This window comes from Tenrec ecaudatus, chromosome 8 (genome assembly GCF_050624435.1).
Source record: "Tenrec ecaudatus isolate mTenEca1 chromosome 8, mTenEca1.hap1, whole genome shotgun sequence".
NCBI classification, from domain to species: Eukaryota; Metazoa; Chordata; class Mammalia; order Afrosoricida; family Tenrecidae; genus Tenrec; species Tenrec ecaudatus.
In genome coordinates, this window is record NC_134537.1 from 28,846,152 (window position 1) to 28,912,514 (window position 66,363).

General features: G+C 43.9%; 2 protein-coding genes across 2 annotated transcripts; both read left to right on the forward strand.

The window, feature by feature from the left end:
- Positions 1-5,350: 5,350 nt before the first annotated feature.
- Positions 5,351-17,761, forward strand: HRG (histidine rich glycoprotein). The gene is made up of 7 exons (XM_075555879.1): positions 5,351-5,560; positions 7,595-7,711; positions 8,497-8,587; positions 9,983-10,149; positions 11,432-11,512; positions 15,705-15,806; positions 16,958-17,761. The coding sequence occupies exons 1-7, from the start codon at positions 5,378-5,380 to the stop codon at positions 17,759-17,761; spliced, it is 1,545 nt and encodes a 514-aa protein (XP_075411994.1). The 5' UTR covers positions 5,351-5,377.
- Positions 17,762-23,522: 5,761 nt separating this feature from the next.
- On the forward strand, positions 23,523-58,534 carry KNG1 (kininogen 1). Its single transcript, XM_075555880.1, has 10 exons — positions 23,523-23,714; positions 28,080-28,190; positions 29,171-29,252; positions 39,411-39,583; positions 43,654-43,761; positions 47,526-47,616; positions 48,470-48,636; positions 55,545-55,652; positions 55,754-55,840; positions 57,731-58,534. The coding sequence occupies exons 1-10, from the start codon at positions 23,523-23,525 to the stop codon at positions 58,532-58,534; spliced, it is 1,923 nt and encodes a 640-aa protein (XP_075411995.1).
- Positions 58,535-66,363: the final 7,829 nt, after the last annotated feature.

Genomic DNA, 66,363 nt, shown 5'->3' on the forward strand with positions numbered 1-66,363 from the left:
TCCGCAATGCCCACAGGCACACCTCTTGATGACCCTGGGCCGGTGCCTGCGCTTTAAAAGTGTGACAAAGCTCTTTGAATTTTGCCACCAAGTTCCTGACGCACCTCACTCCACCAGTAAGCCACCCCCAAAGACTCTCAGTTCTCCAGGTCCGCAAACCTAGCTCCCCAACCAAGTGCCTGCATGCACCCCGCTCTGCCAGCGATGCTCCCACCCAAAGGTGCTTGGCTTTCGCATTCTGTGGTCTGGGAAGGCCATGTGCCCTCTCCTGCCATCTCCTGATTCCATTTCTGCTGCTTGTCTCTCACTACGTCCGCGAGATATTACAGTTCTCTGACTCTGGGGCTGAGAAGACTCAGAAGGACACACTCCAGCTCTCCTTTCCTGGTGGTGGTGAAACCAATCCTCCTTAATCCTGGTGGGATGACAAGCACAGTCATTCCCTCTGTGAGGTTCCACACACCTTTCTTGCATGGATTTACCCAAGCATATGCGGGAGTTACTAGGACCTGAGATAGGATGGGCGTGTTTTCTAGAAATAATGATTACAGGACTGCCTGATGCCGTAAAGGTGCAAAACTTGTGTCTTCAAGTGCAAAGCGACTTGTCTCCTGTTAGAACGCTCCTACTAAGGTGGCAGCGAGTGATTCCACCTGCTAAGTTCTAGTCTGTAAGTCACAGTAAATGCTCTCCGTCTAGAAATGAATAGAGCAATTTCTCTTGGTGTCGTATAAAATCTTGGACCTACAGCCATATTTTGGTATGTTTGGTTGAGTTTTTAGCACACATACACCAAAGGATCCGAAATTCCAGCTGCTCCTGACCCACTGAGCCTTTTTTCTCCCCATGGCCCACATTTTCCAGTTCCTTAGACCACTTTAAGGCCAGATCCGCTTCATGACTGACAAAAGGCCCATCAGGCTTTAGGCAAGAGCACTAAGATAAAGCAAAAACATAGCCCTTTAGGACAGTGGTTCCCAACCTGCTTAATGCTGAGACCCTTTAACACAGTTCCTCAAGTTGGACCCCCAACCATAAAATTATTTTCGTTGCTATTTCATCACTGTCATTTTGCTGCTATATGACCCCCCAAAGGGGTCGCGACCCATGGGTTGAGAACCGCTGCTCTAGGACATTGATTGGTATTGCAAGAACATCTTATTCAGGTCAATATTATAGAACAGGTTTCCACAGAAACCATCTATCTCTTTCGAGAAGTCTGGGGTGAGCAGTAAGTATGAGGCAGCCTGGGATAGCGGACAGTTGAGACAGGGATCCTAGGTTCCAGTCCTCCTCTGCCACTTGCAGGCTGGGTGAGCAGAGTCATTGTTCATCTCCTTGAATCCCAATTGCCTCGTCGTCGATGGCATGGGATTGACATGCTTACCTCAGTCTGATGCCTGTGGGAAAACAGTGGGAGGACCTGGATGAAGGCGCAGTACGGAGTCTGGCAAAGAATGAGTAATGTTTACAATTGCCCACTGCAATTATTGGAAGCAGGGACATCAGCTCACAGGGGACTCTGAGCAAGTCACTAAATTTCTGCGGACCAATTGCTCTTGTCTGCAATGTGTGCGACTTGATGGACAGTTTGTCCACATCTAGACAACCTCCACCCACGTTTACACTGGTGCTGCTTCCTACGCCTTCAGCCAGGAGACCTGGCTCTGTAGAGGGTCTCGCTTTGAGCTGCCCCCTCGGAAAGGCACGGAACAGCTTAGCTCAATAGCAGCCAGGCCGGGCTGTCCCTGTGGGACTCTGTCTTTTGTGCTGGATTCAATTGATGTATGGATTGTTATAAAGGCTGTAAGAGCCCCCAACAAAATGATTTATTAAAAATAAAGGTTCTCATATGAGACTCCTGCCCCTGAAGAAGTACCATCTGTGACCTGATGGACAGGTTAGATTCCACCCTACACTTTTATATGTATCTTCACGTTGATAGGAAATTATGTAACTACCCCACAGGGAGCTTTGCTCTCTCTTATTCATAATAATTTCAATAGCAAGCATTGCCTGCACAGCCCTCAGACTGAAGGTGGAGTTTTTGTTTTAAATCTCTGTGGCCTAGGCACTCATTTTGTGATGGAGGCAGAAGGACGGGATCGTTGCCTGTATCCAGTAGGTTAACCCATGAGCTCTGGGGACACAGTGGTTATATATCGGGCTGCTAAGCAAAAGGTAAGCAGTTCAAAATCACGAGCTGGTTCTCAGGATAAAAATGAGGCCTTTTACTTCCGTAAAGAGTCACTGTCTCTGAAACTCACAAGGGCTGTTCTACCTGTACTACAGGGTTTCCATGAGTTAGAATTGAAGGCAGTGAGTTTGGTTTGGTATGGTAGTTGGACCCTGGCCAGACAACCAGACACTCAAAAGTTAGGAAATGTCTCCTTCCTTTTACAGTTTTGCTAAGAGTAAAACTTAGAATCCAGGTGATATTCAATCCATGTTTTTTGGTTTATTTTTTTTTTCATTACATGTATGTGTGTTTTGACATTTTCCCCATGAAAATTCTTTTTCAAAATACTTTATTGTGGATGGGGTGAAAGTTGACTGGGCAAATTCATTTATCCACGTTGTGTTTTGTGACAGGAGTTGCAATCCCCCACTTCCTCTTCCCACCTCCTCCTAGCTTTTAGTGAACTCCTATGGGTCAGGTGAAGGCACTGAGGAGGGAGGCTGATAGATCTGGAGAAGAGCAAATGCAGGAGGCCTTTAGCACTTTGGGCCTGAAAATCCAGGAGAAAGAATGTGGACCAAGCATAATGGGAGCTGTAGCTGTGATGGGGGCTACCCAGAAGAAGCAACCCCTCCATGGGCGCAGGGCGGGTAGGGAAGCAGCCAGTGTTGGAATTTAGGTTTAACTCAGGAAAGAACATATATTATTATTATTATTATTATATTTCCATTTTTTTATTGTTTCTGTTGGGTTTTCCAGTTTGAGGAGCACAGAAGGAGCAGATGCATAGAGATAAGATCTGATGCAACAGTTTACAAGGGAGGTAGGGATGGGGGGGGCGATAAGGAAGGCAAGGGGATTTGGGGAGCAAACAATGTATATGAGAGAGGGAGAAAGGTGCACTTGAATGGATTGTGATTATATAACTTATTTTAAAAGTGATTTAACTATAAACATAAAGAAGAAAATATTCTAAAACAGATTTTTTTTAGATTATGGTAATGCTTGTAGAATTCTTGATATTGAATTGTATGATATGTGGACCATGTTCCAATAAAACTGTAAAAAGAAAAAGACGAAGCAGGAAAGAGCAGACACAAAGCACGTCGACTCCCTCCCCGTCTCCAGTCCCCTTCTCTCGTGGACATTTTGATTCCTAGTAAACCCGCCCACAGAGAAACTGGGCCATTAACCGAGGAGGCAACCGAAAATGTACCTGGCAGCAGAGACAAACAATTAAAAACACATGCAGGGGATTTCCTAAGGGTTTTCTCTAAGATCCATTTATACTGGGGTGGGGTGGGGGAGGGTGTGTGTGTACGCACCCAAGACTATAGGTCTCCCTCAAGCCACCCCTGTTTCTCTCTTCACTGTTGAATTCTTGAAAGAGTGAGTTGTCCCTTGCTCACTGCTTCTACACCTCCTATTCATTCCTCAACTTGCTATAAAGTGTGTAATCTTTCCCCACAAATAACTGAATTGGTACCCCGGTTGGATAGCAATACAGGGTATCTGAGGTTGTGAGAACATTATCTGTCTCTGGCAGAGCACTGATGGCTTTGAACTGCCCACCTTGCAGTTAGCAGTCCATTGCATCCTGCCAGTACCACAGGGGCTCTGCTTTGGTTTCTAGCACTCACTAAATTAATTTGGGGTGCTCCTCACCCCCTCTCATTTTATTCTGTCAGCACCTTCCTCCTTTCAGTGTCTGTCTGGCTTTTGTGTGGCTGTCAGGGTTGACTGTACAGTAGAGTCCCCTAAAAAGAACTTAGAAACATGTTGATGCCCAGGGTTCTGATTTAATTGCTCTGAGGAGGCCCCGATAATTAGAATTTTAAAACACTCCTTTGTCATTCTGAAGCTCCTGTGTGGTATAAACAGCTTTCTCAGCTGCTAACCAAAAGGCCCCCAACATCACCTCTGCAGAAAGGCCTGGCGATCTACGCGCATGCTTACCCAGCCATTGACGACACCACAAAGCAGGGTTTCACTCTAACACACACGGGGTCACTGTGAGTCAGACTTGACTCCACTGCAACTGGTTTGATGTGAAGTTTGGATTTCTGGTGGTTCTCAATATAAAGCTGAGGCTGAGAACTGCAAACCTCACAAATGCTTCCTGCCCCCTCTGATAGAGGAGAGATCAGGAAGCTAGGTAGATTTTGCTCAAGTGACTGCGCCACTTAATGACAAAGGGGAGGAAACGGGGATGCTCCTCTCTGGTTCTATCTGATGCAGCTGGCTTCTGCTGGTAAGGAAGTTGGGTCCAAATGGCTCTATTGGCTTCTTGAATGTGAATCAGCTTTGCCTAGCGCCAGCCATGCTGAACCTCCCCTTCCACCCCTCACTGGATTAGGCTGTCAATTGCCTGATTCCTGCCCTCCGTTTGGTTTTGTCCTCGATGGACCCAAGGAGCTATTGAGATTCACTCTGACACATGTCAACAGTCACAGGGACCTGAGAGACAGGGAGGGGCCCCAATTCAGCAACGACTCTGTGTCAAGAATTGCGATGGCTGTTCCTCATATGTCTTCACAACCACCCAAGAGATTGATGCTTATTTCACACATGAGGGTCGGAGAGAGAGTTCTCGTGGAGAATCAGTTTCCTGTCTTGCCCTGCATCGGAGAGCATCACAGAGCTAGACAGTCAGGGTCAAGAATGAAATTCAGATCTGACTCCAAAGCAGACAGTAAGCATCATGTCATCACTGTATTCTATCTGAAGCCAGTTCTGTTTAACATCTTCATGGTTCAACTTGGGACTTCCCACAGAGAGTGGGTTCTACTGAGAGCCTTCATACTGTCATCTAACGAGGTAACTGATGAGGGGACATCAGACTGAGTGAGTCAGGCAGATGGAAGAACCCTCCCCCCACACCAACATAGGCAGTGCTTGTGGTCAAGAACCCACTTTGGATCTGCTTCCTACCAGAAAAGTCCAAGCTTGGGCAGATCACAATTCCACCCACTCACCAACAGCCATGTCTCAACTCTCTGTCCTTCGGCCTCGCTAATCATTTACAGCCTGTAAACAGGAATGGGAGCCAGGGGTCAAGGTCAGCATCCCGGTTACACAATAAAAAAAGTATAAAGACTTTGTTTTAATCAATTGTGCTTGTGCACGTGTGTGCTTTAGGGAGGCTCCATGAGCTTCCCTGCTGCGGTAGACTATACTAAGGGATGGCCTTGTAACAAAATGAAGGGATTCGTCGCAGCTCTGCTCTTAATCACGCTGCCGCACTCTGGTGCCCTGAGTCCCACTGACTGCAAGGCAGCTGAGCCAGTGGCTGAGAAAGTTCTAGACCTGATCAATAAAGGGCGCCGGGATGGTTACATTTTCCAGTTGCTGCGGGTCGCTGATGCCCATCTGGATAAAGTGGTGAGGAATGGCCAAAGGCCGAGCCGAGTGGGAGACCCCAGGGGGCATTATAACTGTAGGCTTGGCAAGACGCAACAGCTCCGGGCAGGTCTTTCTGTTTCCCTCCTGCTGCTGCCATCAGGTCATCTTCCTTCTTTCCAACTAAGCTTTCAGATCTCTGTGTCTTTAACTGAATCAGTCTGCAAGTTCTTATGAGCACTTATGTGGAGTCCAATCTAATGTGACTCACTGTGGGAGAGGAATTAGACTTAACCTGTGGGCCTTGCCTTGAAGGAATTAATAGGCTGACCATGCACGCAGGCAAATGGTGTAAGATAAGATCTATTGAAGTGGCCACATGTGTGCTGGAGAAATTTAACCAGAGGGGAAATACTAAGATTAGATGGGAGACGGCTTGCAGTGGGTAGAATTTTAAGACCAAGGGGACCTTGGCAAGGGCATTCCGGGTGAATTCCAGGCATGCCACCTCTATCTAAGTAGGAAATCAGGAAAGAAGTGTTTTCGGGATTACTTGAAAACAAGCAAGAGGGATCCAGAAGTTCTGTGGAAAATGAGTTTCAGAAAGACCAGACCCCAGGAGAATGAATTCTCACCTTCCAAGTGGAAGACCCAGATGTCCTTCCCAGTCAATGTAGCACAAGCTCAGGTGTCACCACCAATTAATGGAAGCTTGTGTCTGCTATGATGCTGGGGGAGGGGGGAGGAATTCTATATATCTCCCAGATTAAGACAAGACTAGGAAGAAAAATATACTACAGAAAAATTAGCCAACAAAATGCTATGGGTCCCATTATGTATGGAGTCATCATGAATCAGGATCCAACTTGACAACTGCCAGCAAGAGCCCTGGTCATTTAGAATGGTAACTGCAAGGTCAGCCATTCAAACCTTTCTGAAAGAGAAAAAGAAGGCTTTTCCATTCCCATAAAGATTTACATCCTCAATCCTATGCAGAGTCACTGGTGGTGTAGTGGTTACTCAGACAGCTGCTAACCAAAAGGTCGGTAGTTCAAAACCACCAGCCATTCTGAGCGAGATAAAGGAAGCTTTCTATTCCTGTAAAGACTTACAGACATTCACAGGGGCAGCTCTACCCTGTCCTATAAGGTCGCTGTGAGTCAGAATGGACTCTATCGCAGTGAGTTTGTTTGTTTGCTTTTCAAAATGTACTCAATGGCATTGGGGTTTGTTGTTGTACGAGAAAGAAGGCACTGCAAGCTCTGAGGAGTGGAGGAATGTAGGATTCAGCCAGCACTTTGGGGACTATTAGAACCATTTCCAAATTCTGCCATGTTTGCGGGACCTGAGGGTGAATAGGCATTGCGCCACCCTGGCGTGGTGGCACGGAGGCTGGAGAGGGACAATGTACGTGGGAAGGCAGAGGCAGTTAAAGGGGAGATGAGCTGGGAAGCTCTTTCACGCATCCAGGGCCGAGGCAATGACGGCCAGAGCAAGGCATCGGGAATCGGGCCAGGTGAGGCTGAGCAATAGACCGAGAGTCATTTTGAAGAAAGGCCATTTGAGACCTAGTGACTGGCTGGATCACAAAAGCAAGGAAATGAAAGTTGATTCCACATGTTTAAGTCAGATGTTACAGCAATAGTTGATGGTGGCACTGACAAAGGAAGCTTTAAGGAGTTGAACTGAAAGAGAATATAGAGGAGTCAGCCTGGGAATTAGCTTGAAAACCAATTGAAATCAAGAACATTCCAGAAGAGCTGGCTGAGGAGATGGACCTGCCAGCAGAGATAAAGTCCACACGATGATTGTCATCAGTCAGAATTTTAGCCGTCATGTCGAGCAGCCCTCCCAGCCCACGCTGCCATGCAGTGTTAGATCTTTAAAGCCCGTGGGTAAAAGCAGCATCGTGACTCTTGGAAGCTAGTTATTCAGTTTGATATAGCAAATAACATAAAAAGGTGAGGTGTCTGCAAAGCCTTGGAAGGAATCAGGGACTCTCCTTAAGAAATTGCTTTCATTGATGAAAGCTCTGGTCTCCCACGTGCTATTTACTGTTGCCTTCTTGTTTTTCAGGAACCTACAGTTGTCTATTATTTAGCCCTAGATATAAGTGAAACTGACTGTCCAGTGCTATCAAGGAAACACTGGAATGACTGTAATCCAGAAGCTTCAAGGCGCCCATCTGAAATAGTAAGTACCCAGGACAGCAAAGGCCCTCACCTGGTCGGTCAGGCTACTCAGCTTTCCCAGGGAAGCCAAAATGCTCAGGCTAACACAGCCAAACAGCACAGGAAGTTCCTGCCTCGTGAAGGCTATGTTGATGTTGAGTAAGAATATCTCAACAGCCATAATTGAGGGCTCATTGCATTGGATAGCTGTGAGATGTTGGGCAAGTCACTGAATGACTCTCAACTTCAGGTTCCTCTCCTATCAAATAAGAGGACCTTCTAATGTTGTTTCTAGCCTTCAAAGACTATGGTCTAAAAACCTGTAAACTTATACCTGCATCCTACCAAACCTGGCCCCACGAGTAGAAAGAACCAAAGGGGGTCGACGCAGCTTCAGTAAGGACTAAGTGTTTATTTTGCACACTGTATATGGGGACTGGGATGCCAGGCAGCTGCCAGAGAACACAAGGAGGACAAAGGCACACAATGAAGATCTCCTTTTAGAAAATCAGAGATTTATACACTTAGAAGTTTTATCAAAATTTTCCTTCAAAAATGTTTTGAATATGTCATACTCTATTTAAGTGGTTTCTCCCAGGTTCTCATGAGGGCCTTTCAGTACCTAGAGCATTCAGTACTCAGAAACAGACTTAGGAAATTCAGGATTTAAAAGCAGAGTTAATGGGAGACTGTGTAAAGTAATTAACTTTTAGAGATAGTAGGGCTATGTTGCATTATTTTTTCATTCCCTCTTATCCAACCTAAAGAGAGCAGTATATAATGACAGAAAATCTTTCTTTCTCACAGGTGATTGGGCACTGTAAGGTTATAGCTACAACACAGTCAAATGAATCTCTGGACCTTAGAGTGAATGACTTCAACTGCACCACAAGTTCTGGTATGGCCAACTGTTAACTTGCTAATTAATTCTGGACTGATATGGATTCAAACAGCAGCCTTCATCCGCTATTGTACTTGTGAGAAATGGTCCCTATTCTCACGGACTTGATTAGGACTCAGGCTCCTGAGGGTAAATGGGGAGAAGGCTTCCACCTAGTTGGTGGTATACCAGTTCAGAAATTCAGTATATAAAAACAGAAATGCAGAAGAGGCAATATACATCGCTGCCCTCTGGGATCTGACTTGATTGGATTTACATACAAATTCAAATTTTCCTAGCTGTGTGGTCTTAAGAAGGTTCATTTAACTCTCTAAGCCTCCTTTTTCTGCTTTACAAAATGAGGACAATAACAGTCTTATCCATCAAGACCATTTTGATGATTGAGTAGGATGGTATATGTAATAAACTTCATGAAGCACCTGGCTCTTAATAAATTCTGAGTTCAATATCTAATAATTGCATAGGGCACACAGCTTACAAAAAAGTTATTTATCTGTTATTTCATTTTGTCTTCCAGCAAAGGTATAAAGTAAAGCTAATTTCTATTTTAGAGATGCAATAACTGAGATTCAAAGATGTCCAACTTGGTCTAGGGAATACACCCAAGAGGTAGCCAGCACATAAATCTAACCTAGCAATTTAGACCTTAACCCCCACCCCCGCTCTTCTTAATTGTCAAGAATTATGATTTTTAAAATATATATATTTTATAAAACTAAGTGAGAATTTAGGTTAAAATAGTAATGTTCAGTGTGATGTAGGAGCTCTGGTGGCTTAGTGGGCTACACACGGAGCTGCTACCCGCTAGGTCGGCAGTTTGAATCTACCAACTGCTTTACAGGACAAGATGAGGTTGTCTACTTCCATAAAGATCAAGAGTCTCAGAAACCCAAAGGGACAGTTCTACTCTGTCCTATGGGGTCGTTATGAGTTGGTATTGACTCAATGACAGTGAGTTTGGTTTTTGTTTTGCTTTGCTTTGCTTTTCAACATGATTTAATACAAAATTTCAACAGTGAAGCAACCTCTTGGGAGGTTGCCTTAAAGAAAGAATGAATTGAGTTTTCTCTTCTCTGTAAGTAAAATGATGCTTCCCTCTCCTTGGCAGAGTTGGGAAGAGTTCATTAACATGTCAATAGCTATGGGTTGAGAGGTATCAAAATTAGAGATCACAACAGGAGCTTAGGCATCAAAAAGATCGAGGTTTGAGTTGAACTCTGCTTAATTAGCGGACTAACCTAGAATAAATTACATAACCTAGCTTTGCCCATCTGTAAATTGGATGTGATTGTAATCATTATCCTTGCCACCATGTCTCTATGTATTAAGTCCAAGCATGGATGTTGCCATTTTCAAGCCTGCAATAGAATGACTACCAAATTCTTTCTCCAGTCTCTTCAGCACTGGCCAATACCAAAGACAGTCCTGTACTCTTGGATTTCTTTGAGGATACTGAGCCCTACAGAAAATTAGCCAACAAAGCCCTTGAGAAATACAAAACGGAACATGATGATTTCACCTTTTTCAGGGTGGATCGAGTGGAAAGAGTTTCCCGAGTGGTGAGTACAATCAGCCCCCGAAGGCCTGGGCTGCAGCCTGGCCATTGTGAACTGAGAGTCACGGACCCTCTTGCTTTAGTGCGCTCAGCAAGCTCCCTTTACGTCAAGTATCAAAGGATCATCCTCCTGCAAATTGTTTTTGGAGTGGGGGGGTGGGGGTGGCCGAGGGTAGGGGGTGATGATCTGAGAGACAGCATGGAGTTCTAAAGGAAAGAAAGAACAGTATCGGAGTGTTATGAGTTATCAAAACTCAACTGATCCTACCAGCCTTGGATTATGGTGGAAATCTGAGGCTCGGAGAGACATCACCACACCAAGCCATATGGTTGAGACGTGACGGTTCACTTATCCTCCAAACCCAGTGACCCTCCGAACTCCTGCTTAGTAGCATTGCGTAGAATAGCTGGTTGATGTTTGTCGTGCCTTTTCAAAATCCACAGTTAAATTGTGGGGCACACAAACAAGAAAATGAACACAAAGGATTCAAAAGACAGTTTGGACCTAGACTGGAAAGCATTTTAAAATACTGTAAAAGCAAAAGCAGTTTCTGAAACACTATGCACACCTCCGAGACCATGGCCCTCAGGTATCCTTCAGGCCTGGAGCTGAACTCACCCATCGCTTAAATTCCAGCCAAACAAAAATAAACAAGTAGGGAATAAGGTTAACAATAACACCAGGCGGGTACCCTTTTCTTTGATGAGCCACTTGAGACCAAAGAGGTCTCAGAAGGAAGGAGGGCCTAATAAAGAAGGATGGAGGAAAACAGTAAAACACGGGGACAAAGTGGGGAGAGTGCTGTTACCTTGTAGACAACGTGCTAGATGGGAAACCAATTTCTACAACTTGGGCTATAGTGGGGTAAACTTCTACCCACATCACAATTTTTTTTTAAAGTACACAAGAAAATAAAAAATACTTCAACTATGAACCCATTTATATGAACTAATTAGGTGTGTGAGTGTGTGTACACGTGCGCAGCGTGTCTAGGAAGAGGCTAGAATGAGTGCATGACTCTGGTGGAGCATCTGGGAAGGGGAAATTAGGGTGGGGGAGGGTCACCGTCGGCATGCTTATCTCTGTATCACTTGGCTGTTTCCAATACAATTGGATTAGTTTGATCACGTAGGCAGTGTTTTAAGAGCTAGATGGAAACCACAGAAAGTGGCACGCGGTGGCCAGTGCAAATCCTCATAGTGTACTTACAGGGTATTGGCTAGAGGTAGCTATTTTTGTTTAACTGTATATTGTTCTGACTTTGTTCTGATCCACTGTATTCTAGAGGGGAGGGGAAAGAACCGGTTACTATGTGGACTTCTCTGTGAGGAACTGCTCCAGACACCATTCTCCAAGACATCCTACTGTGAGTAGAAGGACCACCTGGGAAATAAAAAGTGACATTTAGAGAGCACCTTCTAAGTGATTTATACATACGTTAGCTATTTAACCCTCACACAACTCGACGAAATAGAGTCTATTTTTATCCCCACTTTACAGGTGGGGCAAGTAAGGGAGAAACATTCAGTGGATGAGAATAAAATTGTGCCTATAATAATATATACTTAAATGTAAAGCCGAGTAGTCTGATTAGAGACTTAGCTGGAACTAAGATCCGGCTTTATTAAGACTCTCCTCCACTTATCTGTCCGTTTGTCACACCATGGTGGCTTTATTTGTCTGTCCATTCTTTATTAAGAATCTCCTCCGCTTGTCTGTCCGTTTGTCACACCATGGTGGCTTCATTTGTCTGTCCATTCTTTATTAAGAATCTCCTCCGCTTGTCTGTCCGTTTGTCACACCATGGTGGTTTTCTTCGCTGTCCTGCTTGAAGCTATGCTACACCAGTGTTTCAAACACGAGCAGGGACATGCAGGGCGAACACATCTCAGTCAAGCTTCTGGGCTGAGAAGAGATTACAAAGAAGGAATGAGCCATCCACTTCTCAGGGGTGAGTCACTGAAAACCTTACGGAGATCAGGGGAACGTTGTGAGACATTGTGCCAGAAGATATCGTGCCCCTCATGTTGGAAGGCACTCTGAGTATGATGGGGAAGAACTGCCTCCTCGAAGCTGAGTCCCTGTGAATCATGCAGATGAAGGGAAGCTTCCAGCACTTCCATTGGCTGAGGTGGCATGACTCAAAATGAGAAGAAACAGCTGCAAGTGTCCATTAATTATGGGAACGAGGGCTGGTTGAAGTCCGCATCCAGGAAAATTGGACATCATCACAAAATGAACTAGAATGCATTAGAGAGCTGAAATGGACAGGTATTGCACTGTACCCGGAATGGCACATTCGAGAGGAATGACAGACAGCATGCTCATGATCAAAAAGAGCATTTCAAGATATATCTTGGAGAACAGTCTGTCGGTGATCAGATATGCATACAAAGAAATATAGCTATTAAACCATTATTTAAATTTATGAACCAAAGTAAAGCCAGCGGTGAAGAAATTGAAGAATTCTAACAACGTCTTCAGCCTGAAATTGATCAAACATGAATAATTACTGATAATTGGAATGCAAACACTAGAAATGAAAATGGGTCCGTAGTTGAAAACTATGGCTTTGGTGATAGAAATGAAGCAGAAGATCATACGTACAGGTTTGCAAAACCAATGACTTCCTCCTTCCAAATACCTTTTTTCCAACATAAATGGTGATTCTACAGGTGGACCTCACCAGATGGAATACACAGAAATCAAATAGGAAACAGATATCAAGACATTCAATATCTTCAGCCAAACAGGACCAGGCGCTGACTGTGGAATAGACCATCAATTGCTGAAATGTAAGTTCAGGTTGAAGTTAAAGGAAATTTTAAAAGTTCATCAGAACCAAAATACGACCTCAACTACATCCCACCTGAACTTTGAGAAGAGACTTAAATCATGGAACACCAGTGACACTAATGGCCTGGTGATCTGTGGGATGACATCAAGAAATCACACGTGAAGAGAGTAAAAGTCCACTAAAAATACCGGAAAGAGAGAAAAGAGCAAAGTGGTTGTCAGAAGAGACTCTTAAGCTTACTTTTAAGGTAGAGTGAGTGGCAGTAAACTGAATGGAAGAAATGTAATTGTAAATGGAAGAAAAGTAATCTGTAGCTAACGCAAATGGAAGAAACGATGACATAAAATTGCTGAACAGAAAATTTCAAAAGTAGCCTGAGAGGGCAAAGCAAAGCATCATCACAACATGGGCAAAGACCTGGAGTTAGAAAGCCGAAGGGCAAGAGCCTACTCAGTCTTCCTCAAGCGGAAAGATTTTACATATACACATATATACATTCAAAACTCGAGTTGAAATATTGACAGATTCTGTGGATGAATGTTGAATGATAATAGAAAAAAATCAAAAGAACATAGAAGAGTCGCTGTACCAAAAGAAATCGGTCAACATTAAATCATTTCAAAGGTAGCATCTAATTAAGAACCAATGGTATTGAAGGACTAAGTTCTAACTGCACTGAAGATGAAAAACAGGACTCCAGGAATTGATGGGATGTGGATCGAAATACTTCCGATAATCGATGCAGAGCTGCAAGCACTGGATCACCTATACCAAGAAAACTTTAAGACAACTACCTGGCCAATTTATTGGAAGAGATTCAGATGTGTGCCTATTTCAAAGAAAGGTGACCCAACAGAACACAGATGTTATCAAGCAATATCATTAATATCACATTCAAGTAAAATGTTACTATAAATAGTTCAAAAATGAGCTCAGCAGTACGTCGAGAAGAAGCCGTGAGCAGTTCACATTGGATTCTGAAGAGGATGTGGAATAAAGGATATCATTGATCTTGGTTGATCATCAGATCAATCTTGGTTAAAACAGAGAATACTAGAAGTTGTTTACTATACAAAGGCATTCAGCTGTGCATATCATAACAAACTATGGACTTGAAGCACTTACTGATAACTGATACCCATGTACCTGCGGGAACATCTTATTACTAATACTTGGCATGTACAGGCTGACTTACAGTTTACAAAGTACTTCCGCAAATGCTATTGCGTTATTGGCACTCATGACAAACTGGCTAGGAAGAAATGACAAGTATCGTCACCATTTTCTTGGAACCTGGTGGTCTAGAAATTTAGCCAATTTTCCTATGCACTTGGCTAACAAGTATTAGGACACGGGGTTCTAATGACAACCTTCTGATGTCAAGTCCAAAGCATTTCAGAAGTTTAAAGCATTCTCCCGGCAAGAAGAGAAGAAACAGTCGCTAGTTACTTGATGGCTATTCAAAATTCCAATCTAAAGCTCTGGAATCCTGCTTTATGGAAGGGGTGGGCAATGCAAATCCAATGAAGGAAGCTGGGGGAAAGGCGGTGGAGCCAAACATTAGGTGCTTTATATTATATCTCATTTCATTAAGCCCTTGCAACATCCCCATTTTATAGAAAAAGAGACCGCATTTCAGAAACTATGAAAGTTGTCTACACTCGCATTACTAGTAAATTGTGGAGAATGGATTCAACACAGCCCTATCTGACCCCCATAAGCATTGTACTCGGGACCACAATGCACATTGGTCTCATCTAGCAAAGCATCTGACTTTGGCAGCTGGATTTAGGGGCTGCTGTTGCATAGAAAATGAGAGCTGGTGACACAATGGGTTAAGCATTGGGTGGCTAACCACAAGATTGAAGGTTCAAAGCCACCAGTGGGAGACATAGAAGGTAAGCTGCTCCCATAAAGACTCCTAGTCTCAGAAACCCTAGGGAGCAGTTTTGCCCTATCCTGCGGAGTAGGAGTTGGAATCCACTTGTTGAAAGTGGTGGGTTGGGTACATAAGAAAGAAGTCCTAGTGGTAATGTGGTTAAAGTGCTCAACTGCTAACCAAAAAGTCAGCCATTCAAAACCACGGGGCACTCCACAGGAGAATAATGTTTGTTGATTTGTTGGCTAGTTGATGTTTGGTTGGTTGGTTTTTGCAGTGTGGAGGAAACATTGGAGTAACACCCAATTTTAACCTCTCTGCTTCAGGTAGAGTCAGCAGACACACACCCTGACAAGGTCCATGCAGATTCATCTTTACATTGACTCCATCGTTCCAACACTTCTTCCAGGGACCAGTTAAAGTTGTATAACCCCCTCCCTCTTCTATATCATGCCTCGTTCGCTGTAGGCAGAGCTGAGTTGATTTGGCTCAAAGACAAGGTCTCAATGAAGTATTGCTTCCTATCATCACCCATGGGAGGTCCCCTTCTGGTGCTTGCTTATGGAAGAAAACCTAGCAACCTGTACTGACATGTTCTGAACACTCTGGGACCTGTCCTTTTCTCAAACACTGACTTGGGGGGAAGTGTTAACCTTTTTAATATTTTATAATATTACCCCGATTTTCCTAAAGCTCTTCTCTCATTCACAAATGTCTAAGTTCATGGCTATATTTGACACCAGACAATTGTCTTTTTCTCGTCTCTCCAATCTCTCTCTCTCTCTCTCTCTCTCTCTCTCTCTCTCACACACACACACACACACACACACACACACACACACACACACCAAATTCACCAACAGGCATTTCTTTCCCTTGTAGGTCTTTGGATTCTGCAAAGCAAATTTGGTATATGATATAGAAGCCTCTGACTTGGAAACTCCAAGCTACCTGGATGTAAACTGTGACAGCTTCAACTTTGAGGTAGGCTGCTGCTAAATTAGCCATCGTCATAAGCAGACTAAGTGGGGTTTCTCATACATTGCATTCTTGACTCTTAGAGATCGTTGTAGGTGGGGGGAGGGGGGAGGCAATGCAGGAGCAGGCCAGGCAGGCAGGTGTGGAGATGTGTGTGTGGCTCTATTCTCTACAGCTGAGGAGCCACTTGATGCGAAGTCAGCTGGAAAGGGGGGTGTGGAGGGAGAGAGAGAGAAAGGGGTGAAAAGGGTGAGGCAAGACCAGGTCCCTGGCTAAAGAGATGCAACAGCTGCGACAGCACGAAAGCTGTTCACATGATTTACAAGAGTTGAGAGGGGTCATATCTTGACCAAAAATGATGAGACCATGAACTTTGAGTGAATTTGAAAAGTCGCCACAGCTGAGGTTGAATGATTATTGGCACAGAACCTAGCCTAATAACAATCAGCTTCAAATATAATATATAAATGTATATACACTAAGATTCAAAACAGTATTTTACATTTGCCCCAGAAAATGTTGTCCTGTTTTGTGGGTGAGCACAAAAATGTTCTTCGCGGTGTTTTTTATATTAGCAAAGCAACGAAAAATAATCCAAACATCCAGGTGCCAAGTCCGACCTCCCCCAAAGGGCAGCTTTGTTCTCACAAGCTTGACTCAATTTTTTTAATTGAAATTTGACCAAAACAGAGAGTGAAGAAGCAAGTGCTCATCCTTTAGGAGGAAGAGATCAAGGAGAGACTTACTTCTCAGACCTCTGCTGTGCTTAGAAGACAATCGTTCCCAGATATTGGTTAGCAAACAGGTGCTGTGCTAGAGCACCGTTTCACCACTTACATTGAAACGAGAACAGGATAGTATGGAGCTTGTCATAAGACAAGACGTGTTCTATCTCAAGAACCAGTTTTTCACTCTGAGCGTCCCGGCCCTGTTTCTTGTAAAAATGCCCTTCTTTCTGTGAAGTAACGACGGCGGTGGATGGGCATTTGTGTTTCAAGTACGTGCCAACTTGGCGAGATAAAAAGTTGAGCAGCCTCGATGGTCTCCGTCTTTATCTGATTTTTAGAACTCAAACATTTGGATACTATGGAACTAAAACAATTAATTCCACCTGTTGTAGTACATGATGCTATTCACATTCCCATATCCTTTACCAGGAACAAAGAAACGTCAGTGGCGGACAGCAGCACCCCGGCCACTCACTCGACTCTGGAAGCCACGAGCATCCTCCTGCAGGCCGACATCCATTTAAACCTAAAAAATTCAGAGATCACTCTCATCACCACCAGCCACTTGAACTTGGATGCCCACCTCCCCTAGGGGGGAAAGGTGATCCAGAAAGTGGAGCTGCCCCACCCCGTTTAGGGTCAAGATGTCAACAATGCCATCAGCTTGTGTTTGAGCACAGTCAGACTCACGGACCCTCACACAATCATAGTGAGCACCATGGACATCATCCCCATGGACACCATCCCCATGGACACCGATCCCATGGGCACCAGCCCCATGGACATCATCCCCATGGACACCATCCCCATGGACACCGACCCCACGGGCACTGGCCCCATGGACATCATCCCCATAGAAAACATCCTCATGGGCAGCATTCCCAGGGGGATGATTTCCATGACCATAGTCCTTGTGACCCACCACCCCATAGCCAAGGTCCCCATGATCATCAGCCGCGTGGCTCACCACAAAAGCAGTCCAAAGAAAAACATCCAGGTAAAAGACACTTTGCATTCCACTGGGGGAAAATTGGGTATGTTTACCGACTTCCCCCACTAAACAAAGGTGAAGTTCTACCTCTTCCTGAGGCTAATTTTCCAAGATGTTCAAACCATCCTCTGAAGCCAGAGATTCAGCCCTTCCCTCAATCAGCTTCTGAATCATGTCCAGGGAAGCTCAGTGATGAATTTCTACACATCCAGACATTTTTTGAAAATATAGCTCCCAAATAAAATATGATTTCCTTGATGGAAAAAAAAACAAATAATGTTTTGAATTAGAATGCTAAATAAAATATGACTGGTAATAAATGCAAAAATAACAAGTTACTTTAACCTTACTTTCATATTTAGAATTGGGCAAAACGTGGGTAGGAAGGGAATAGCATGAGCAGAGAGAGAGAAACGGAAAGCAGAAAAAGAGAACATAAGACAATAGTGCATCTTGTCTGTGTACTACATCATTTGAGGAAAATCTCCTATATTCAGAATTTCTTTCTTGGATTTAGTTCCTTAATTCTAGACCTTCTTCTCCTTCTCCTCTCCTTCTCCTTCCTGCTCCACTTCCTCTTCCTTCATCTGTTTTATTGCTTATGCTATCGTTGGGATACCAAGAAGGTATTATAAGATATTATAAGTGGGACCCAAATTATCTCCCGCTAGCTATTTCTTGTCACTCAAATTTCCTTTAAAAATGTTATCTGTCCAATTATGAAGCATACTTTTTTGGTCTTCCTGGACCTGGATGTTACCTTTCTCTACCCCCCACTCAACCAGCCAACTCTACATTTAAACACAAGAAATGTCCCTTTATTTTCAGAGCAAAGCAATTTGTATCTCAGATTGCCACCCTACTGTGCTCACGAGAAACCTAATCCCAGTCCTCTTTGGAGTCCTGTAACTCTCCGCACAAGGTGGATCACGGATCCAGACTCCCACGGAGTGGCGAGGTGTCTGGAGGTGGGCACAGGTGTGATTCCCCCAGGGCTGCACGCGGGAGGCACACCCACCATCTCTCCCCATCACTCCTTGGACCTAGTTTATCTATTTGTGTCCGTATAAAACAGGGGAGACGGGAGTCTCTCTGACACTACTACTGGGTAGACTAATCTCTTCCACATGATGATGACGTCCTTTGCCTCATATAACCCTGGCTCTACTGGTCCTGGTGCCTTCGGCTAGGGGCTCTCTCTTTGGAGTGTCAGAGAAGCCCCTCTTTATTTCCTTTGGGATCAGAGGACACTTTATCCACACTCTAAACCTCTTTCGTTGTCCTTCTTACCAAATCCAGGTTTAAGCATTTACAGAGGCCACTAAAACTCCAGGTTCTCTCAAACCTCCAGCCAGTATGATGACAATCAATATACATTAAAATTAACATGGCATAGCACCGAATGACCAATTACAACAGCTCATCTGCACCACTGACAGCCATACACAAAGAGTGCGTTCATACTGAGTGGTACCACTTCGAATGTGAACGCTGCGGAATCATATACTTCCGTGGCAAGAAGGCAGGGCTGGCTGCGTTAATGAGGTGCCCAAATAGTCAAACCACAGCCACGGAGTTGATGCCAACTCACAGATATCCTATAGAACAAGACAGAACTACCGTGGTGGGTTTCTGAGACTGTAACTCTTTACAGGAAGCCTTCTTCTTCTCTCCTGAAAAGCCTGGTGATTTTGAACTGCTGGTCTTGTGATTAGCTGTCTAATGCATCACCACTATGCCACCAAGGCTGTTTATTAGTCTGTGTACTTTACAGAAACAAATTCACAGCAGCTCATGTATAAGAGGGAGTTCTAGATAAAGGTTAAGTGTGCATCGAGAAAACATCCCAACCCAGTGCTGCCCAAACCCACAAGTCCAACATTAACCCATATGTCCAACACCAGTCCACAAAGTCCTCCTCCATCTCACAAAACAGACAAAACGATGCGGACTGCAAGAGGAAAGCTGAGTCAGTAAACATGTAAATATCTCAGTGCTGGCAGGGGTCTCCAAACGGCTGCTCCAGCACCCAGGGCTGCATCGGGGTAGGTCCATGTGGCTTCTCCTTGGAGATGTCTTGCAGGAAGTCAGCCTTGCCAGCTGAAGCAGGGAACTGCTAAGGCAGCTGCACCCTGGTGTGGCCATCACAAAGCAAGAGACCCGAGAACTAGAAGGTGAGGCTCACTGAGCCATTTATCCCTCCACCCTCAATTAATCCCACATGTGTTTATTGGCCAGGTTGGCACAATAAACTACCTCAGCTTGTTAATGAGGAGTAGAGAAAAGCAAAGCCCATGTCCACACAGGTCAAAAAACACTCACAGGCTAATATCTCAAGACACTATCCTCCCATAGAAGCATTTGAGAAATGTTTTATCCTTCTATAAAATACTTGTAAAAATATTGCTTAAGTTGATGAAAGTATTACCTAAAACATTAAAGGTGAAGGCTCTCGATTTATATCAAATAAACACATTCATAATATACAAGCACAGTGGTTTCAGGAGAAAGTCATGGTAAGAAACAGTCCATAACTTCAAGGAGCCCACAAACAGACAAAGGGAAGGGAAGAGGATCAATAAAGGCATATTGTCTGGCAGATGTAATCATGGAAACCTACTGAGACAAAGGGTTATGATGAGAAATAAAGGAAGACTTAGTCTAGAGTAGTTTCAGGAGAGTGAGGAGTTTGGACTGGAGACAGTCAGTTATATGGTCCCTGTGAGCATCACCTTTGGAAGTTAATGAGCTGTTTATTTATAAACAAACATTCATATACTTGGTAGCCATTGTGGTACAGGAAGTCTGGAAAAATAGTCATTCCTGGTGTGTTTTTGAATCCTCTTGTAGCATGTGCCTAGTTGCTATCGGTAGGCAACTGGACATCTCCTTACGGAAGGGTCGCAGGGAGAAGATGAGCCCGTCAGGGTGCAGGGTAGCAATGATGAAACATACAACTTTGCTCTAGATCCTAAATGCTTGCTCCCCCACCACCCACTATCATGATTCCATTTCTACCTTACAAACCTGGCTAGATCAGAGGATGTACACTGGTACAGATAGGTGTCCCGTCCCGTGGGACGTTCACCGTGGGTCCTGGAGGAGAGAGTGGGAATTGGGGGGGCACAAGAGGCATGGAGAATGAGGACAAGACAATATCCTGATCAAGTCCTGTTTTAATGAACAAAGAGTCACAGCTTATAAGGGCCAGCCAAGGGGGAGAGCCTCAGCCACACATGCAGATTAGGCTACCTTGGCAACAGGCCAATCAGGGAGTTCAGGGGAGCGTGCCCTGCCCATGAGTCAGTTAGGGCTTACAGTCTTCAATTAGGTACGCAGAGAAGTGGTGTGTACATGCAAATCAAGCATAGGGGAAGACGATCTTTTGCCCAATCAAGGGGATGCAGGACACAGGTGCTTATCTAAAGAGCATCACCCCTTGTTTGCTCAAGCTTTACAGCTGCAGTGCTCTGTCAAGTAGGCTGGGGTAGAAGAATGCCCAGAGCTCAGGCTAATAAATTCCAAGTAATGGCCGGGCCTCACGGCTCCAGGCAAGTCCTAATAAATTCCAAGCAATGGCCGGGCCTCATGGCTCCGGACAGATAGGAACTGGAAACACAGGGAATTCAGGACAGATGATCCCTTCAGGACCAGTGGTGAGAGTGGCAATACTGGGAGGGGGAGAGAGAGGGGGCTTGAAAGGAGGAACCGATTACAAGGATCTACATATAACCTCCTCCTTGGAGGATGGACAACAGAAAAGTGGGTGAAGGGGGACGTCAGACAGTGCAAGACATGACAAAATAATAATTTATAAATTATCAAAGGTTCATTAGGGAGGGGGGAAGTAGAAGAAGGGGAAAAAATGATGACTTGATGCCAGGGGCTTAAATGGATAGCAAATGTTTTGAAACTCATGAAAGCAATGAATGTACAAATGTGCTTTACACAATTGATGTATGTATGGATTGTGATAAGAGTCGTATGAACCCCTAATAAGATGATTTTTAAAATAAATAAATAAATGACGAGCATGTGCTGAGTGCTCAAGAAATATCTGCTCAATGGACATATATATGTAACATATTCTGAGTCAGGAGATTTTCGTGTGTCATGCAATTTAATTCTTACAACTCTCTTATACAGGCAATATCTTTGTGTTAACAAGTCAGCTGCTGTAACAAGCTCAGTGGCTTAACACAGTATCGGATTTCTCTCTCGTGATACCGGCCGGTGTGTATTCCTTACAGAAGGCCATCCAGGTGGTGTTTCCCTCCTCTTGGACTTCGGTCATTTCTCCTGAATCCTTTGTATCTAACCCGCGGGGAGAGAAAGTAGAGGGTGACAAGGGGTGAGCCAGGGGGGAATTATGGACCAGACCTCGAAGGGAAGTGGGATCCATAAGCTGTCTTCGCATTTCACTGGTTAGAACTCAGTCACATACTGACTGTAAGGAAGGGTAGGATATGAAGTCCAGCTGCATGCTCCGGACAAGAACATGGGTTGAAAAAATAACTAGCCAGCCGCTTCCACGATTGACATTTTTAATAGAATGACGATTAAACCCCCCAAAAAGGATGTTATGGTTAGTAAACTGTGGGACTGAGATTAAAACCCCAAGGAGCCTTCATCCAAAGCCACCTTCTCCCTCCCTGATCAGGGTCTCTATGTTCCGCTTTGCACAGCTGACGAATGGGGACACGGAGTTGTAGAACGGTGCTGAGGAAGCAGCGTCAGTGGAATCCAGTGGGATTCACTGTGGACTCATGTTGCTGCCGCTTTGCGGGGAGGCCACCATTCGGCCCACACTGCCCTCATGCTTCCAGAGGCTTTAAGGGAGACTAGAGATCCTTCCAGCAACAGCACACACCTTGTGTGTGTGTGTGGTAAGAATTGAGGACAAACAGCCACTAATCCCAAAATCGAATCCAATCTTTCACATGTCCACATGCCTCCTCTCCTTGCATAGTCCAACTTTAGCAAAAAGGCTGTTTAGGGGGGGAGCGGGGAAGAAAGGGACAAAAAAAGAGGACCTGATGCAAAGGGCTTAAGTGGAGAGCAAATGCTTTGAAAATGATTAGGGCAAAGAAAGTGCGGATGTTCTTTATACAATTGATGTATGTATATGTATGGATTGTGATAAGAGTTGTATGAACCCCTAATAAAATGTTTTTTTAAAAAAAGCTGTTTAGGCCTAGTAACAGAGGCACCCACAGACATGTAAAGCAAGAAGCCAGGGCAGGGGGTGCAGGGCTTCACGCAACCTGACTGCACTTACACTTCCTTCCTGCCTTCTCCACCCTGGCAAGCATTTTCCTTTACAGAGCTAGCAAGGCCTGGGAGGATTAGAGAGCCAGATAGAATACCCCACCCTTTTCCCCTCAGTTGTCCCAATGCCTTGCGATGGGCCTCCCAGTTCTCACTTGTGTCTCTGGACACGGGCTTCCCTAGGCATGGAGTAGGATGGACAGCAGCTGGTTTCTATGCAAATGCCTTTCAAGGAAATCCTATGTGGAAGCTGTTTCTACACACTGTGCACCTGGCTGCCTTGTTGATGCATGCAGGAATCTTTTTTATTTTTATTTTTTATTTATTTATTTTTTTTTGCAGGAATCTTTTTTAATGGCTTTGGGAAAGTCATCAGGTCATGAGCCAGTGGTAGTTATTTCCCTCTTCCTCATTAGACCCTGCTCTGATCTGCTCCATCAAGCACGTTGTGCAGCCATGTGGAAAGGCACGTTGTGCTCTCCCCTGAACTTTTAGAATGCAAACAAGCGGGTCATCAACCCATGTGTTGTAATGTTCCAGCAGGGATCTATTTGGATAACCCAGCAGTCATGTGCCCTCTTGGAATAGGGCAAACAGTCAAACAGTGTGTGCAGCCAGATTGCCAGCAAGCCCCCAGAGTGCTGGGACACAGAGAGAAGAGGGCCTAGACATAAGAGGCTGGGGACAGCCCTGGAGACATCATCCCTCGGCAGTTAGAGGGAAGACTGTCACATCATGAAAGTGATCACCGTCCTCTTCCTCTGTTCCAGGCTGCTCTCAAGTTTGAGTCAGGAATTCTTCTCGAAGGAAATCGACTGCAACAGCGAAGGTGTTTTTGATGCTGTGGATGCTGCTCTGGGACTATACAATGAAAACACAAGTGGCAACCAGTTTGTACTACACCGGATTACCCAGGTCACCAAGATGGTGAGTGAGCTGTGTTTGACCCTGAGGTCATTTGGGATACTAACTGTCCCATGAAGTCCAGTCCTTTGCTGTTCCCCACTCCACCAGTCCTGGATGCAATAAGCAAAGGTAGAAGGTTACACCATGGAAAAGGCAGTCTGTGGTGTGAGAGAGCAGTGTAGAACCTGTCCTGGGGTCACTAAGGCTGGCTACCCAGGTAATCAGAGAGGACAGATGAAATGAGACAAAGCTAAGTTTAAAAGGGGAGGGGGAGCAGGGAGCCAAAAAAACTCAGAGCAAAGGGAACAACAAGAGATCTAAAATTGATGGCGAGAAGAGCATAGAATGCCTGCTGGGGTTTGATCAAGGACAATGTGTCTGAGAGGAATTACTGGGAGCTGGATCAAGGGTGAGCATGATAGTGGGATAGGAGGAAGGTGAAAGGAAATATAGGAAAAGTATAGGAGGCAAAAGCTATTTATAGAGGTATAGCTTTAGGCATGTAAATATGTAAATATATTAATTTATAATTAAAGGAATAGAGTTCAATGTACATATATTTAAATGTTAAGTATTAAGATAGCAGACGGACTTGGGGCTTCTATTCCAGGCCTCCCTAAACACAAGATTATTTTGTTCTAATAACCTGGCAGTCTTTGATATTCACTTTCCCAACACAATGGCTGAAGACCAAATGGGTGCATAAACAAATGTGAAGAAAGCTGATGGTGCCAGGCTATCAAAAGATATAGTGTCTGGAGTCTTAAATGCTTGAAGTTAAACAAGGGGCCACCTAGCAGGGAAGCAATAAAGTTCGCATGGAAGAAGCGCACCAGCCTGTGCGATCATGAGGTGTCGACAAGGCCAGTTATCAAGTACCAAAAGATCTAAAACAAAAAATCATATCGATGTGAAAGAGGGGGGTTGGAAAGGAGCCCGAAAGCCCATCTGTAGACAATTAGACATCTCCCCACAGAAGGGTTACAAGGGAGGGATGATTCAACTGGGGTGCAGTATAGCACCGACGAAACACACACCATTCCTCTAGTTCCTGACTGTTTCCTCTCCACCCCACTACCATCACCCAGGTCTACCTTACAAATCTGGCTAGACCAGAGGGAATACACACATTGGTACAGATAAGTGCTCTAGACTCACGGAATCCCTGACAGATAAACCCCTGAGAAACAGTAGTGGGAGTATCGATATCATGAGGGTAGGGGATGGTGGGGGTGGGTGGGGGGGAAGGGGGAGAAAAACAGAACCCATTAGAAGGTTGGATACATAGCACCCCCCCAGGGGACAAATAACAGAAATGTGGGTGAAGGGAGACAACGGACCATGTAAGATATGAAATAATAATAAGACATAGTTGATCAAGGATTCACAATAGTGGGGGAGGGACAGGAAAAAGAGGAGCTGAAACCAAGGACTCAAGTAGAAATAAAATGTTTTGGAAGTGTTGATGGCAATTTATGCACAAGTGTGCTTCACAGAGTTGAATGATGGATTGTTGGAGGATTTGTAAGAGCCCTCCCCAAAAAAATGATTAAAAAAAAAAAAAGCTAAGTGGAATCAGGACAGACCAGAATGGGAGACGCTGGGACTCAGGCCGGCTGCAGCAAGGGGGTCATTACAGGCCCTGCCCGCTGGAAGAGGAAGATGTCAGTGAGGCCTGAGCGCTGGGAGGGGTCAGAGTGAAGCTGACCATGGGTGAATGCATCACATTTAAAGGTGATGTTTTGGTTGCTTCTAAGTCCTTTTCAGCCCGGGCAATGATGCACCTGAAAGGCTCCGGGCGGGGTGCATGGCACAAAAAAGTGCAGGTGTGCTAATGGTTTGTTTAAATGAAGTTCACCACCAAGGGTTATGTAGTGGGGGTGCGGGCCGAGTGTGAAAAAGCCAAACGGGACACTTGCTTTCTTTTTTCTCTGAAAGGAAAACCCTGACATGTTGTTTCCCAGGTTGGTGTGCTCCTGCGAGGGGTGCTAGGTTCCCAAGTTCTAGGTGAGACCCAAATGGCCCTCCACCCTTCCTGGGGCTCTCCAGCGACACTTTGTTGGTTTTGCTTTCATTTGCTGATGTTTGTGACACAGGAGGTTGTTTGCTCGAAAATGTCCGTTTACCCTCTTCTTTCCCTCGTCCTTCCCTTTGCGGGAACACAGACCATTGCCACCGGTTGCTTTCTAGACCTGAAGGATTAAGGAGTTAGAGAAGGAAGCTCAGAGAAGACATGGAGTCCCAGGTGCAGTTACTTGAGACGGTTAGGCTGTGTGGCGTCTGGCCCTGGGACATCAGAGGTCTGGGACTGGCGCTGCCTTTCTTAGGGTGCCAGATGGCCTGAGCCTTCCTGCCCTGTCCTCTGGGCCCCGCCTTCTCTCATCTTCAAAAAGAGGGTGTGGGCCACATCCTCTGTCCGTCCTCTGCTGCTGTTGACATGCTAGAATCGTGCCTCTGACAGGTCCCTTATGCCAATACTTTAAAACTTTACCTTTAACTTTGAAATTCATATCTCATGGCCTCCGGGCCTCCAAGTGGGGAGGGAGTGGGAGGGGGGAAGGGGGTGGGGCGCGTGGGGGTGCTTGGGAAGCAAATGCATTCCTAAAATCCTTTCGTTACCCCACCGGCCAGAGATAGCTGTTCATGTCATTTTTACAACAAAAGAACTCTTGTTCCGTATCTTTTTCTAATTATAAAAATAACATATGCTTGAATAGCAAATGCATTTCAGACGGGAGGGAGGAAAAGTAATTCCTGCTTGGATAAAGGAAGTGGGACAACACCGGAAGGTTTGTTTCAAGAAGCAGGGGGAAGTCTACCACTGACAGGCAAGCTACTGACAGTTTGCTGCACACGCGTCCAGAGGTTTGGAGGAAAATATATATATATATATATATATATATATATATAAAGTTCGTTCTGACCCACAGCGACCCTGTGCAAACAGAATGAAACGCTGCCCTATCCTGCCCCATCCTCACAATTGTTCTTCCTCTGAGCCCATCGTGGCAGCCACTGTGTCAGTCCATCTCCTTGAGAGCCTCTCTCTTCTTCGCTGCCCTTCTACTTTACCGACATGACGCCCTTCTCCAGGGACTGATCTCTCCTGGCGTTATGTCCAAAGTAGGTAAGGTGAAGGCTCACCATCCTTGCCTCTCAGGAGCGCTCTGGCCGTCTTTGTTCCAAGACAGACTTTCCGCAGGCCGTGATACTTCCAATATTGTTGGCCAGCACCGTGATCAAATGCATCGACCCTTCCTCAGTCTTCCTTATTCCGTGTCCAACTTTCACATGCATACGAGATGATTGAAAATACCATGGTTTGGGTTAGGCGCACCTTAGTCCTGAATGTATATATATGCTTTTTAAAAAATAATAGACTCTATTAAGGGTTTGTGAGGGTGACAGGGCAGGGGAGGGAGGGGAAAAAAGAGGAACAGACATCAAGGGGCTCGAGAAGAAAGACAATGCTTTGAAATTGTTGATGGTAATATCTGTACATATCCGCCCGATAGAATGGATGAATCGACTGTTATATGTAAGAGGCCCCAGTAAAATAATTGATCACTAAAATAAATAAATAATAATAGACTAATCCTGTGATTACTACTTTAAGAATATGTATTTGACAATAGACTGTGTGAATGGTTTTTACAGGAAAATCTAGCTTTCAGTGCTTATTATTTAAAGCTCATTTTATTGGGTGCTTTTACAGCTCTTATAACAATCCATTCATCATTGTATCAAGCATATTTATACATATGTTGCCATCATTATTTTTTAAATATTTACTTTCTATTTGAGACCTTGGTATCAGCTCCTCTTTTTATTGCCCTTCCCTCTCCCCCTCCAACCCTTGTGACCCTGGATAAATTATAAATTATTATTATCATATCTTACACCAAACACTGTCTCCCTTCTCCAATGGTTTCTGCTGATCATTGCCCTGGGATTGGGGGTGGTTGTGGTTATGTGTCCATCATTGTGATCAGTGCCCCCTTCTTCCCCTGATTTCCCCACTTTCCCTCTACCCTCTTGATATCGATACTCCATTTCTGTTCCTGAGGGGTTTATATAACCTGGATTCCATGTGTCGTTAGCTCTTATCTGTACCAGTGTACACGCTCCAGTCTATCCCTCAGTGAAAGGCAGGACTGGGCTTCTGATAGTGGGGGGGGGGGGGTGAGGAAGCCTCAAGGAACCAGAGGAATATTGTGTGTTTCATCCGGCAATTTACTGCACCCTGGTTGACTCATCCCTTCCTTAAGAACCCTTTACCTGGCGTCATTGAGTCAACTCAAGATCCAGTATTTATAACAACACCAACTCCCACTCCAATCACATGCTGGATGGACGAACAAAGATATGTTTGTTGCTTTTCCGCAGGATGGCTCTGACACGTTTTATTCCATCAAGTACCAAGTCAAGGAGGGTGACTGTCCTGTTCACAGCGGCAAAACCTGGCAGGACTGTGACTACAAGGAATCCCCGGATGCGGTAAATTGCTCAAGGATGGCTCTGTACCTCCAGCAGGTTTCTAGAGTCTGCCCAACTTCTGTCCTCCTGCAGGGAATGATGCGTGTCTTGAAGTCTGCTTGTGAGAGCTACACAAACACTCAGACTGCACCCAAGACAATTGCTGCGAGTTATACTCTGTCGTAGACAGAGAGGGGTGGGAGGCCTCCAGATAGAAATGCAGGAAGAAGCCCGCCCTGAGAAAACCAAAAACCAAGCAAGTCACGTGGGGTCGACTCCACATAGGGCTGCTCTAGTGTGCTCCTGTCTGCGACCTTTCAGGAGCAGGTCTTCAGGCGTCTGTCAGCAGGTTTGGACCTCCAAGCGTTGTTGTTGTTGTTTCTTCAATTGTTCAGTAACCATCATTAAACCTGATGAAGCTTATTGGTATGAATAGTGTTCATCCACTGCGATTGAAAGGTTCATCGGAATAGCTTAGCAGTTAGGTTCTGAGACACTGTGTCTATCTTGGTGACAAAGAAATATCTCCTGAGCTTAAAGACTCAAGGGATAACAGCTCACCATTTATATGGCCTCTCTTTCAACATTTAGCCAATATCAGTGGTGTATAAAATAATCACCGTTAGGCTAGCAATATGTTAATTCATGTGTCTCAGACTCTACTGGAAAATTTTCCTCACATTTAAAGAGAAAACCCAAAGCAAACACACTGCCACATGGAGAGAATTCCAGCACATACTGACTCCCTAGGTCAGGATAGCCCTGCCCTGATGGGTTTCTGAGACTGTAACCCTTTATGGGAGTAGAAAACCTCACTGTCTCCCGTAGAGCATCTAGTAGTTTTGAACTGCTGCCCTTGACGTTAGCAGTCCAACAGGTAACCACTACACCACCATGGTGCCTATATTTAAAAGGGAAATTAAGTTTAATAACAATCTAGGTCAACTTCCTCACTTGAAAGATTAAGGCAAATGTTCTCTCTCTGTGTTCTCCCTTTGTAGGCTACAGGAGAATGCCAAGCTATGGTGAAGAAGGAGAGTAAAAATTTCATCGTCGTGACCCAGAGCTGCCAGATTACACCAGGTACCTGCTATCTGCAGTCAGCACACCAACCTTGACCATTCCTGATTTTGTTTTGTTGATATGACAAGAGCAACCCAGGCCAGACCCTGCCCCCTGCTGGAGGGCAGCACTAAGAAAGACAGTTGCAGCCATGGGAAGAGAGGGTCATAGAGGGGGTGTTGGAGCGGTAGGGCCTGGAGGTTGGGGCCAAGCATCCCCTCAGCATCATTCTCCAACTCAGCAGTTCTCAACCTGTGGGTCGAGACCCTTTTGGGGCTCAAATGACCCTTTCACAGGGGTCACCTGATTCATAACAGTAACAAAATGACAGTGATTAAGTAGCAACAAAAATAGTTTTATAGTGGGGGGGGGGTCACCACCACATGAGGAACTGTATGAGAGGGTCGTAGCATGAGGAAGTTGAGAACCACTGTACCTATGCCTTTCTCCCTGGGACACGGTGGGTTAGGTGTGTGCAAGGGTCTTGCAAAGAGACAAGAACGCACAAGACCTGCCCTCGGTTGTGGGCAGCATCCTCCAGTGAGAACGTCATAGATTTGGAGGTCAGACCTAGCCTGGAGTCTTTCCAATCATGTTCGCTTTTGTCTCCCTGTCTGTCAGCGGAGCCCAAGGGTCCCCATGGGATAAACAGGGGCTGCTAACCACAAGCCACCTGCTGTCCCTTGGGAAAAAGATGAAACTACCTGCTCCTATAAAGATTCAGGGTTTCCAAGACCAAACGTTTATAGGAGCAAACAGCTTCCTCTTTCTCCTACTGAGCAGATGATGGGTTTGACCTTGGAGCTAGCAGCCCAGTGCCTAACCAACAGCGCCATTCCTTCTCCTCCTGTGGGTGTGATAGACGGAGGAGTGCAGTAACCCCCACTTCAAAGGATGTTTGTGAGCCTGAAGCAGGATGATACAGCAGAAAGTATAATGTATAAACCCATTGCCACCAAGTCAATTCCAATCACAAAGGCAACCATGGCTCACCTGGATTAGCATGGCTGAAAGCACCTTACATTTCTTAATGTATTGAATCTTTACAACTCTTTGAAGTAGATATTAATATCCATCCATTTTACAAATGCAGAACATGATTACATAATTTTTTCAATATCCCATAACTGGTAAGTAACTCAGAGCCCTGGTGGCATAGCGGCTGCGTGTTGGGTTGCTAAGCTCAAGGTCAGTAGTTCAAAACCACATGCCCCTATAGAGTTAGTCTTTGAAACTCACAGGGGCAGTTCACTCAGTTCTGTGAGTCAGCACCTACTCAACAGCACTGAGGTTTTTTGAGCAAGTCACTCCACCACTCCTGTCAGTATGTCTACTGTGATGCCTTGCGTGCCACTGTGTGCTGGAAGCAATGCCACTGGTATTTTGCAAACCAAAAGGGTTACCCATAGTAACAGCATCCAGACAAAGAAAAGACGAGGAAGAAGAAATTAGCAATTCCCTTCTGAGGGACTAGACACTGAAAACCTTAAAAATATGAGTGGAACCTCGTGAGACATCATGTCAGAAGATGAGCCTCTGAGGTTGGAAGGACCTCAATATTTGAGCTGCCTCTTCAAAGTCAAGTTTACTTTAAAGACACGGATGAAGTAAGGCTTTAGGGACTCTAGTTTTACTCATGGGCATGGCTCAAAATGAGAAGACAAAGCTGCAAAAAAAAAAAAATCCATTGGAGCATAAACCAAAATAAAAAACCCAAACTCACTGCCATTGAGTCAATGCTGACTCATAGTGACCCCCTGTGGGTTTCCGAGACTGTAACTCTTCACGGCAGCAGAAAGCCCAGGCTTTCTCCCGCAGGGCTGCTGGTGGTTTCAAACTGCTGACCATGCAGATCGCAGCCCAATGTGTCACCCACTACGCCACCAGGGCTCCAATGGGAATATCGAAGGTACAAAGTATAATTTTAGGGAAAGTAGAAGTCATTAAAAATGAAATGGAGCAAATAAAAATCACTATTCTAGGCATTAGTAATCTAAAAGGGACTAGTATTGGCCATTATGAGTCCAACAATCATATATTTCAATATTTCTGGAATGATAAATTCAAGAGGAATGTCATTCCATCAGTCATTTCAAGAGCTACCTCAAGTTCAATGCTGCCTGTGATAGGATAATATCAATATTCCTACAAAGATGCCCAATTAATACAACTATTACTCAGTTTTACCCAACAACTACTACAGCCAGTGATAACAAAATTGCAATGTTCTACAACATCTTCAGTATGAAATAAACCAAACATAAAATCAAGATGCATTGGTAAGTTACTGGTGGTTGGAATTCAAAAACTGAAAACAAAAGTAAAGGATTGTTATTTGGAAAATATGGCCTTGGTGATAAAAGCAAAGCTGGAGAGCGCATGATGGAATATTGCAAGTTTTTCATTGCAAATATCTTTTTTCAAAAATACATAGGGTGACTATACATGGAAACTCACCAGATAAGACGCACAGGAATCCATTGGACAGCATCTGTGGGGAGAGACATAGTGAAGCTCAATATCAGCAGCCCAAACAAGGCCATCATCTGATTTTGGAAACAGACCATCAATTGCTGATATGTACATTCAGGTTGAAGCTGAAGAAAATTAAAGCAATACTACGATCTTGAGTCTTAGCTCATCTGAATTTAGAGATAATCTCAAGAACAGATTTGACACACTGAGCATATTGACAGAAGACCTGCCTGGCTGTGGAATGACATCAAAAACATCACATGTGAAGAAAGCAAGTGGTCATTAAAAATATAGGAAAGAAAGCACAGAACAAAACGATTGTCAGAAGAGACTCGGAAACTTGCTCTTAAAGAAAGCAAATGGGTGAAATGATGAAGTAAAAGACCTATCATGTATATTTGTGTATAAGCCTGCCTTTCCAGCACATTTTAAATGCAGTTTGTGTGGTAAAATTCGGTGCCTCAGCTGATACTCGGGTCAGTTTATACTCAAGTATATACGGTAAGTAGACCATTATAAAGGGCAACTGTGGTAGTGACATAATCTGGTGTCAATTTGAGGATTAAGAGTGAAGGGGTGGAGTCTAGGCTGTCAATCAGGCTATAGCCAATGAGGCCTTTGTGTGGGCATTGCCTTCTCCTGAGGATTCTAGGAAATTGTATATTTCCTCCTTGGAGGCTGGAGACACACACTCTCTCAGCTCACTCCCTGAAAGACATCCCTGAGAAGAAGCCACATGGACCTACCCTGATGCATCCCTGGGTGCTGGAGAAGCCATATGGAGATCCCTGCCAGAGCTGAGATGCTTACATCACCATTGGAGCCACAAGACTTCCCACCCTCTGGCCTGTAATCATCCTGCATTCAGTGTCATTGCATGTGCTTCGTGAGTCTGAAGAGGACTTTATAGATTGGTTTCGGACATATGGGCTTATATCAGACTCATGGACTTGATCTGCACTGGGCTGGGATGTTTTCTCAACATTCAATTGCTCTTGTATATAAATATCTTTCCTACACACGTATGAGTGTCTTCCTGGATTTGTTTTTCTAGTCAATTCAGACTAACACAGCAACTCTGGAACACAAAGTATTATAATGAAATATTCAAAGTCAAGGAGTTGGAAAGCCAAAAAGGAAGGATACAGTCAGCATGTCTCAAGCTGAAAGAATTGAAGGGGAAAAAATTCAAACCTTGAGTTGTAATACTGAAGAATTCCGTGGACAAAATATTGAATGATGCAGGAAGTATCTAAAGAAGATGGCAATAATACATAGAATCACTATATCAAAAAGAATTGGTTGATAGTCACTCATTTCACTATGTAGCACATAATCAAGAACCAGTGTGTTGAACAAAGAAGTCCAAGGTCCAGTGAAGGCATTCGCCAAAAACAAGTGTCCAGTAATTAATGGAATACCCATTGAAATGTTTCAACAAACTGATGACGCGCTGGAAGAATTCACTAATGTACCTGGCCAACCAACGAAAACAGATCCATATCTGTGCCCATTCTAAGGAAATGTGACTCAACAGAATGCAAAAATTATCAAACAGTATCATTAATATTATTTGAAAATAATATACTGTGGAAGATCCTTCAGAAACTGATGCGGCAGGGAGCTGCCAGAAATGCAAGCCAGATCCAGGGGAGGGGCACCCCTGGGATCCCGTTGATGTCAGATGGCTCTTGGTTGAGAGCATAGAGCAACAGAGAGATGGTTACTAGCATTTTAGTGCATATGCGAAGACATTTGACTGTATGGTTAGCAACAAACTGCGGAAACCACTGTGAAGAATGGAAATTCCAGGACACTTCATTAAGCTCATGCAGAACCTGTACATGGACAAGGAGACATTGTTTGAACAGAATAAGAGAATATTGCATGGTCTAACATCAGGAAAGGTGTGCATCAGGGTGGCATCCTTTTACCATACTTATCCAGTCTGTATGCTGAACACATCTTCTGAGGAGCTGGACTATGAAGAAGAGCTTGGCATCAGGATTGGAGGAAAACGTGTTAACAACTTTCCATATGCAGGTGACACAAGCTTGCTTGCTGAAAGCAAAGGAGACTTAGACACTTGTTGATGAAGGTCCAAGATTGCAGGTTTTATTGTGGGTTGCAGCAACATCTTCACAATGGACCCGTATGCACTGAGAAAAGATTGAAGTGGAGAAAAGGTGGAAGTTATCATGGATTTCACTTTACTCGGAGCAACACTCCTGTTCAGTCCAAAAATCAAACAGCAACTAACTGCAGTGGACTTTACCTTGAACTCACCTGTAGCAGATTTAAGGAACTGAAATACCCCCTTGGACTTAATTCTGGAACACCTTCTTAGGAGACTCAGTAGGTGAGTGTTATTCCAAGGACATGGAGTTTGTTGGATTTTGATTCGGATATCTTGTTTTGAGACTGCCCAGTGAACAGCACAAGGTCACCATGTAGCTGCTATGTGCATACTCTCTCTGCTTTTTAATAGCATGTCTTAGTCTAGCAGGTATGGTTCTGCCTTTGTGAAGGAATGGCATTGCAAGTTCCACCCTATTTCTAACCCTCACTGAAGATATGGGTGCTATAGCAAAGTGTGGTGAAGAAGATGGTAACCCGACTATCAGAGAGAGGAGCACTTAGGATCTTAATGGCTTGTCTTCAAATAAGCAGCCATCTAAGTGAGATGACTTAGCCAAGTCCAAATAGAGGAAGCATTCCAGCATTTGTGATCTAAGGATTGGAATCAGTAAAATCCAAGACGGGAGGAGGAAACAGTCATAGAGCATGAATTCTGACCACCAAATTTGCAGAAGACGATGGTTGACGATGAAAGCTCAAAATCCATTTGCAAAGTCTTCCCTTGGAATAAGCCTCTGGTGAATCCCCTCTGACATTGGCCAGGTACGTGGCTAGTCATGTTACCAGAGTGCATTGGAAAGGGGTCTCTACATGTCATTAGGCAAAAATTTAACAGCTTCTCATTTGTTCTCTCTCTTGACCCATTTTATTTTTTCCTAACAGTTTTATTGACATATAATTCACCTATCATTCAATTCAATAGTTCAATCACATCAAGAAGAGTTGTACAATCATCACCACAATCAGTTTTAACATTTTCTTCATTCTTATCCTCATTGTTCTTAGCTCCTCATTTCCCCTCAACTTCCCCTGCCACACCTTCAAGGACCCATAAATCCAGTTACTGTTTCTATAGATTTACCTCTCCTGGATTTCATATACAGAAAAACATTAAACAAACAAAAACTAAGCACAATGAAAAGTAAAACAGATAAAAGCCTCAATCGACAAGAAAGCAGAAAATATTAAAAACTGAAATAAATTACATGGATCAGAAAGAAGGTCACATGATAGGGTGCTAACTGCATCTACAACAATCCACTTTCACATGCATTCTACAAGTTAGCAACTGCAACTTTTGGCCCATTTTAAATTTGTTCTAGTTTTTTATTATCTGTTATTATTTATTTTCTGTATCTTTCCAACTAAGGTTTTTAAATTTTATATTTTGTTATTGTTGAGTATTTGTCTTATTCAATTTTTTCTTTTTTGTATTATTTTTCTTTATATTAAATGCAGGAAAGGCAAATCTATAGAGAAACTATGCATAAACTAGATTAATAGTTTCTTGGAGTTATGGTAGGGGAAGTTGAGGGGAACTGGGGAGCTAATAAAAATGAGTATAAAAGGAGAAAATAGCCTAAAAATTGATTGTGGTGATGATTGTACAACTTTTTAATATGTTTAAACTATTGAATTGTATGACATGGGAATCATATGCCAATAAGATTGCTTTAAAATCTAACAATGTATTGCATTGGGCAAATCTGCTGCTGAAGATATCTTTAAAGAGGAAACACATGATTTCAGGGTTCAGGCGAGCCTGACCCAAGCCAGGATATTTTCTTTCTTTTAAAAATTATTTTATTGGGGGCTCATACAACTCTTACCACAATCCACACATACATCAATTATATAACGCACATTTGTACATTCACTACCCTCATCATTCTCAAAACATTTGCTCTCCACCTAAGCCCCTGGCATCAGCTCCTCATTTTCCCCCTCCCTCCCCGCTCCCCGCTCCCTCATGACCCCTTGATAAATTTATAAAGTATTATTTTGTCGTATCTTACACTGTCCGATGTCTCCCTTCACCCACTTTTCTCTTGTCCATCACCCAGGCAGGAGGTTATATGTAGATCCTTATAATTGATTCCCCTTCTCTACCCCACCCTCCCTTGACCCTCCAGGTATCCCCACTCTCAGCACTGGCCCTAAAGGGATCATCATCCCTGCATTCCCTGTGTTTCCAGTTCCTATCTGTACCAGTGTACATCCTCTGGTTTAGCCAGATTTGTAAGGTAGAATTGGGATCATGATAGTGGGTGTTGAGATAGCATTTAGGAACTAGAGGAAAGTTATATGTTTCATCATTGCTACACTGCACACTGACTGGCTCGTCTCCTCCCTGTGACCCTTTTGTAAGAGGGTGTCCAGTTGCCTACAGACGGGCTTTTAGTCCCCACCCCGCACTCACAAGAATATGATTTTTTGTTCCTTGATGCCTGACACCTCATCCCTTTGACACCTCGTGATCACACAGGCTGGTGTGCTTCTTCCATGTGAGCTTTGTTGCTTCTGAGCTAGTTGGCCACTTGTTTACTTTCAAGCTATCTTTTGATAGTCAGGCACAATCAGCTTTCTTCACCACATTTGCTTATGCACCCATTTGTCTTCAGTAATCATATCGGGGAGGTGAGTACACAATGATATGTTTTTTTGTTCTTTGATATCTGATAACTGATCCCTTCAGCACCTCGTGATCACACAGACTGGTGTGCTTTTTCCATATGGGCTTTGTTGATTCTGAGCTAGAAGGCTGCTTGTTTACCTTCAAGATTTTAAGACCCCAGATGCTGTATCTTTTGTTAGCCAAACACCATCAGCTTTCTTCACCACATTTGTTTATGCACCTGCTTTGTCTTCAGTGATCATGTCAGAAAGGTGAGCATCATGGAATGCCAGTTTGATAGAGCAAAGTGTTCTTGCATTGAGGGAGTGCTTGAGTGGAGGCCCAATGTCCATTTGCTACCTTAATACTGAATCTATAAATATACACACTTAGATCTATTTCCCCATCCTGTTATATATTTACATATGTGCATTCCTTTATTTAAATCTCTATGTATGCCCTTTGCCTCTTAGCTCTTTCCTCTATTTCCTTTGACTTTCCTCTTGTCCCACTATCATGTTCAGCCTTCATTATGGTTTCAATAATTCCTCTCGGTGATATTACCCTTGGTCACACCCTACCACACCTCCTACACACTCCTCAGGACTGATTTGGATCACATTGTTCCCTTATCCCTGGGTTTGTTAGCACCACTTCCTCCACCCCCCCCCAACCTTCCCCTCTCCCATGCACCCCCCCAAACTGTCGGTCCCATTGTTTTCTGCTCCAGATGGTTCGTCCAGCCTATCTTATTTAGACAGACCTGCGGAGATAATAACCTGCACATAAACAAGACAGAGCAAAACCAAGCAACAAAATAAAGCAAACAGCACCACCACAACCAACAAGCCAATGACAAAAAAACCCCCAAAACAACAACTCAACAAGAAAGAAAAGCTTGTAGTTAATTCAAGGACTGTTTGTTGGCCTTTAGGAATGGTTTCCGGTCAAGTCTGTGGGGTACCACGCCCTGCCCCCAAAGTCTATTTTTTGTTATTCCCTGGGGACTTTGTTGCTCCGTTCCCCTTGCTGTTCGGTTGCATGCCCTTAGTGTTCTGCCTCTGTGTTTGGGCAGAATTCCCACACTGTGTCTCCAGTGTTGTCCCCTGTAGGGCTATGGGTCAGTGAGGGATGTCACGTCTCATAGTGGGGCTGGCCATATGGTCTTCTCTGTGGATTGGCTTCTCTGAGCAGGAATATTGTCCTCAAGGGTTGGTGGGCCAGGATGTGCTCCACTCTCTCTTCCTCCCCCTTCATTCGCTCCATGTGCTCTGATCAGACAAGTCCCTCTCCCTGAGCTGCAGCTTCAGTGCTGTCCTCTGAAATAAATTCTTCGGAAGGGGGGAAGGGGCAGCCGTCCATGTATTGCGATTGGCAAGCCAGGATATTTTCAATCACCTCCTCATCTATCTGTGAAAGTTGGACCATGACTAAGGAAGATCACAGGCGAAGTTCTGCATTTGAACTATGGTGCTGGAACAGAATATTAAAAGTACCACGGGTTCCCAGAAGAACGGACAAATAAATCTGTCTTGGAAGAAGTACAACTGGAGTACTTCTTAGAACTATTCCAGGATGACAAAACTTGATCGCAAGTACATTGGCCATATTATCGGGATAGACCCATCCCTGGAAAAGGACATAATTCTTGGTAAAGTGAGGCTAGGTGAGAAAGAGCAAGACCCTCAATGAGATTAACTGATACAGTGGCTGCAATGGTGAGCTCAAAGCTAGCAACAGGTATGAGGCTGGGGCAGGACAAAGCAGTGTTTTGCTCTACCGTGCACACGGTCTTTCTGAGTTGGAAGTGAGTGCGCAGCACCTGACAGCAACAGTAAGAAGCTGGAAGTGGAGGTCCTCAATACATGGAATTCCTTAAGTACATCCTTATGAAATGATGGATCAGCAAATGCAAACAATACTAGCTTCTTCCCTAAGGTGGCAGGAGTGGGGTGCTAGGTACAGAAGCCTTCCTGAAATGTACTCCCTCTATAAGGTAGGTGTTTAGTACATAAGCTCCCTCACTGCCCTCGAGTCGGTGCTGACTCACTGCAAGGCCCCTGTGGGTTTCCGAGACTGTAACAGTTTGTGGGAGTAGAAAGCCCAGTCTTTCTCTCGGGGAGCTGCTCGTGGTTTCAGACTGTCAACCAGGAGGGTCGATCGCAGTCCACGAGTAGCCACGACCCCCCAGGGCACATCTTGAGGCCTTACAACAGAACGTGGGTATCATGGCAGTTGCTCTAGACCAGCGTCTGTCATCCATTTGGGGCTCACAACAGTGCACATCCCTGGAGGGTCCGTTCCTGCAGAAAATTGTAGTCAGAGCAAAACCGTCCACATGGAAAAGAAATCACAAGTCAGTAATATTTTTATTTAAATTTTTAAAGATCTCTAGAATTGTTGCTACTGGGAAATTATTCGGTCATACAACACCCCCACCCCGCAAAAAAATCCAAAACTGAATTTTATCTTTCTCTTCTACTCTCACCCTCAAAACCTCCTACTGAAAAAAGGCTTCTTCATCTCTCATCCAGATTCATCTTCTAATTAAAGCATCCCTCTAACTAGAAACCCTCAGATAAAGTCTGTGGGGAGTGCAGATGGCTCAGAGATCAACTACTAAAGGTTCAAACTCTCCACAGGCACATCGGAAGACACGGTTGGTGATCTGCTTCCAAAAGAGGATTTTCCTACTTAAAACCCCTCTGCAGCACCAGCCTGCTTGCACACACGGGGTCTCTGGGGGTACTCATCAACTCCACGGCAGCGGGTTTGTTTCTTAAACTGCCTGGTTGAAAAGCAGTCACACGATCCTTTTCTGCCTAATGGTGCGCTAGGATTTCCCGTGGGGCAACCACAGAGCCTTCTAATCTGTCTTACTTGTTCGGGGCAAGATCGCTGACAACATGAAGGCTGGTTTGACTCTTTAACTCGTTCTGTGTTTTCTTTAGCGGAGGGTGCTACGGAGACCACCGAGTACAGCTGCCTGGGCTGTGCACACCCCTTGTCAGCCGATAGCCCCGACCTGGAGCCTGTTCTGAAACACGCCATTCAGCACTTTAACAACAATACTCAGCATCCCTACCTCTTTGCTCTGCACAAAGTGAAGGGAGCCGAAAGACAGGTTTGTCCTTTGATCGCTTTTTTTCCCACCGGGTTGTTCACGTTTGTTACATCTTGGTGTTTAGGGCCTCATTGACTACACTAAAGAATTCTCCAAAGGAACATGTGTCATTAGACTACGGGTGATGACAAGTTCTGCGGTGTATTTATTTTGTGTGATTGGCATAATAGATGGTGAAGGTGTTCTTCCCATCAGGTGGCTGGGATCCTGAAAGATGCAAAGTCCAAAATGGTCAACCAACCACTTGCTCGGAGGTCTGTTCTGAATGAATGAGGAGTACGCATTGCAGGTGTTTCCTAGAGTCAATGAAATGGAAAAGTTCCTCTGGCTTTAAGATTTTAAGAAAACTGTAGCATGCCCTACCTGTGCTAAATCAATCATAACCCCCCAAATGTTATCATATCTCCATAAAAGTGTGCCCGCCTGGCTGGGTAGCCTCTCGGTTTTCATGTCTCTGTCACGAAAGCACCACACGTCTGTAGTCTGTGGTGGATGTGGTGGCTATGTGAGGCTGAAAGGTACCCCACTGGCATTTCAAGTACCAGCAGGGTCACTCCAGGGATTGAATTGCGCCCCCTAAAAATATGGGTCAGGTTGACTGGGCCTGGATTCTCAGTGGTTTGGCAGTTATATGTTGATGTAATTACACCACCACCACACCACCCCCGTGATGTGACCTAATGTGCTCAGCCAATCTGTTGTTAGGTGATTAGGGTGCGATGCAACGCCCTTACACAGCCGGATGGGAGGTCATGGGTGTTCCCCTGGCGTGTGGGCTGCAGCCATATATATGTTACAAAAGATGAAAGCAGGGAAAAATGGGAGCCGAGGAAGGAGCCAACTACCAAGGAAGAAGAGCCAGGATCAAAATGCCTTCTTTAGGCCCAGGGTCCCCACGTCGAAATCCTTCTAGACCCAAGGGCAGATGAAAACCAAGACATCGGTCTCCAAGGGATGCGGGGACCACAGATGTTGAAAGGAAGCAAGAATTGATACCATAGGCTAAGTTCAAGCCTCCGGAACTCTGAGAGGATACATTTAATTTGTTAAAGCATCTACTTGTATTTCTGTCATAGCAGCACTAGACAAATAAGACAGTCTCATCTCAGCAGCACTTCCAAACTAACACAGACTGGGAAGAATTTGGCATTCTACTTCTGAAAGCATTGGCCAGTGGATATTTCGTGAAGTGTGCCAGAGGCGGAGCCCCTCAAGTTGGAAGGCCTTAAAAACACACCTGGGGAAATGTTCCTCTGTAAAGCAGACACCCTTAATGATGTGAATAGTGTGATTTGCTTCATTTGCTGATGTGGCCGGACCCAAAATGAAAAAGGAACCGTGCTAACTATCCACGAATAATCAGAATGTGAAATATGCAAAGTAAGAATCCAAGAAAATTGAAAGTGATTAAAACGGAAATGGAATGCATCAAGATCTGTGTCCTAGATCTCATCGGACTGAAGTGCACTGGGATTGGCCAGTTTTCACCAGACAAGCATGTGGTCAGCTAAGAAGGAAGAGAAAAGGCACTGACTGCCCCCTTTCAAAGAGCGTTTCAAGATCGACTCTGAAGTCTCATGGTGCCAGTGATTGTGTGCTACCCGTGTACCTGTAAGGAAGAACACAGCTAGCTCTTCTTTCTCGGTGATACTAAGCCCCCTCTTATTTCTGTTCACTTTTCAAATCTCTTTTCTATTTCAACAGAAATTGACTGAAGAGCCACCCGAATCCTGCCACATTAACACAGCTGCCTCTACTGCTCTCCCATTAGCATCATAGAAGTTAGAATTTAAACCCCACGGGATAATCACAGCGGATCGCCAAGTAGAGGATAATGATATAATGCCGATCCCCTAGCCAAGTTGACATGCATTGGGGGGACACCCAATTCAGTTCATAGCACTGGGATTCACAATCAACACCCATGGAAGTGCCCATCAAAAATCAAGGGACATAGTGCACAGGGCAAATCTGCCGCAAAAGGCCTCTGGAAGTGTTAGAGAGCAAAGATGTCATTTTAAGAGCTAAGGTGCTCGCAACCAAAGGCTCTACACCAGTGGTTCTCAGCCTTCCTCATGCCACGACCCTTTCATACAGTTCCTCATGTGGCGGTGACCCCCAGCCATAACATTTCTTTCGTTGCCACTTCATCACTGTCATTTTGCTGCTGTTATAAACCGTCGTGTGAATATCTGATACGCAGGATGTGTTTTCATTGTTACAAATTGAACATCATGAAAACAGTGATTCGTCACAAACGCAATATGTCATTCTATATTGTGAAATATCTATTTCTAATGACAAATAAATGAAATTTTGTCTGGAAGCATGGTGCAGCATGGGTAACAGTCTTAGTGTAACAACAGTAAACTGAATTGCTACATTGCGCGGCAGTATGCATAAAAAGCCAACGGCAGTGCGAAGGTTGAGATAGCTTCTTTCTCACCAGATCAGCATATCTGCATGTGGGCGGACCCGCCTGGAGACGGATAGAGGACTGGTGTCTCGGTTCCTAAGACCCACGGAAATAATGTGTTTTCCAATGGTCTTAGGTGAGCCCTGTGAAAGGATCCTTCGACTCCCATCCAAGGGTCCTTTGACTCGCAGCTCTAAAAGATCATTATGAGTCAAAATCCACTAAATAGCGATGAGTTGTTTTGAGAGCCACAGTGTTTTTAATTGCTTCATCTGCACGTGAGCACTGACCAGAGAGGAAGGAAGACCAGACAGGAACTGATGCCTTTGAATTGCGGTGTTATTAAAGAATAGCCAATGTACCGTGGGCTTGCAGGAGAATGTACACATCTGTCTTGGAAAAAGTAAGGCCAGAATGCTTGGCGCAAGTGAGGATGGCAAGATCTCCTGCCCTTTGAACATGTTACCAGAAGGGATCAGTCCCTGGAGCAGGGCGCCATGCTCAGTAAAGAAGAGGGTCAATGATAAAGAGGAGGCCTTCAGTAAGACGGAATGGCCCAGGGACTCCCACAATGGACTTCAACATGACAGTGATTGTGAGAACGGTACAGGACTGGTGATGTTTCATTCCGCTGTACATGGAGGAGCTCTTAGAGGAACTAACTCAGTGGCACCTAACGCCAACAACAATGTCATCAAGCAAGTAATCCCTGGGTGGTCCAAACAGTTAAGCACTAAGCTACTAAAGAAGTCATACCAATGGTTGGCAGGTCAACCCCATCTAGGCATGCCTTAGAAGACACACCTAACTATCTGCTTCTGAAAGTCAGTTTTAAAACCCCATCTGTCCAATGAGAATATCATTAGACAAAAACGTAAATACCTCTAAACCTGGTCTTTCACTGGCTCAATTCCCTGTGTCCTCATTGACAGTTGACTGGGTGTGTTGTATTTCAGACTCTAATTTTGAGTGACTCACTTTGGTGAGTAACATTCTTTGCATTTCATAGACCTTCCAACTTGGTCATTCAAGATGCATGTTCTACTCTATCATATCCATTAACTGCTATCAGGATGGGTCCAGTTCAGGATAAAGAGGAAGAACTCTCCCTCGCTGCATTTGGAAACCCAAGAACCTACCATAAAGGGCATTCCCACTCCAAAGTTTTCTTAATCCATCCTGGAGAGCAATATTAATATTTCACAGAACTCTATAGAACAGATGCGCTGTGAAGTCTAGGGGAGGACCAGTTGCTAGGTCTCACTTAAAGAAGTACAATAACTCATCTATGTCACTCTTTTTATTTCAGGTGTGGTGTGTGTGTGTGTGTGTGTGTGTGTGTGTGTGTGTGTGTGAAGGTTGTGAGAGTCTCAAAGTGCTCAAAATGCATTTGGTATTGACTTTTGCCTTTAGCAACCCTGTAGGATACAGAATTGTCCTTGTGGGTTTCTGAGATTGAAATAGCTGCCTCTCAGAGAGGTTGGTAGTTAGCAGCCCAACTCAAAACCCACTATGCTACCAACGGTCCTAATAATGTTTATTGAACACTTATTATACGACGGGTAGTGTCCTAAGCTCATCATAGCATGGCTGTTTATTTCCCTGTGAGTTATGTTTAAAGTCTCTTTAAATAGCAATCCAAAACTTGTTTCAGGTGGTGGCTGGATGGAACTTTGAAATCACCTACTCAATTGTGCAAACAAATTGTTCCAAGGAGAAATTTCTATTCTTAACTCCTGAGTGCAAATCCCTCTTGAATGGAGTAAGTATACGAAAATCTAAGGACTAAATGCCTAGCATTTTGCTTAGGGACGGGCACTGTCTAGCTGTGTGGGAAGAGTCCCCACTACAATCTTAGATGGCATTCAGCAATTCATATGCACGTTCACTTGCAAGACCTGAAGTTCACATTACTGTTCAGGCCATCATGTAAGGAGCTGCACCCCGGGCAATGCTGAGTATTTACATAGCAGAGCCAAGGACAGGGAATCCCCTGGGTGGTGCCAACAGTTCATGTGAATAGTCCCGTGACTGTTAAGTCGTCTCACTTCCCTTCTTCATGTGCTAAACATCCTTGTGGTGATCAAACTCTACGCCCACTGCCGTTGAGTCCATTCTGACTCACTGGGCCCCAACGGGACAAAGTGGAAGAGCCCCGAAGCTGACTGCCACATCTTTCTCCAGGGGAACAGCTGGAGGGTGTGCATCACTGGCCTTGCACTTAGCTGCCCAGTGCTTAACCACTGCGTCACCGGTGTTCCTTTCTCCCTTAGCGCTTCGCTTCAAACTTTTCTCTGCTAAGGCATGAATCTTTCCCAGGAATATTTGCATCTTAGCAAAAGAGTGTGCTTTAACTACTGCAAAGTCCATTCGTCTAGAAATTCTGCTTCTAAAATTCTATTTCAAGGGGCAAAGTGGTGGTAGAGAATTCATATAGCAAGATGGTAATTTCTGTGCTATTAGTTTAATTTTATATTTCTTTTTTTAAAAATCATTTTATTAGGGGCTCTTACAATTCTTATCACAATCCAGTCATACATCAATTGTGTAAAGCACATTTGTACATTCATTGCCCTCATCATTCTCAAAACATTTGCTCTCCACCAAGCCCCTGGCATCAGCTCCTCATTTTTTCCCCTCCTTCCTCACGCCCCTCTCCCTCATGAATTTTATATTTCTAATGCGTGATTTTCTTTATGTATATCCAAAGCATTTATTACTAAGGTTATTCCTCAATTGATATTTTGTTTTGGTTATTACTATTAAATTTCTTTGTTTCACCTTCTGTTTTATTCTTTTTAATGTTACTACTGTTAAATAAAAACCTATCATTTTTAGAGACTTTCCTTCTATTTAGCAACAATAGTGAACTTGATCCACTCTCACAGTTTTCTATTGCTTATCTTCATTTTCTAGGTATATAATAATATCTCATGCAAATAATATTTCAGCTATGATTTTCCAGTGCTTGCTTTTTGCATGGTAATTCCTTTAGCTTACTAAACTTCCAGAGGTATTTTTGAAATAACAGTGATTGCTGGCATTCATGGTTTATTCCACATTTGATTGGGGAGTCCCTAGAGTTTATTAGCCTATGGGATAGTTGCTGTGGGTTCCCGAGAAGCATTTTTTGTCTTGTTAAGGAAGCCGAGTTGCTTTCTTGCTCCTTAGAGACTTTGCTTTACTGTCTCTGTTGGTTCAGTAAGGAATACACTGAATTTAGCAAGCACTGTCAGGCAGCTCTATGGAACTACCAGATGACCGCGTCCTTCACACGCTGTTTTGACAGCTTTGCTAATGTACACTTTAGATTCTGAGATTAAATCCTATTTGTTAAATATTTATTGTTCTTTTTAAATGCATTTGGATTCTATCCCTGGGTTATTTAGGGGTTCTACATCTATAAATAAAATTAGTCTACAATTTTCTGAAAATCTTCTCTGAGTTTGGCACCAGATTCTAATTTTATCCAATGAGTTCATTCCACTATTTTATATATTCAGAAACAATTTATAGGAAATGATATATTACTTTAATTTTAATAATTATTTACTTATGTATATCAGAAAGTGAATCAATGCAGACATGGGTTAAATTTTAACATCTTATCATTTGTTTTCCCTTTTGACTGATTTTTAATTTGTTCTGTTTTTATTAGTTCCTGCTTTCTTTTGGGTTGAAGTTCTTCTGTATTTTACTTAGTTATTATTGTTGGCAGGGAAGTTGAATGAATTTCTTTCTATAAGACTCAAGAATTTCTTTCTATAAGGAAGTTGAATGAATTTCTTTCTGTAGGTAAATGTATAGAGACAGTAACTAGAGGACTAGTTTCTTAGGACTATGGTCAGGGAAGAATGGGGGGAAATCATGACCTCATAGCAATGAGAACAAAAATGAAAAAAAAATGTCCTAAAATTGATTGTGGTAATGATTGCACATTTTAAAAAAGTATACTCAAACTACTGAGTTATGTGGGGCATTAATTATATGTCAATAAAACTTCAAATAATGATATTTTCTGTAAAGCTGTGACGCTATTTTATAGTTTGTTACATGAGGTGAAGAGTGAGATGGAAGTCAAGCACCATGACAGCATTTCCGTTCCCTTCTTCAGTCCTCTGTCAATTCAGGCTTTGTTGTTGGTCAGTCTGTGTTGGTCATTTATGATGGTTCAGAAAAGTAGCCATTTTGAGGGGAATTAAAACTAGTATACACCTTTTCATAAGATTTTAAAATATATCCTTCTCTATAACCTCTGTTGTATTGCTTTATGGTGTGTTTAATTTTTCCTTAGCCTCAAAATTATTATTTAGATTGATTTACTAATGCTAGTGTTTTTGTTTTCTAACTTTTAATGTTTCTTTTATCTTTCTTGTTTACTCATTCTTGATTTCCATAGTTTTCCCCCGCTAACTTATTGAAATAAGCCCCTGGGTTTTGTTTCGGGCTCCGGCTCACATTGCAAAATATGAAAGCATCTACTCACCATGGATGGACACTGATGCCACTGTGACTATATTTTGTGAACTTGTTATGTGTGCTGATTTTGTTTTATATTTTTTCCTTCTTCGAGGAAAACCCCAACAGATTAGGGAATTATATTTATATTTTTGAAAGGGAGCCATGGTGGGAGAGTACTTACACTTTGGCCTGTGATCTGCAAGGTCAGCAGTTCAAAACCGCCAGATGCTCCACGGGACAAAGATGAGGCTCTCTACATATAAAGAGGGTCTCAGAAGTCCACAGGGGCAGATCTACCCTGTCCTGTAGGGTCACTATGAGTTAGAATTGACTCAATAGGATGAGTTTGGGTTATTGAGGGGATTTTATATTTTGAAGAAGCCACGGCAACACAGTGGGTAAGAATTGACTCAATAACAAAATTTTATCCATTTAGCTGCTCTGATATTTGTAGTTGTTATATAAAGTTTACCAATCAAAAATATTTCTGTCTATTTCTCATCACATATTTAATTTTTACATATCTTGATTCCATGCCTTATAGATTGTACCTTTTAAAAATGAAGTTAGTTTTACTGCTTTTATATATCTTAAAATTTTTTAACTTTCAATTTTACTTTACAAAATAATTAATGGGACTCTAGTTTCTTCTTATGGTTTATATTTAGTTGATTCAAGTTTATCTTTTCTTCATAAGCTTCTTTTAAAAATTTTTATTGTAAAATGTTTCTTGGTGCTATAATAAATTCCTCACTTTTAATTTAGTTCTGAAAGTCTTTGTCTTTCTGTAAGGCAATTTTACCCATTTACTTATGTGGCAATTATTTCCATTTTAAGTATTCTTGTCACTTTATTTCATGCTTTCCTGGGTGTTAGTATATGCGTTTTGTTTTATTGTTACTGATGCTTTTACCCAATTTTTCTTCTTTGCAATTGGAGTATGTTTCTTTTCTTTTTTCCTATGTAATGTTTGAAAAGTGATTATCTTACTTTTAATTTTACTAGTGGCTACTTTTAAGCTTTTCTAAAACATTTTAAATTTATGTATGTATTTTCAAAAATTAGGCTACGGCTGAATGTAGAGATTTAGCATACATGGATCCTCAGCTAAGAATTTCTTCCTTCACACAGAACTGTGACCTGTATCCAGGTAAGGGTTAACACATGCTGGGGCTTCGATAGGGGGAGGTTGGCCCCAGACAAGTGGCTGGGTCTTTCGTTCTGAATTGCCTTTGACCACCCAAGGTATGGCACGGACCTTATAGGGAACAAGCCCACCAACGTGCTCTGCCAATGACCGGAGGGAATACGATGACAGAGGGAAAATGGGCAAAGCTGGCCTCTGAGATGAAGCCAGATGGCCATCTGTAGTAATAAAATGTGCACAGTCAAGTGGCATAAGTTGAGAGACCTGTATTTCATTTTTACCCACTCAGAATAAAACCTTTTTTCTTTTCTTAGAATAAAACCTTTTCCGTTAGAGTTCTGCTTTTTTTTTTTTTTTTTTTTCTACATGTAACACCACAGAGGGTGGGGAAGATAGTGTGTGAGTTTAGGGTCAAGTCCGTATTTCTTGTAACGAGAGCTGGCTTATCTCATACTTGGAAGACTGTGTACATTGCAACAAAGAACTATTCCTGACACTGGCTGTTCATCGCAGCCACTGAACTCAGAATGCTCCCTCTAGGGAGTCCAGCCTTTAAGTAAAAGATTGCTCTTGACAGAAGTTCCACCACCCCTCCGCACCCCCCAAATTGCAAATGCTCAGAACGGCAGCGTGTCAGAGTCACGGACAGCTTCCAGTTGGATACCTTTTCCTAAACACCTTGGACTTGGGAGGAGAGGGAAGTGGAAACAGGTCAGAGAAGGTCTTTTCTCTCTCTCACTCGTCTGAGACCTGCCACTTAGCCCTCGAACACCATGCAAGCTGCGGCTGTGGGAGAGAGGTGCTGGGCTAGCCTGCTCTTCCAGTGTACATGCTGACTTAAATCCGGTCTTTTCAGGAGAAGAAGTCGTGCCGCCACCTACCAGGGTGTGCGCTGGCTGCCCCATGGAGGTAGCTACCAACAGCTTGGAGCTGCAGGAGGCTTTAAATCATTCCATCACAAAGCTTAACGCGCAACATAACAAAACGAACTATTTCAAGATTGAGAGTGTGAAAAAGGCAACAGTACAGGTCTGTAAATTATACCACAAAATGTAATATACTTTTTTCTTTCTTAAATCATTTTATTGGGGGTTCTTACAACTCTTATCACAATCCATCTATCCATCCATCCATCCATCGTGTCAAGCACATTTGTACATTTGTTGAATCATCATTCTCAAAACATTAGCTTTCTACTTGAGCCCTTGGTATCAGCTCCTCATTTTCCCCCTCTCCCCTCACCCCCCTCACCCAAAATATTATTATTTTGTCATGTGTTACACTGTCCGGCATCTCTCTTCACCCACTTTTCTGTTGTCCATCCCCCTGGGAGGGAGTTATAAGTAAATCCTTGTAACTGGTGCCTCCTTTCTACCCCACCTTCCTTCCACCCTCCCAGTATCGCCACTCACCACTGGTCCTGAGGGGTTCATCTGTCTTGGATTCCCTGTGTTCCCAGTTCCTAGCTGTACTGATGTACATCCTCTGGCTAGCCAGATTTGTAAGGTAGAATTGGAATCATGATAGTGGGGCGGGGGGAGGGTGAAGGATTAGAGAACTAGAGGAAAGTTGTATGCTTCATAGGTGCTACACTGCACCTTGACTGGCTCATCTCCTCCCTGCGACCCTTCTATAAGGGGATGTCTACTTGCCTACAGATGGGTTTTGGATCCACACTCCACACTCCCCCTCATTCACAATGATATGATTTTTTGTTCTTTGATGCCTGATACCTGATCCCTTCGACACCTCATGATCACACAGGCTGGTGTGCTTCTTCCATGCGGGCTTTGTTGCTTCTCAGCTAGATGGCTGCTTGTTTATCTTCAAACCTTTAAGACCCAAGACGCTATATCTTTTGATAGCAGGGCACCATCAACTTTCTTCACCACATTTGCTTATGCACCCACTTTGTCTTCAGCGATCGTGTCAGGAAATTGGGCATCATGGAATTCCAGTTTAATAGAACAAAGTGTTCTTGAAAATGCAATATTCTATGAAAAATTGGTGACTTATTTTGCCACCGGTCTTGGTTCTGCATTAAAAGACAGCAAGGCTGGCGAATGACATTTGAAGATTTGAATTCCAAGTTCCAACCTCACAACATACTTAATATGTGATCTTAGCCAAGTCACTTAAAATTTTTTCTTTTCTATTTTAAGGGGATCCAATAAGACAACACATACTGATACTGCTGTTGGGTGCCATGGAGCTGGTTCTGACTCAATGATTTCATGAGCCTCACAACTATTGCTATGTCTCAGCCATTCTTGCAGAACTGTGTCAATTCATTGTGCTGAATGAATGGTCCATTTTCAACCAATGGTCCTCTACTCTACCATGCATAATGCCCTTCTCTAGGGGCTAGTTCCTCCTGATGACATGCTTAACATGCCATCCTTCCTTCTAAGGGCCATCCTGGCTTTATGTCTTCCAGAACACATTTGTTCATTCATGATTTAATATGTAATATTCATCATTAACACCATACTTCACATGTGACCAGTCAAGGAAGCTCTCCTAAGACGTGGTGTTCAGAGACTTTCTTAGGCTCAGTCACATTGACACAATTGACCACCTCTCTAGTCAAGCTGATCCAAATCTTCCAACATCAGTCAGTACCATTACAACTCAGTATAATCGATCAGGACATTGTATTCTCTAGAGATTACTTCTCAGCACCCAAGGGCAAAGGCCAGACCTCTCTTTGGACAAGGTAAATTCTTGCCACATAGTGGTGTCTCTGGAGACTTCTCTCCTTCCATACCATATCAATAGAGGATAACATGCCCTGTGGGAGAGTCGAAGGACCTAGGTCTACCAAGGAACAGCCACCTCACTTCTGGGTGACCTGAAGAAGTCAACCAAACTCATCCAGCCCTTGTGAATGGTAATCTCTTCCAACTCCAATATCCATGGGCAGACCATCGTTTCCCAAACTCCTATCCTAGAACATCAAAACGTATTTCTCTAAATACAAGTTGAACAAAATATTCAAAACAGCAAGCCAACATGATCTTTATAATCTGAAGGAGGGAGAAATACTCCTTTAAAAGATTTTATACTTTTAGCCCTAAAATTAAACTTCTAGGAATCAAAACAGATTTTTTTATGTTAGGTTTATTTTATTAGGAACTCAATTTATGCTACTCTTACATTTTTCAGAAGCCCTGGCAGTCTGGTAGTTACACACTGGGCTGTGACGCATAAGGTCAGCGGTTCAAAATCACCAGCCACTTTGTGGGAGAAAGACGAGGCTTTCTATTCCCATAAAGAGTTATAGTCTCAGAAACCCACGGGGCAGTTCTACGCTGTCCACTAGGGTCACCATGAGTCATATTTGACTGGATGGCAGTGAGTGATAATTTTCAACTTTTCCCCTCCTTTTTTTTTTTAACTCTCCTAGGAAGTCCCTTTATATTGAATAAGGTAGGATGAGGCCCGTACTTGTCCGTGTATTGCACCCCAGAGATTTGCTGTCATGGAGAGAGTTATTCCTTCTCAATCATCAATGATCTTCTTAGCACTTACAGCTCTCCCTGTAATTTAGCTAATCGCTGCTCTAGCATACTTGGCTATAGTAATAAGGTAAGGTAGCATCAATAGGTAATGCTGCAAGCTGAAGGGAGCCAACACCCTCTCAGTGGCCAAGTCATCTGAAATATTGGGAGAATTCCCAACTTAAATTAAAGAGATTAATCTTTACTGAGCACTTTGGCTCTTCAGACATGGTCACTCAAGACAGCCTTAGGAGACACAGCCAATTCACTGGAAATCAATTTTCTAAAGACCAAATCCAATCTCCAACTGACCAGTTTGCTGAATTGTTGAAGATTGGTTTTATTATTTGAATATTGCCTGGTTTTGCCGGTCTCATTTGGAAGAAGATCCACGATAAGTTGATATCGCTTTGTAGATGCTGAACACCCTTCCATGGTCACATGCAAGTGACTGCAGTTTTGTTGTTCATTTGCCCTGCCCTTGCCTTTACCTCAATGCTGCCAGAGTTTCTGCCCTGACTCTGCTTGGATGAGTAACTTGAAGGGGTCGGGGGTGCACATTTGGGGATTTTCTTTAGACAAAGTCCCAGAATTGTCAAGAAATATGCATATTCTTAGGACTTTTAGGCAAATCACCAAATGCCAAGCAATTTACGTCAATTTGTATTTATGCAAACTGGAGGGGGACACTGGTTGATGATCACAATTTGAATTCTATTCTCACTAGCAGTAATTGAAGCTCATGTTTTCCTGTACCTGACCCAAACCCAAATCTTCTCACTGCTTTTTAAAATCTTTGACACCGGGAAGTACTAAAAATGACATTGTAATGCTTTTTTAATGGGCACATCCTTGGTTATGAATACAATTAGATGATGGCTTCAGTTTATTGACCATTTTACCTTCTTCGCCTTCAAATATCTGTTCAGGTCCTTTGCCCATTACATAATTGTTGTTGAGAATATCCATGGCAGGACATACACCAGTTCAACAATTTCTACAAGTACAATTCAGTGACATGGATGACATTCTTCAAGTTGTGCTGCTATTCCCCCTGTCCTTCTCTGAACTGTCCCATCCCCACTGACAGAAACTCCCTGTCCCCTCAGGGGCTGACCTACTATTTCAAGTTGCCAACCAAACTGATACAGATCATTATTAACAGAGAACAACGTTCACACCAGACAATCTTTACGAGTTATGATAAATTATTGCTTGATCTTTAAAAGACCCTCAGGTGTAATTTTGGTTTGGACTTTAAAGATGACATCTGAGCAATAGCTTTTGGGGCTCATCCAACCTCCATGGCTTCAGAGAGTCTGGATTCCTTTTCTTTGCCTGTTCTTTAATTATCTGTGGTTATGCAATTATTTTATACACATAAAAATATTGATGCCACATCTTATTTTACCCAGATTGTCTCTTGCCTTTTTATTTTATTTAATTAATCATGAGAATCCCTTCTCCTCTGTGTCTAATCAAATTTGTTCCCTTCCTCCATTGACTGTTCACCTGAGAAAGGGGTGACAGCTGATGAGTATGCATTTATGTATTTCTAGTTTATTTCACTACGTTAATTCTTCAAATCCATTTAGAATTTATATGCAATACGATCGTCTCTATTTTAAAACTAAAACTTGGACAGGGTGAGTTAATTTTAACCAGAAAGACTTCCAGTAGGAGTGATACTGATGATACTGAGGACGATGTGGATGTCTTGGTAAGATCACTGAATGTAAGTTAGTATTAGGTTTAAGTTATTTCTCTCTTCTGGACCCTGGACAGGGTTTAACTGTTAGCTGTCATTTGTGTCATGTATTCTCAACCTTCTTAGGCAACATTATATAGGTCGGCTCTAATGTCAGAAAGAAAGATTAGATATAAAGTACCCTCCTTTTGTTGTTGTTGATCATACAACAAAAATGTGTGATCGCTAATGTATCAGGGGACTTCAAAAAGTTTATGGAAAGGATGGAATTAAAAGATAATGGAATTTTGCCATAATATTTTTGGAGTCCCTTTTGTAGGCTTCAAAATCTTCTTAGAACCTTTCCTTCCCAACTTCTACACACATTTGAATTTTTGAAAGATACTTATTAAATTCTTCTTAAAAAGTTAACCAAACTTACATCAGCATGAGGAGCCCTGGGGCATAATAGCTGTGAGTTGGAGCACTCACCAAAGGCAGCAGTTCAAAACCACCCTCAGCTCCGCGGGAGAAAGACGGGATTTCCTGGTCCAGTAAAGAGTGACAGTCTCAGACACTCATGGGCCAGTTCTACCCTGGCCTGCAGGGTCCCTCTGAGTTGTCCCTCTGAGTTGTTGCAGGGTCCCTCCATGACAGTGAGTTTGGTTTGGGGACCAGGTAGCAAAACAGTGCAAAATAAAGTAGAGACAGGGTTTAGTTCTTCCTGTGACTCAGTTTTCTCCCCAAGTTCCTCTAATCTTGCCCTCCCCTTCCCTGTTAACAGCATGAGATAGAGAAGACTGTGGTTTCCTTTTACAAAAACGTGTAACTTTATTACCTTGAAATTTCCCTTTTGCAGTGATGACCATCCCTCCAGGTCAACAGATACAGGCCTTGCGTATTATTTTTTAATAAATAACTACATAAAAATCTAACACATATGCACACATACAAATGAAATGCTGGAACAAAGTACTGAATAATTTGAGAAGTTCAGCCATATTCATGGAAAATAACAATATATAATGTTTATAATTGTTGCTAGAGATTAAAGTCATTTATTACTATAAAAAAAATCAAGAGACATACGCTAGAAAACTCAAATGATTTTCCTAATCACATTGCTTACTTCATATAGTTCCTACCCTAAGACAGAACACAGCTGGTTTACAAAAAATGTTTACTAAGTTTTTCTTCCTGCTTCTCTTAAACTCCATTATAATCAACTTGGTCCCTCAGATGACTAGTGGCAGTTTCAGCTGTTGAACAATGACGTTCGGGGGAAAAATAGAAATAGACATGAAAACCTGTTTTCTTCTCCTTCTCGCTCTCCTCCCCTCCCCCACCCCATCCCCATCCCCTTCCTTCTCCTCCTCCGTGTGATCACATTGAGGGAATGGAATGAGAATCAACACCAGACCCATCGCATACAGCCTGGAATTTTTGTTGTCAAACATTTATACCTTATCGGCATGATGGGGCCACCATGCTAAGACGTTGGAGGAGCAGTCCATCCAGGTTGGGTGGATAGAAAGATAGATGATCATTAGAAAAAGAGGAGAGCGCTGCCATCGAGCCAATTCCAAGTGTTAAAAATATATACCGTATATACTCGAATATAAGCCGACCCGAGTATAAGCCGAGGTACCTAATTATTACCTGGGAAACCAGAAAAACAGATTGACTCGAGTATAAGCCTAGGATGGAAAATGCAGAAGCTATTGGTAAGTTTCAATAATCAAAACAAATGAAAATAAAATTACTAAAAATTGAGACATCACTGGGGTAGTGTATTTAAATATTTATTTTAAATAAAAACATAAATAAAAGGACAGCAAGTCATTTAACATTAGTAAACCAGCACAGTAAGTAGAAAATAGGTTCAACAAAAACAATAAGTTATCAACAATGAAACCTTAAGAGTACTATTCCCTGAGCTCAATCAGCAAGCAAGCTAAAATGTAGAGTTAGAATCCTTCAAAACTGGATTCCTCATCATCATCTGTATCTCAATGCAGAGTTTCAGCTGGTGTGAGGTCATCACAGATGCTGTCCTCACTGAGATTGCCGTCATCACCATCACTGCTGTCATTTCATACAAAGCACAGTCTTCACTGCCATCCATAGCATTACTAATACTATATTACTGGAAGGCACATCACACCATGTCTTCTGGAATATCTTCCCATGCATCTCGAACCCACTTTGCTATTAACTCTATGTCAGGCTTCATGAGATTCCTTCCTTTTATTAGTCGGGCTTGACCAGATGACATCCATTCATGCCACATCCTTCGCATACGGTCTTTAAAAGGCTTATTCAAAGATACATGTCATAGGATGGCTCTGATTGATTAGATGTGAGTAAACAAACATTCAAAGCCCCGCAGTGTCAGCGGGGCTTTGAATGAACAACAAAGAAACAGTGATCACTAGTGAGATAATGGGCACTTGTCCCATTACCTGGGGGGGGGGGGAGTGGAGGGAGGCAGCGAGATGTTACACCTCGCTGGGGTACCACACTGCTCCGTGTATAAGCCGAACCCCAGTTTTTCAGCACATTTTTGTGCTGAAAAACTCAGCTTATACATGAGTATTTATGGTACTTTTCTTGCATAACTTTCATGTGGAGAGTGTAGCATCGAAATTCCAACATCCCTCCTAAGAATCCTCAGAGTGACGAGACACCGTGGATTGTACACATAGTTATCGAGTGCCTCCCATGGACTGCCCCCTTGATGTTCCTTCCAGGTGGTGGCAGGGAAGAAGTACTCGGTGGTGTTCGTGGCCAGGGAAACCAAGTGCTCCAAGGACGGTAACGATGAACTGATGCACACCTGTGAGAGCAAGGCGGCCGGAGTGAGTACCCTAACCCCAAGGAAGCTAGTTTATGGAAGCATCAGTTTAGCCGCCTTATTAATCATACTGTTTTCTCGGCTGCCTTTTGTTTCTGTGGCCAGGACATTCTGGAATGCAATGCCTCCGTTTACGTGATCCCGTGGGAGAGCAAAGTTTACCCGACCGTCAACTGCCGAACCCTGGTAAAGGTATGCCTTTGATTTACTGTCTGCTGTGGGTTGATGGTGCTCTTTCGGAAAAGTCGTTATGGTGGTGTTGAAAATGCACTTCTGGTGACGGGAGTTGGGGACAACGATCTCTTACAATGTTCTGTGCTGACTTCTCTTTGCTACGTTCAAAAGAGAGTGACAGCCTCCCGATGTTGCCCTTCTGCCCTATCCCGTCCAGGTCGCCATAGGCTCTCGTTGTGTCAGGTGCAGCCCTTCTTTGGGGCGCTAATATGGGAGGTACACTCAGCGCCCCGACCAGAAGCTTGGGGGAAATGCAGGCTCTCTGACATACTCTCCAGCCCACCTCCTGCCACACTGACCAATTGATGGAGTCGCAACCATGGTGTGTCAGAGCACAACTGGGCTCCCCAGCACTGTCAAGGGTTGGTTTTCCAGAATTAGATTCACAGGCCTTTCCTCCAAAATGCCTTGGGGGAACCTCTAACCTGTTAGCTGGCAGAGGAACAAGTTTCCGCCACCCAGCGACTTTTACCACATCTACTGAACCAGATTCCACTTTTCACTAAAATCCCCCTGATGATGCCTATATGTACTTTAACATTGGGAAAGCATTAGTTGACTTCCTGCTGAGTCTTAAAGAACCTTGTGAGGTTAAGGAATCCCCTCTCTTTTGTCAAGGGTCAGACAACTTGACAGGCTGAAAATCAGACCCTTAAGATTCCAAAAAGGAGCTCTGAGGGTAAATTGGACTACTGACCACAAGGTTGGTGATTCAAAACAACCAGCCCCTCACCCTCACCTCCCAGCCCCCCTCAAGGGAAAAAGATGAGAGATCTGCTCCCTTAAAGATTTACAGCCTCGCTCCTTGGGAGAACGATGAGAATCCATAAAGATGTACACACTTGAACACCCTACCCAAAGTCACTGTGAATTGGAGTCCGCTCGAGGCGGCAGGGGGTCTGATCCCAGAGTGAGCAGTAGTAATAAAGGCTTCCTTTGCACCAGACCCTGTACTCGGGCCATGTGTACAGGAAATATTTTCCATCCTTTGAGAGGACTGCCGTCATTATCTTCTATTTGCATGTGACTAAAGTGACTCCCCAGTGATTTGCCCAGGTTCACACAGCCATTATTAGCAACGGTGAACAATCAGGTCCAATCAGATCCCACCTTCTCTACCCGAGGCTGATAATTAGCAGTCTGGCCAATTGGATTCCTAAGCCCGGGTTTTTGTGACCACTGGGCACTGCTCTAAGCATCCCGTTCCCACAGGTGGGAATAAGTCACGGTCCGCCATGTTTCAATGCAAGTTGCTTCTTCCCCCTCTTTTCTCACTTAGGTTTTTGTCCTGTGTAGCGATATATACTTGTAGAACCCACCATGAGCAGTCTCGGAAGGCTGTAAATAGGTATATTTTAAGCTAGTGAACATGTGTTCTAATGTGTTTAAGCCGAACCCAGTGATTGTGGCTCTAGGTTCTGTGTGTATTCTATTTGTAAAGTTTCTTTAGGTCCTTTGACATTAAAAGCAGTAATTATGCTAACAGAAATATGTCAGTTTAATAAATAGTGTGCAATGGACTTGCAAAATCAGAGGTTGCTAAACCTTAAGAGGGCACACTAGAGATTTTGTAGTTCAACCACATGGTTGTTTCCAGATGAAGGAAAAAATTCTCTGGGTTGCTTTAGAGTGTTATTAAAAACAATAAACCATATCTGTAAACCTAAAAATGAATGAAAAGAGGAAAGAATATTGTTCATTTTCATCCTTTCTGGAATATTAATATAATATTGAAATCTGGTAAACAGCTGCCCATTATAAATCAAGATAGCATTGCCAGGTTTCAGTCCCTCCCTCTTCGCTGACAGTGTGGTTGTCACTGTAATGCATGTTAATATTTCCTGTTAGGACTCATTGAGGAAAAGGCCTCCAGGTTTTTCACCTTTCCGAACCTTATCAGCGACAGAAGCGGCAACGGGAGAAGTGACAACTGTAAGTCCACCCCACACTTCCATGGCACCCGTACAAGATGAAGAGCAGGACCCAGGAAGAGAACAAGGACCCACTCACAGGCATGACTGGGGCCATGAAAAGCAAACAGAACGTGGCATTGCCCCTGGCCGTAAACATGAGCATGACCAAGGCCATGGGCACCAAAGGAGACATGGCTTTGGTCATGGACATCAACGAGAACTTGACTCTGATCTTGACCACCCAAGGAAACATGGCCTTGGCCATGCAAAGGGACGTGGCCCAGCCCATGGACGTAAACATGGGCATGGAAAGAATAAAAATAAAGTCAAAAACAATGGAAAGCACAATGGTTGGCGAACAGAGCCTTTGGCGAGCTTTTCTGAAGATAGCACTACATCTTCTGCACAGACACCAGAGAAGAGAGAAGGACCAACACCCATCCCCTCCCTAGCCCCGCCAAGTGTAGCGGTTACCTTTTCTGGCTTTCAGGATGCAGATCTCTTGGCAGCCGTGTCACCTAATACACCGGCACCTCCCACAGAGGATGAGGATGAGGATGACTGGATTCCTGACATCCAGACAGAACCAAATAGCCTTCCATTTAACCTGGTATCTGATTTTCCAGAAACAATGTCCCCCAACTGTCCTGGACGCCCCTGGAAGCCAGTTCACAGGATGAATTCAACAGTGGAAGTGAAAGAATCTCATGATTTTGATCTTTGGGATGCTCTTAAATAATTTATGCAGCCATGAGTATTCCCTTAACACGTCATCACCCCTTCTCCCCACTGTCCAAAAACAAATATCCTCTTGTGAGACACCCAAACCCCTAAAAGTTCACCACAGCCCAGAGGGAAGTGGTGAGCTGCACGATTGGAAAGCTGTCGATTTCTGGGGACAACATAAAATGGTGTGCAGAATCCTAAATCCCTTCTGGGTCACCCTGACAAGTTTTCTAAGCTAGCCTAGAAAATGGATAAACTAAGTTGCCTCAACGGCCTACTGCTTTGTGTTTTCCTGATAATCAGCACATACCTTAACTGCCATATCAGTGGTTTATAGATTCTTGACAGTCGAGTAAACGGTTGATGGCCCCTGGTTCCTGAACACGTGTGAACATAAGGGGAGGCAAGAGCCTGAAGGTCGAGCTTCTTAATGGAAGGGGTGGGGGCAGCATAAACGCCTCAGAAGTCAAAGATGGATAACCAGGAAGAGAGACAAAGGAGGGGAGGAAAGAGGGACACAAATTAATTAACTTTCTTAAAATGGGCCAGTGGTATCACACAGTTTCTCCCCTATTCTGCTAGTCGCTTGTCTGGGTCTTTACCCCAAATCAGTAAGCTCTGTGCACTCATGAATCGCTCTGTGCACTCATGAATTGCTCTTTGCCCGAGGACTTTCTAATAAAAATCATCTGTTTATGGTTTCCAACGCCACGTTAAGTAACCCGTAAATTCCAGAAGCTCTGAATTTATGGATGGAGGTGGAAAGCAGAGGAAGGAGAATAAAATTGGCCAAGGAACCTTTTAAAATAAACTCGACAAGATAGTATCACGGGAGTGGATGCAAACTGTATTCAGAAATTTTGTAGGAAAAGTCCTCCCTCCCGCCCTGAGGATGATGGCCTTTTGCAAATGAGAATCGTCTGATTGCTTTCCGTGGCGCTGTGCTGCTAGAGGCCTATGCTCTAGAGTCCTGGCTGTCCTTGGGCCTGGAGAAATGAGACGTGGTTTCAAGAGCTGCATTCACCTTTGGATGTGTGTGTCACTGCTCCTTGCATTTATTTGAAGCCTCCGTGTGTTTTTATTTCATTTCAAACATTTTCTGTAATTTCAAATAAAGAGTCAGTCATAACAGGAAAAAGCCTCTCTTGCCTCCTCAACTGGGTGCTTCACAGTCTTTCCTGAATGACAGCAACAGATTAATGGAGTTTTACTGTACTTACAGAGGCCACTAACGCCTTGCGAGTACAAGGGCCGACCCCCGAAGGCAGGGGCAGAGGCAACATCTGAGTGACCATCTCTTGACCAGTGGCAGAAGCTTCCCGCCTGGCACCACAGCCCCGAGTGAAGAACAAGGAGATGGGATTGAATTTAGAGAAGAATGCCACCTTTTCCTTCTGTTCCTGGATGAAATAAAGTTCCCTTTCAGTATTCTCACTCCTGGTTAATTGACAGTGGTCACCTTCTCCCTGCCATGTCCACCCTGCAGCAAATCTGAGCCTTTCAGAGCCCCAGTGGCCCGGCTCTGCCACAGGGTGCCTAGCTCAAGTCTGGAGTCTTCTCCAAGCAAGACAAAAACCCACGGTCTTGCCGACCAGACCAGGTATGCCTAACTCAAGGGATACCCATTGTCCTTGAGTCCAGGTTGACCTATGGAAACCCCATGTGTTACAGAGTAGACCTTTTCCATAGGGTTCCCTTGACCTATAGTCTTTTTTTTAAATCATTTTATTGGGGGCTCGTGCAACACATCACAATCCATACATCCACCCATTGTGTCAAGCACATTTGTACATTTGTTGCCATCATCATTCTCAAAACATTTGCTTTCTACTTGAGCCCCTGGTATCAGCTCATTTTTCCCCTTCCTCCCCCTTCCCCTTGAACCCTTAATAATTTATCATTATTTTGTCATATCGTACACTGTCCAACATCTCTCTTCACCCACTCCTCTGTTGTCCATCCCCGAGGGAGGAGGATATATGTAGAGTTTTGTAAGTGGTTCCCCCTTTCCATCCCCCACCTCCCTTTACCCTTCCGGTATCACCACTCTCACCACTGGTCCAGAAGGGATCATCTGTCCCGGATTCCCTGTGTTTCCAAGTTCCTATCTGCACCAGTATACATTTTCTGATCTAGCCAGATTTGTAAGGTAGAATTGGGATCATGATAGTGGGTGGAAAGGAAACATTTAGGAACTAGAGGAAAGTTGTATGTTTCATTGTTGCTACACTGCACTCTGACTGGCTGGTCTCCTCCCTCTGACCCTTCTGTAAGGGGATTTCCAGTTGCCTAGAGATGGGTCTTAGGTCCCCAAACTGCACTCCTCCTCATTCACAATGAATTGATTTTTTTGTTCTTTGATGCCTGATACCTGATCCCTTCAACACCTCATGATCTCACAGGATGGTGTGCTTTTTCCATGTGGGCTTTGTTGCTTCTGAGCTAGATGGCCACTTGTTTAACTTCAAGCCTTTAAGACCCCAGGCACTATATCTTTTGACAGCCACAGCTGGACATCATCAGTTTTCTTCACCACATTTGCTTAAGTACCTGCTTTGTCTTCAGCGATTATGTCAGGAAGGTGAACATCATGGAATGCCAGTTTAATAGAAAAAAGTATTCATGCATTGAGGAAGTACTTGAGTAGAGGCCCAATGTCCATCTGCTACCTTAATATTAAACCTATAAATATATACACATAGATCTATTTCCCCATCCTCATATATAAATATATTTATATATGTACATGCCTTTATTTAGACCTCTGTAAATGTCCTTTGCCTCCTACTTCCTTCCTCTATTTCCTTTATCTTCCTCCTGTCCCACCATCATGCTCAGCTTTCATTTGAGTTTCAGCAATTCCTCTCAACTACATTATCTCTGATCAAGCTCTACCAGGCCTTCTATACCCTCCTCACCACTGATTTTAGATCACTTGCTGTTCCCATATCCCTGGGTTTGTTAACACCACTTCCTTTCCCCCCACATCCCCCTTTCCCTTGCTCCCTGGGAACCATCGGTCCTATTGTTTTCTCCTCCAGATTATTCATCCAGCCTATCTTATTTAGCCAGACCTGTAGAGATAATATCATGCACAAACATAAGACAGAGCCAAACAAAGCAACAAAAGAAAACAACAACAAAAACCAACAACAACAAAAAAAGACAAACCTGTAGATAGTTTAAGGACTGTTTGTTGTCCTTTAAGGGTGTTTTCTGGTCAAGTCTGATGGGGTGCCAAGCCCTGGCCCCAAAGTCTATTTTTGGTTGTGCCTCGGGACTTCCTTGCTCTGTTCCCCTTGCTGTTCTACTATTGCACACGCTTAGTGTTTTGCTTCGGGGTGGTGGGTCATATCGGGCACAATTCCCACACTGTGTCTCTAGTGTTGTCCCCTGTGGGGCTATGAGTCAGTGAGGGATGTCGTGTCTCATAGTGGGGCCGGCCATATGGTCTTCTCTGTGGATTGGCTGCTCTGAGCAGGGATATCGTCCTCAAGGCTTGATGGACCAGGATGTGCTCCACTCTCTCTCCCTCCCCCCTTGACTAAAGTCTTCATGAAAGCAGATCCCCAGAACTTTCTCCCACAGTGCCACTTGGTGGGTGCACAATGTCGTTTTCAGGTGATCAGGCTATCAAACTAGCAGCTCGTGTCATCCAAGGACGTTCTAATCAGAGTTTAAGAAACAAACAGCGACAATAAAAGCAACAACCTTGAGTCAATCCCCACTCACAATGACCCTATAGGACAGAGGAGAGCTACCCCTTCAGGAAGCAGGCCTGCCACCTTTGGGCTCACCGCCAAGAGCTTAAGCACCGTGCCACCAGCGCTCTTGTTCCTCAGAGGCCTGCGGGCCGTGTTTCTACCAGCAACCTGAGCACGCTCTCCGTGGCCAGTGTCCCCATTGTCAGCCCAAAGCTATGAGTACTGTGCCTTCTTTTATTACTTTTTTTTAATAACCAAGATAGGTTCCCTAAAAGAAAGAATCCATGTTCATATGATGCCTACCAACTTCTTATTCTCAAAAAAATAAAATAAAATAATAGCATAGCATCCAAAGAGTTCAAAGACGATTAGAAATGTTAGCGTTTTTAAAGTTCCTATGATGGGAAACATTTTTGAGTGTCCATTGTAGCCATTTGCTGTGCTAGGAAACACACATTTGTTTTGGAGAGACGGGGAGTGGGTGACAGAACCTTCACACCACTCGGGGGCCCCTGTGACTGTCTTCCTTTTGCTGTGCAGACATTGTGGGTCTCCATGGCGTCACTAGCCAGGGTCGACAGGTACTGAGTGCCAGGGCTGGCGCTCAAGCTCAGCCCTTTTGAACTCCACCACACTGGGTATCTTGAGCTTTTGTTATCGAGCACACCAATCTCAGTTCTGACTGGCACTTCCCCAAACCTGTATTAGGCATGTCATTGTGGCTGGAGGTGTTCTGAATCGTGTTCAGGGTGACCTCTGCGCTGAGTCAAGAACCACGCTTGGACTCGTTACCGTGTGTTTTGCACTAGGTCCTAAAGAGAAGAGAAATGAATTCTTTTTTTTAACATAAATCTTTTTCCTCAAAGAGCTTCCAACCACATTCAGAAGTTGAGACTCAGCAGGGGTCCTCCTTCTTTTTAAGCGGGGGGGCCAGTTCACGGGCCCTCAGACCTGTTGGAGGGCCAGACTATAGTTTACATAAAAACCTATGAACAAATTCCTATGCACACTGCATATATCTTATTTTGAAGCAAAAACACCCTGCGGGCCGGATAAATGTCCTCGGCGGGCCGCATGTGGCCCGCGGGCCGTAGTTTGAGGACCCCTGGACTAGAGCAGCTCTGAGCCATGAAGATGTGCGGAGCTCTGAGCAGACCTGCCCAGGACCAGCGATTGTTGAGCAGAACTAGGGACTAGCTCAGCAAAGCAGAATGATCCAAGCTGGGAGTGTAGATTGAAGCAGGAAGTAGGCATCCCTGGGTGGTACACTCTGGGAAAGTGTCCAGCGGCTAACGAAGCGGTTGGCGGTTTGAATCCACCTAGAAGGAAAAACTGGACATCTACTTCCAGAATATGGTGGAGCGCAGTTCTGTACTGACACTCGTGGGGTCCCTACTTGAAAGCAAGTGGTTTGAGCAGTGGGGTGTCTTTTATAGCTCCCGTGCAGCCTGGGTGGTGCTGTTGGTGAGCGTTGGATTGCTAGCCACGAAGTTGGTGATTCAAAACCCACCAGCTACTTCATGGGAGAAAGATGAGGCTGTCTGCCTTCTCCCGGAAAGATTTAACCGTCTCAGGAACTCTTTATAAGGATGAGTCAGAATCACCGGGGGCCCATGGGGTGGGGTGTAAAGCAGATAACTTCAGCTTCTCAAGAGATCCTGCACCAAACCACGCAATTAAGCCTCTCCTAAATTCCTGCCCACTGAAACTTCCAGGTGATAGATGTTTGTTTTTTCAACTGAAAAGGAAAGAGGAGGAGGGGAAAGAGGACGAGGAGCAGTGTTTGAGACCGAAATTCTGAAGATTCAGTGCGGCATTGACTTAGACATGTAGAGAAAGGAAATGGGCATTATCAGACTACCCAATAATCAAGGTGCTTGCTCCCTACTCGCTGATGAACAACTTCACCACATCAGAGAGTCTGCTGGCATCTATCTTTCCCCCAACTCCACAGCACCTTCCTCCAGAATCGCAGCCTCTCTGCACCCTCACAGTCCCCAGGAAACAAAGGCAGCACAGATTCATGACATGCATACACAGTGAAACCGTGTACTCCGGATCAGTGCTTACCTTACTCCCCAAGACAGGGCACGATTGGTCCCCTTTTAACAGAAACATGGAGCCAACAATGCTCCCTATAGTCACTATATTTTCACTCTAGACCTTGGCTCGATAATATTCTCAGGAGCTTCCTGTGACTCAGCGTCTATTGTTCTCCTTTTTAAAATACCTGCACCCTCCCCTACTCCTGAGTCAAAGTCACACTCGGTATTTATGACGTTGGCTCTGGAAGCACACCTTTCCATCAATCAATCCCACTGCTAATCGGTGCAGGAATTTCCCATTGTCCACCCCACCCCACATTCCTTGCATGGTTTTGGCCTGGTTCCTCAAGCAGGATGCCTTTTTATCCCAAACTCCATGTCCTGCTTTCAAACCTGGCTTTCAAGGTCCACCTACAGTAGGACCTGCTTGTGTTGGCTTCATACCAGCCTCGCCTGAACCCTTGTCCCACCCTCCTTCCTGGTGCTGTGAGGCCTTATATTTTGGGAGAGGTCAAACCTTCTCAGGACTCCTACAAAAGACTTGAGAGGTGCCAGCACACACTGTTAGCTATCCACTCTTCCAGAAGCCCCAGTGCCGGTCCCTGTAATCATAAAGAAAAACACTACCTCAACACCTTGCAAAATATGTTTGTAAAACTTATTTAATGATAAAATAAATGAATTTTGAATGTTCTACCTTTAGCCTTCATGCCACAAACACTTGAACACCATTGTGTCTGTCGCAACTTTCATTGCATGTAGAGATAGATACCTGCCATTGAAATCGCAACTTCATATGCAACCAAACAAACCCCCCAATCACTAGCATGTTCAAGTGCATCACTGTACCTCTTGTGTCCACTCTATTTCACCAAGGTACTCCTCCTGCCCTCTCTGGCCCTCTACCAAACCTGATGTTCTTCTCCGGTGATTGAGATCTCATGATGTGCCCAAAGCAAGCAAGTCAGACAACCTTTTGTTATGGTCCATAGGGTATTCATTGGCTAATAATCAGAAAGGTATCACCAGGCCTTTCTTCCTAGTCAGTCTTAGTCAGAAAGCTCCACTGAAACCTGTCCACTGTGCATGCCTCTGCTGGTATTTGAAATACTGGTGTTATAGTTTCCAGCCTCACAGCAATAGAAAAACCAAGACATTATGACAAAATAACAGAAGAATGGTGAGAACTGGAAGTATTGTCTGTGTTGATCTTAGAAGAAACGGTGAGATGATTAAGAATCAGGGTCCTGAATTTCCCATTGATTCTAATACATCCAAGGTTGAGAGCAATTGATTGAGGCCCTCTTTGTTCTCCCTTTAATTTTCCAGTTTTAGATTGTTCTAGTTTCTTAACCCTTCCAAACATTTCTTAAAAGTGGAGGGTTATCACAGGGAATCCAGGGTGGATGATACCTTCAGGACCAAGGGTGTGAGGGGCGATGCTGGGAGAGTGGAGGGTGAGTGGGTTGAAAAGGGGCAACTGATTACAAGGATCCACATGTGACCTCCTCCCTGGGAGATGGACGGCAGAGAAGGGAGGGAAGGGAGACTCCAGATAGGGCAAGATATGACAAAATAGCAATCTGTGGATTATCAAGGGCTCATGAGGGAGTGGGGAGGGAGGGGGAAAAAAAAGAGGACCTGATGCAGAGGGCTTAAGTGGAGAGCAAATGTTTTGAGAGTAATTAGGGCAAAGAATGTACAGATGTGCTTTATACAATTGATGTATGTATATGTATGGATTGTTATAAGAGTTGTATGAGCCCCTAATAAAATGTTTTTTTAAAAAGTGGAAGGTTAAAAAAAAAGTGGCAGGTTATAAGTCTCCCAAGAGAGCACACAATACTGAAAGGTTGGTAGCAAGAACACTCCCCAAAGGTCTGGCAGGCAGTCGCCAGGAAAGGTGTCAAGCAGGAAACCCAATGGGGCTCAGTTGTACTCGAACTTGTGGAGTCACCATGATTCTCGATCTGCCAGGCAACAGCAGCTTTGCTTTGGTTGTTTGTTGTTGCATTAGTCGCACATAGACAACAGAGAAGGTGGTTTGGGTGGAGGGGGGAATAGTTCACCTGGCAATGGCACCTGTTTAGCAT

What these genes read in the sequence shown, in the direction of transcription:
- KNG1 (XM_075555880.1), top strand. Translation starts at nt 23,523, where the DNA reads ATGAAAGTGATCACCGTCCTCTTCCTCTGTTCCAGGCTGCTCTCAAGT. An exon ending in GAGCTGCCAGATTACACCAG is followed by an intron (nt 29,253 to 39,410) that starts GTACCTGCTATC and finishes TGTTTTCTTTAG; the next exon opens with CGGAGGGTGCTACGGAGACC. An exon ending in GTGAGAGCAAGGCGGCCGGA is followed by an intron (nt 55,653 to 55,753) that starts GTGAGTACCCTA and finishes TTCTGTGGCCAG; the next exon opens with GACATTCTGGAATGCAATGC.
- HRG (XM_075555879.1), top strand. Translation starts at nt 5,378, where the DNA reads ATGAAGGGATTCGTCGCAGCTCTGCTCTTAATCACGCTGCCGCACTCT. An exon ending in CAAGGCGCCCATCTGAAATA is followed by an intron (nt 7,712 to 8,496) that starts GTAAGTACCCAG and finishes TCTTTCTCACAG; the next exon opens with GTGATTGGGCACTGTAAGGT. An exon ending in TGGAAAGAGTTTCCCGAGTG is followed by an intron (nt 10,150 to 11,431) that starts GTGAGTACAATC and finishes ACTGTATTCTAG; the next exon opens with AGGGGAGGGGAAAGAACCGG.